General features: G+C 43.7%; 2 protein-coding genes across 2 annotated transcripts; one reads left to right on the forward strand and one right to left on the reverse strand.

The window, feature by feature from the left end:
- Window positions 1-4,380: 4,380 nt before the first annotated feature.
- On the forward strand, window positions 4,381-9,572 carry CUNH5orf58 (chromosome unknown C5orf58 homolog). The gene is made up of 2 exons (XM_064376549.1): window positions 4,381-4,474; window positions 9,308-9,572. The coding sequence occupies exons 1-2, from the start codon at window positions 4,381-4,383 to the stop codon at window positions 9,457-9,459; spliced, it is 246 nt and encodes an 81-aa protein (XP_064232619.1). The 3' UTR covers window positions 9,460-9,572.
- A 1,806-nt stretch (window positions 9,573-11,378) lies between these two features.
- LCP2 (lymphocyte cytosolic protein 2) lies at window positions 11,379-60,729 on the reverse strand. Its single transcript, XM_012461120.3, has 21 exons — window positions 60,424-60,729; window positions 56,209-56,271; window positions 50,840-50,886; window positions 39,386-39,451; window positions 38,923-38,954; window positions 38,186-38,223; window positions 34,460-34,658; window positions 32,145-32,242; window positions 30,751-30,814; window positions 30,510-30,593; window positions 27,028-27,053; window positions 26,903-26,922; window positions 26,696-26,803; window positions 25,245-25,275; window positions 23,066-23,078; window positions 22,228-22,357; window positions 20,714-20,763; window positions 16,401-16,495; window positions 15,701-15,778; window positions 13,986-14,141; window positions 11,379-12,123 (listed from the first exon to the last, which is right to left on the reverse strand). Exons 1-21 carry the CDS (start codon window positions 60,499-60,501, stop codon window positions 12,001-12,003), a joined length of 1,599 nt encoding a protein of 532 aa, XP_012316543.1. The 5' UTR covers window positions 60,502-60,729; the 3' UTR covers window positions 11,379-12,000.
- Between the last annotated feature and the right edge of the window lie 219 nt (window positions 60,730-60,948).

The following is a 60,948-nucleotide window of genomic DNA, read 5'->3' on the forward strand; positions in this document are numbered from 1 at the left end:
TCCAGGGATGCTGACAGAAGAGGAGAGCCAGATTCCAGCACAGTAAGTTTATCTGTTTTATTATTTTGGACATCATGGTGGAAAACTCCAGCATTCTCTCGGCTTTCACATCTACTGAATCTACAAGGTTTCACACTGTTTGCTTTTCTTTTTTCAGGGTTGAAGTGTTTTGGGTAGAGAGTTGCCAGATTTAGCAAATAAAAATACAGGCTTTCCCATTAAATTTAAATCTCAGATCAACAACAAATATACTTTGAGCATCAGTGGGGGGCATACAACATTCAGGACATACTTATATTAAAGTATCTGTTGTTTCTCTGGAACTCAAATTTAACTGGGTATCCTATGTTACGTCTCACTACCCTATTCAGAGGGAAATATTGATACAGAACTGGAATTTCTTAATTAGAAGTGAAAACCCTTCAGTTAACCTGGGAGCAATGTGGATGTTCATTAACAACATCCTTCTGTGTTTCAGAAGTGTTGCTCCTAAAGAAAAAACGAAAATGACTCTGGACAATGTAACATCAGCTACCTGAAGAAGACAGTGGGCAGGACCCAGCTTTTTGCTTGCACCAGAGTAGCAGAAGTCAGCTTGCTTCTTGCTTCCTTTAAGTGACTGGCTGTGGGGAAAGCAATCGTTGTTCAGATATACAGGAATCTATTTAATCTTTCAAATGCTGGTCATGCTCCCCAGATAATGATCCAACACGTGCTTATGTTGCTGCTGCTCAAATTAGTGCACGCAGGGGTTGTACAAAGTCAGGTTCAGAAGGGAGTTGATGCTCCAGCAGGGAGCCGGTCCCTAGACACAGAGGCCAGCACTTTTAATTGATAATGAGCAGACAGAAGAGGAAAATGGGAACCCTGAGATCTAGTGGAAGAAGTGAGGTAATTTACTTAATTTGTTTTCCTGGAAAGGAAGACTTTATGTCAAGAATCTGTAATAAAATTAGCCAAGGTGCACACACTCGACTCCATAAAATGCCTAATCACCTTGCTGGTCTGCAGCACCTTTTTCTCTTTATGGGAGCATTTATCAGTTTTTAAATCTCCTTTGTTTGATTAATATTAGAATCAACAACTGCAACCTGTGTTAGGTTCCAGTAAAGTGTTGTATTTGCAAACTTATTAAGGAAGATAGATTTTTTTTTTTAGGGCCTTTAGGGCCTTAGCTATGACAGTCTCAAGCCCTAAGTAGCAAACAATGCTTTTAAACTTTTATTTTATTAGGAAAAAAAAAAAACACACACAAAGAGACAAAATCTGTAGTTATTTAAGGAGAGAAGACACTGCAATAAGTAGTCATCACTGCTCTAACACAGTTTTATAGAGGGAAATACATTATTAAATCTATATTTTTCTGAGTTTCTAATCTTTTTTCCTCTTAGAACATTTATTTAAAAGGAACACAAAGTTGATTCTTCTTTGTGAATAACTAATGGCTTAATGATGATCTATTCCAAACAGCAATTGTTTGAATCTATTCATAAGAAGTAGTCAGACTTTTGGATGGATCCAAGGCCTTTAGATTCTGCCAAAAATCCTGTGGATTCTAATTCCCAGGTAATAGAGCCGTGGCAGCTCCTGCAAACACTTGATACACCCCCAAAAGAATTCGGTGTGATTGGGACGATAGGACACTCCATCCCACCCAACCCTAGTCCCCATCATCACTTGATTTTCAGGATTCTCAGTCTCAATGTTATCTCCACCCACCTACTTTAAAAATCTACTTCTCCTAAACACCTTTGTTTCTCCTGCAGTTATCTACAGGGAGTTTCTAAAGGTGAAGCAGTTTTTACTTCTTCATCATCAAAATAAGTGAGCAGGAGAAAGGATACATTCTGTAAGCTTTATCATCATTCCTATAAAATGTATACATTTTTAGGAATGACAATAGCTGACAGTTATGGGGCACTTGTCATCTGCCAAGCACCTCTGATGCATTATCTCACTTAACCCTCGGAGTAACTCGGGAAGGCAGTTATTATTGTTCCGTAGGATAGGTGAGGACATCTGCACTCTGAATGGTTAATCGCTTATCTGCATCAACACAACTAAGCAGGTGACAGAATAGGATTCAAACCCAAGCTGCTTTAGTCCAACGTCTACCCTTAACGTTACCTCTATCCTGTGCAACTTAAATGCAGATAAGGGTTGCAAAGGCCTGGTACGCAGGGGTACAGAAAACGTCAGCGCTTTCTCTCGCCACGTGGCAGCGCAAGTCAGTTATAACCCGCATCCAGAACCTTCTCCGTATGGGGCCTTGCCTGGGACTACAACTCCCAGGATGCTGCAGGTGGAGAAGCTGGCCAATCAGGGGGCATGGCTTTGCCTTCCCGTGGGCACCCTGCGCCTAACTATCAGAACGTCGGTGACGGTTGGCAGGGTGGGTAGTGATGGCTGCTAGGTCTTGAAGGAGCCTAATCTGGTTTGGGAAGGTGACGACCGCTGAAATTTCCAGGCTGCCCGAGGCTCCATCTCCACCACCCAGCGGTGGGCAGTGGGCTGGGCTGGCCTCCGGGCCTCACACCCCGCGGGGCCAGGGCCTGTCCCCGGAGTCGGTTGGGCTGAGAAGGGGGCGATTGGCTGGGTGGGTGGACGTCTGGTGGCTGTCCGCAGGCTGGGTCACTCTGAGGGCATTTTACATTGCCCTAACCCTGTCCACTTGGCAAGAAACCAGCAAGAAACTTACTAAGCCCCTAAGGTTCATTCCAAATCCTGTCTGGGAGGGCGAGGACTGTGGAAACTTCCAGCTCTCTCGGACTCCATCTTTAGCCGTCGATTAGGTGGTTCAGCCGCTCACGGCCCCATAGATCTGGGGTTTTTCATGGGCCGCTGGGTCGCTGAGGGCCCCAAAGATTTGGGACGTTAGGACACCTCCCAGGTGTCGGTTGGGCCGAGTAGGAGGCTGGGCTTTCAGAATAGAACCTGCGGTGCTAACGATGGCTCCGTGGGGCTGAGGGCCTGGGCGGCGTCCTGTGGCCCGGAGATGGCGCTTTAGTAATATCAGGCCTTGAGTCTGCGACATCCTGGCCTCTGGGCCCCCATTCACTCGTCACCTACAGTCTGATCTCTGTTTCCCCACTCCTAGTGAATTGCAGTTGGAGCAACCTCTCCTTTCTGGATAGTGGCCCTACCGAGCTCCCTGGGGAGGGCTTGACCCAGCCCTGTCCTGCCTCCAGTCCAGTGCCAGCCACACGCCGCTGTGCCCTCGCCCCACCCACCCACTGGGCACTCGAGGGCCCTGGAGAACCGGACCCCAGAGCGGGGAGAGGCCACTGTCTTGGACTCTAAAACCATTCAGTTTCTGCTTTACGGTTTTTTTTTTTTTTTTAATATTTTTTTCCCTCACTGTTGAAGTTCTTTAATTCCACCACTCTACCCCATGTTTAAAATACCATCTTTCTTTTTCCCTCTAACTTTTTTATTTGGCATGCTTAAGGAAAATAGTTGACTTTCCAGAGTATAGGGGATGGGGGGCAGTTGCAAAGCACATTTTATTCATTAATATCTGGGAAACAAAATGAGTTCTTTTACAGTGGCTCTGAAGTAAGAGAAATTGGAGAAATTCTCCCTGCTCAGGAAAAGGAGAGGCAAAGATTGACTTAAAGGTTGGTTTCTTTTCATTATTTTGCACAAGCACCTTGACCCATAACTGCCCACCTCTCACACTGCTGGAGCTGTATATGCCAAATGAGGTTGAGTTTTTTCAAGTCATTTTGAGAGACTGAACCTTGAGACTAGTTTCTAGTGAACCACCTCTCTGTATATTTGTATGTGAAACAATTGGTTAAATACAGGTACTGTATAACATAGTAATGTATTAATGTATACATTTCAGTTAACCAAAATTAAAATGTCTGTTACCCACTCCCAAAACTAAACTAGCCATTTGCTGTCCTCTTAGTGAATTATGATTGAATTATCCTCTTAATGAATTATAATCAAATTCTTTTTTGAGTTTCACTGTGTACTTAAATCATATGTGGGCCCTGTTATTAAGTTAGAAAAAGACATGGACTTACAGAAAATTAGAGAGGATCTTAACACAAATGCTAAATTGTAAGGTAGTTTATAAGTGCTGAGGCTTTCTGAAAAGGGGCGTCTTCATTTCCATTATAAGCCTTATCTTGTGGATATGGTTTGATTAAGGAAAGAACCTCATCCTATGAGTTCCAGTTGAAGTTTTCAGTTGGAAAAATATTACATAACACACTGATGCCTTTTGATGTTAGAATTCTAACCATTTAAAAAGATTTGTTTCATAGTTATTTCTGAAATAACAGATTTCTAGAAATACTGAAAATGTAAGTATTTTAAAAAAACACATAAATACTGATTTATACATTGTTTCTGTTTTTCTTTTAAAATCAGATGGATAAGAAGAGTGTTACTGATCATAAGCTACATGTGGACAAAACAATTAAAAATATTAATACAATTTCTTTGGAGTTGAAGAAGATGAAAGGTAAGTATTGAATCACTAAAATGTTTGCATATCAATGTTATGAAATAAATAGTACAGCCAATTTGTGTTTCTGCTGGGGTATAAATGAATTTTACCCACTCATTAGGATTTCTCGATTTCTTAAGAAATGTTTGCAATGTAAGTGAACTAGATCTCTAAAGACAGATTACGTTTGACTTTGGAGTTAGCAGACCTGAATTCCCATCCCTGACACTAACAAGCTTATCACGTTGTCTAAGCTCTGTAAATTTTACTTCCCTTCTTTCCTTCATCACACTATTACAACGCTATGTCACATTCTGCAACATTCATTGTCTTTATGAACTCTTACTAAGCCCCATAAGGTTCATTCCAAATTAAAAAGTATAAATTAGATTCTGTGACTTAAAGCTTCTTCATTTTCAACAGATTCATATGGTAGGATTAGACCTTATAGGTCATGATGTTTAGTCACTCACCTCACAGACATATTCTTTTATTCCAAGCACATAAAATCACAATTCTGTGATTGAATATTTCTAGGGATAATCTATTCCTGACCAAACATTTCTTACGTTGGGAAACTTCCTGTCTCACTAGTCAGTCCATTCCATTTTAAACAATTCCTCCTTATGGGCTAGCTGAAATCTTCCCCTATTGCTTTCACCTAAGAGTCCTATTTCTAACCATGAAAACTACACTGAATATGTAGTTTAAGGCCTACAACTATAAGTAACAAAAAGACCAACTTAACTTTTACAATAAGGAAAAACAAGAAGATCCAAGGTAGCTCAGCCCTAAAGTTAATTCAGAGGTTTAAAGATTTTGTCGAGGACAAGGTTCTTTCCATCTTTCTGCTCTGTTATGTTCACTCTCTTTATCACTTCTTATGGTCATTACTCTCAGAGGTGGGCATGTATAGACAGTCTCTTTTTATGAGTCTTTTCCCAGATCCCTCCAGCACATTTCCCTTTAATTCGCCAGATGTGCATCACATGCTGATGCTTATAGCAGCCACAGCCAAGGGGACTGGGACTGCCAAGACTGGTTTGGACCAGTCAGAACTTACTACTGGAGCTGGGAAAAGGAGCACCTCAAATGAAATCAAGCTGTGACACCAAGAAGAAGAGGGCATGGCCGTTAGTTTGGCACCAAATAGTGAGTGCCTATTACACTTTTTCCATGTGTTCTCCCTAGGACAGCATTTCCTAGACTTTGATCTGTGAACCCTGCTGTTTCAAAAGATGTTAGTAGATGGTGTACAGTAAAACAGAGTCCATGCTTTTATGGTCAAATAAGTTTGGGAAGTGCTTTGCGCTATGTATTTCACAAATTTACAGTGCATATTAACAAAGGCTCTGAAGAGCATGATGTTAAAGAAATCTGACTACCATTACTTCATCATTTCTCAAAACCAGTCTCAACACCACAGTGAAGATTCTCTTTCTAAAATGCAAATCTGCAGAAAACCCTCATTGGCTCACCATTGTCCTCAGAATGGACTATATGACCTGTTGAGATCAGGCCACTCCTTTCCACTTGGTCTCTTACTCTGTTCTTCCTGCATGTTCTGTGCTCTAACCATACTGAACTATTTGCATATCCACAAGTGCTCTTCTGTATCTGCTTCAACACATACTTGTCCTTCTGAAATCCCACTGTTATACCCTACCTCCACCACACCAGGTTAACTACTAGTAGTCAAGGTCACTTACATTGGAAAACTTTTTTTGAGCTGGCATATTATCCCTTCTGCCCTTTCCTGTCTACCTGTTATGCTGTTTTATAATTGCATATTTCCTTATGTTTCTTATCCCTGCTCAACTGTAAGCTCCTTAGGGGTATTTCTAGCACTTAACACTGTGCCTTGATTGCTTCAATTCTTGAAAAATGTTTATTAAATGAATAAATGGTTTTGGATGCTTGAACTTGTTTAAAACAATTAAGAAGCTTTAGATTCCCCCCACCCTTGATTTATAATTTTTCTAGTTTGGAGATTATTATTTCCTGAAATAAAATGTAATAACTCTGATAGATGTTTTCTTGAAGCATCGTATAGGTAGGTTAGGCAGTTAGGCTCTGAGGGACCTGTAGCGCTACACTCGGAAGGTGGACTTCTGGTAAATATAGAGGATTAAATGAACACTCTGTGCACCGTCACTTCCTTCTCTAAATAATAATGTCATCAGCTAACCCTTACAGCATTTACCATAATCCAGGGACTCGTCTAAAAGCTCTACATAAATGAACTCTCTTTATAATAATCCTACGAGGTAGGAACTATTGCCATTGGCATTTACAGATGTGTAAATAGACAAAGAGATTTAACTTTCTCAAGGTTAAGCAACTAGTCAGTGGTAGACCTGAGATTTAAATTTAAGTGATTTTTAAAGAGACAGAAATCCACAAGAGATTCCATGAAGAGATAACAAAACAAAAAACAAATGGAGAAGCAAATAGACAAATCTGAACCCCAAAGTCCAAAAATCTGAACCCCAAGCTGGCTGAGTAAAGCCAAAAATAGCCCCTATGACCCAATTCATGGTGGCACCAGAAACTTCTGGAAGTAGGGGTGAAACCTGGATAACAACAGGAGGACTAGTTAAATATTGAAGAATTGTAGATCCGTAAGGTTTCTTCTGTGCCCTCTGCATAGCTGGGCAGCTGTCCCTTCACTGTGACAAAAGACTTGAGGTTAAAACAAGTCTTAGGATTTCTGCCCTGGAGCCACTAGTCATAAGTTGAGGGAGAGTACTATACTGTAAAGAAGAATGTTGAAACAAAGTTTACATATCAAATTACAAGACCTCCAGTTTTTTGTTTTTTTTGTTTTCCTTCATGGGCTACCAAAATACTGGCAACCAGACTTATACCCTCCAAGTAGATTTTCCTTTCAGGAATCTGACCAGCCTAAGCTAAAAGATCTAAAGATACTAATAGCAGAAATTATCATAAAATAACCCAGCCAGATCATCCCACATTATTGACTACCACAGGTGCAGAACTTCCAATTGTCTTTTTGGCAACACAGTCTTAAATATGAGCAAACAGCTAAGGCACAACAGATATTTGAGGAATGCATCTGATATAAAAAGCAGAGAAAAAACGGATTCAATGAGGAAGAAACAAATAATGAGGGGAGATGAAAACTTCAAGAAATTATCATTAATGTCTGTATCCATGAAAGATACTGTATCCATGAAAAAGGAATTAGATACTATAAAAATATTCAGAGAACAAAAAGTAGTTCTTGGAAATGAAAAGTGTGACAGTAGAAATGAAAAGCTCAATAGAAGGGTTGAAAGGTAAAATGAAGAAATTCCCGTAGAGTGTAAACAAAATAACAGAAATGGAAAGTGTTGGTGATGGATAGGAGAAGCATGTATTAGATAAGTGAAAGAAGTCCAACAGCCAACAAATGCGCGTGTTAGAGAGAACATAGACAATGATGAAGGGCAATTCATTAAAGAAATAAAGAAAATTTTCCAGAGCCGAAGGGTATGAGTTTCTACAATGAAAGAGTCCACCACAGTGGATGAAAATCGACCCATACCAAGGCAGAGATTGTGAAATTTCGGTCTGCTGAGAGGACCTAAAGATCTGTAAAGCTTCTGAAAAGAAAACATGAAAATTCTCATATGACTCCAGCTTCCCTGGAGCCTAGAAGACAATGCAGCAGTGCCTTTGGAAATCTGAAGAAATATGATTTCCAACTTAGATTTCTATAGCCAGTTAACCTTCTAATTAAGCATTAGTGTAGAGAAAGAAATTTTCAGACATATGATTTTATTCCCTCTGGAAGTTACTGAACCTATATGCCACCAAACAAGGGAGAAGAACAAAAGAAAAACACAGGAATTTGGGGAAAAGAGCACTCCACAGAAGGGTGGGATAAAAGGAGTCTCTAGGATAATGGTAAAGGGAGTTCCCAAGATACTAGCTGTACAGTAGTGCTAATAAGCAATTAGTTCATATTGGAGCAAATCAGAAGGCTCCAGGAGAGGAGAGACGTTTAACAATAGAATAGCTAAAGCGTTGAATAAACCAAGAGGACATTTACTCAACTGGAGGACATTTGGGATACATTTCTGATAATGAAGCAATGAATATGCCCAATTGTTAACTCTGGTGGGTTGTGTGCAGGAAGGAAAATGTCATACAACAAGAGTTGGCTGTGAAGAATATTTGTATAATTAATATTTAAACATTAAATAATTGAGCTAAGCAAAAAATTTTCCCTAAGTATATTGTGAGAGAAGAGGGTGAGTGAAAGAGCTGTATCTTAATCTTCTGTGTCAGAGGCAGATAACACTGAAAATTGAAAAAAAAAATCAAATAAGCATGTCATTTAGAGATATGGAGGTAAACACCACTGCACCCCTTACACCAATAAAAATTCTCAAAACAGACACACTGAAACTACCAAAGCAACAAAAACAAAGTGAGCTAAAAAAAATAAAATAAATTAAAAGTGGTTGCCTCTGGGAGATTGGAACTGTAATTTTTTGTAACATGCCTTAAACTTATCTGATTCTTTGAAATATATGCATGTATAACTTAGATAAAAATAAGTTAAAACCATGTAAGTCAGATTTGTATAAATCAAGTTACAGTTTAGTAATATTGCTGAGAAGTTGAGCTAAAGAGCCCCCTTTTAGTAAATTTTTATGCCATGCTTATTTTGTAATACATAAATCTTATTTTAAATTAGAATGGGGTACACTTAATCTGTGGTTTAATCACTAATCACTTGAAAAACTAAATTAGGAATTAGGAAGAAATAGCTACTTTAAGCAATAATAGTTTTTTTATGACATATGTGCTACAATATAACTTCTGTTTTGTTTTATACAGAGCTCTCCCAGTTATTGCTTTGTGACCTTACCCTACATTTTAATCATCCCATGAAGACTGAGAACTTAACAGAAGCAGAAAGAAACAACCCCCTCTTTGAAGAGGCCAAAATATCAGATGTATCCCTTGTTTCTAATAGTTTTTCTATCTGATTTCTTATGTTTGTTGTGAGTTTATTTTTGAATTAACAAATATGTGGGAGAATTGAGTTTACTAATTTGTATATATATAATTTAAAACAAAATAAAAATGTTGTAAACAAGCAGTTCATTTCCTTGAAGGCTGTTGTTTAATGTTTCTAAGAATGGCTTAACCTCACTGATTGCAAGCATATGACATAGGAAATTGGTCATGGGTCACTGCTTATCCTTTCACTTATGCTTGAATTTGGCTCAGGTTGAAAGAGAGCTGCTAAATTATTAACCGATGGTATGAGTTTATATTAATCAGAACTCTCCTGTTAGTGAATGCCAAGCACAACTCAACCAGATGAAGCATATATTGAGTCATGTGACTTAGAAGTCCATGGTTGGTAGATTTCAGGGACCCCAATAATTCGTCTATCTTTTTACTGTGTTTTTGTGTTTTGGCCTCATTTTCTTCTACAGCAGACTGGTTCTTACAGATAATTGGTAAATGGGAGTAGTTGCAGGGCAGCAGACAGCTCCAGGTATATAGCATTGCCTTTTGGGGACCCCAGATAAAAGATCTTGTCTCAGGCTTCATGTGTAACATTCCAGAGAGTGACCCTGACTGACCCAGCTTTAGTAAGATATTTATCACTGAGCAGGGTTCTGAGCAACTCCCACTGATGCATCTGGGGTCACATACAAGAGGCAAGGCCCAGCCAAAAGGAGTTGCCGGTGCTTGAGAGAGAACGCGAGTCAGGAAAACATCAGCGTCCCAACATTGACTTCAGTCATAGCCGTGGAATAGAACATCTTAATCCTAATGGCCCTTTCCACCAGGAGACTTAAAATGAGTGTTTGTTTTATAAACATGATTCACTACCAAATAGTTGCTTTGAAATCTATCAGGTCCTTCATTTTACGTATTTTTGAACCCTAAGAATAGAATACGGTGAAGCGAGACCAGTGAGCTTACTCCATGCTAGAACCTATGGTGTACGCTATCCTGACGACCTTGCACCTAGCTCACTTGTTTAACACAGAAGAGCCACTAAGTAAATACTTGCTGAATAGCCTGTTGTATAGACATGTAAATGAATGCAGGGCTTTCAGCCTTAGAACTCCCAAGTTTTGGACCTAAACTGAGAACTTCTGGTTAAGGATGAGATTTTGGGAAACACAATTTTTATCATTAGTTAAAAGTCTCTACATTCCATATACTCCTTATCTTAGCCTATCATCAGTTTTAAACTGGTGACTTCTTAGATTCCTTCTAATATTCTTTTTATTGGTTCATGAAAATGAAGATGCAAGATATTCTTTTCCATTCCGAAAACTTGTAGATTAAGCAGAAATGCCAAAAATGGTTGCTAGTAAAAGTCGTTCAATAATAACCAAGGTCCCAAAGGGAAAAATTGAAAAACAACTGATTGTCACTGTTTGGCTAAATATTAGTTGTTTAATCTGGCTGAATGCCTGTACTTTTTATTAAGCGAGATTTGTGAACTAAAGGAAAGAGCCGAATTACTTCAAAGCACTTATACAGCCTGTTTGGAAAGGATGAGGAGAAGGGGCTTTATGGCAGAGCTGTCAGGGAGATGACGAGATTGAGGAGCCATACTGAATAGCAAAGTCTGAACAAATTTAAAGTGTTGCTCCCTTGTCTTCCCAGGAAGCCTTTGGTAAAATCTATATCCTTGGACAATGTTTTTGGGGTTGGGAGAAGGTGGAGGTGTTTGTGATGTTGGTGTGGGTGTGGGGATGTGAAGAAATGCCAACTTAACCCCAGATGTGTTAATTAAACCTAGATCCACAATCCACCAAAGTCTGATCCCTAAATTGAAAATGTTTTCTTTTGCTATTTGTAGTTTAAATTTTTTTTAAGACAAAAATATAACAGTATGGACTAAAAGTCAATAAAGTTGTTTTAGGAAACCAAAAAATTAAAGCAAAAGACTATTTTAATCCCAGAAGTTATCTCAACATGCATTTATCTTTTCATAAAAAATTACATAAAAATTCCCCCAGGAAAAAGTACCAAATAAGTAAGAATAAAATCGTATTTTTGAAGGCTCTTAAATTATTGCTGCTGAGAAAATGAGGTTTAGTCATTTTCAAATTACATGTATAAAACTAATGAATGCCTCTGACTGACAGAGGTTTGGCTGTAAAAACAAATCAGTTTTATGTGATGCCAATAACTATTACTGTTTCAGTGTTTTAAAACTTGCCCCAAATTGTTTCTGTAGCTGTGTAAACTACTGTATTTTGAAATGTATATTTAAAAAATACACAACTTTTAAAAAGTGAATTATTACAGTGCACTACTAGACTTCAAGTGTGAACATGACTCATGCACTTTATAAACATTGAAGAAGAATAAATAAATTATGGGAATTTGACAGTCTTCATTTCAAACACTGTTTTTAAAGGAAAGGATAATACCCTTATGTTCATGGGGAAGGGTTAAACTCAGTCCTAAGTGTTTATCCGTTGACCAAAGCTGATTGATCTCGTGTTGGCAACAGAGGCAGGAGGACGGTTCATTTGCTCAGCTATAACTTGCTATGGGTATCCTGCAGCATGCGTTAATGTGCACTGGTATCTGGAACCTCGGTTTTTCCCATCAATGAGCAGAAGTGGCATTTTCCTGAAGTAGTCAATAATATCTGACACAGACAGAAAGTCCTGAAAGAGTCAAGATAGGGAGATGAGTCAGCATTGGAATGAAAAGCATGAACTTCACCCTCAGTTTTTTTATCTGCATCATATATCCTGCCTCTTCAAGTTATGAGGATTGTGGGAAAATGTGTATGTAAAATGTGGCAAGTAGTTTAATGATTTCTGCTGTAGAACTTTGAAAAAAATTCCTCACAAACATCCAACAAACCATGATAAAAGATAAAATAAGGGCTGAGCATGGTGACTCATGCCTGTAATCCCAGCACTTTGGGAGACCGAGGCGGGCAGATCACTGAGGTCAGGAGTTCGAGACCAGCCTGACCAACATGGTGAAACCCTGTCTCTACTAAAAAATCTAAAAAAAAAAAAAAATTAACTGGGTGTGGTGTCATGCACCTGTAATCCCAGCTGCTTGGGAGGCTGAGGCAGGAGAATTGCTTGAATCCAGGAGGTGGAGGTTGCAGTAAGCCAAGATGGCACCATTGTACTCCAGTCTGGGCGAGAAGAGGGAAACTCCATCTTGAAAAAGATAAAGTGTGTGTGTGTGTGTGTGATGTAATTTGAAATGCATATATTTTTAACTTCATATGGAGGGTCATTTAAATAGTCATGATTACAGTATCCTTGCCGTGGGGTTGCTCTGCTTTTTGGTTTTGGTTTTGGTTTCTGTATCTCTATTTCACCCTCAGTCATTAATATTGTTAGGAGGTATAAGGACTCAGGAGGTCAGACACAGTTCACGGTGTACAGAGGTAGGATCTGCAGCATAGCACAGGAGTTCCTTCGTGAACTCTCTGCTGTGTCCTCACTGCCACCTCCACACTCATAAGGGCTCAGCAGTCAAGTCTTTGCATCCATAGTCTGGATCACCCCAGCCTTGATTGCTAGAGAGGGAAAAGCTTAATTCAACTTTCTGGACATGGGTCACAACTCACATAGGAACCCTAATGGGATAAAGCACTTCTTTTAAGACTAATCTGCTAGGTGCCTCCCTCCATGGCAGCTGCAATGAGTCCTCTGCGCTTGTGAGTTTCCACACTGGACCAAGATAAAGCTTGAAGGGCAAATACCTCTGCTTCTACAGGGTCTGTGCAGCTCTATCCACTGCCAACCAGTGATTCAAACATTTGACCATAAGCATGCATTATTTTCTACTCATTAACATTATCATAACAAAAGTATGTGAATCGGAAGTTATGGGTAAGCTGTTTCTTATTCTGGACATGTTTCATTCAGCCGGTCCTCCTCTTGGAACTTTGAACTTAGAGTATATTTGGGGCATTACCTTCAGTTGTTAGATTCCTTTGCAAAAAACTAGCCCTGAGGGTTTCTTTCTATCAGTTCTGATTACCACTCAAAAAGTGACTAGCATGAGAATCTAAACCTCAGCCTGAGAAGAATTTCTTTGGCAACCTGGTCATCTTCATGAGGCTAACCCTCCATTTTGTTAAGAAATGAGCCAAGTTATTTGAATAATCACCACAGCAAGTATTGATTTTTCCCCTTTTCCAGTGGTGTCAACTTAAAATGCAGCCTACATTAAAATTATGTCACAGAGGTGAATAATAGCAGGAAATTGCCTTTGACACCTCTAAATAGATTTTTTAAAGTTAATATACATTTTCCTCATTTTAAAAGTTATACATGCGATTATTTGGAATAAAAGACATACAGGAAAGAATCCTATGGCAGAAGTAACTATTGTAAACATTTTGCTTTATTTCTCTTCCAATAAATGAAGGACTTCACTAATGTGATTTAACTCTAAATTCGCCATACAGCCTGGAATCCCAAAGATTGCTCCATGAAAAGATGCAGAGGGGCATAAATGAAGATTTTGGAGAAATGTTGAAATTTGAAATCCTTACCTCTTTCCCTCGGAGTCCAGTTCCCAACAAGTAAACTTGACTTTCCTGCTGATAACGGATCTGGATGTTGTAAACTTTATCTTTGTACAACACCATGAGGACATACGGATTGGTTATTGTTTTTTTAGAGCTGTCTCTAACCAGAAAAGTGCCATCCTGAAAGGATAAATTCCTGTTATTATGGGAGCAGTGAAAGTCAGTATTTTTGTTGCTTGTAAGAGTAGTAGGCAAGCCTCTAGGGATCTGACAAACCTGTCAGTTGCAGTTTGCAGCTTCTTGACTGCAAAACCTGTCATTCAACGAACATTCGGTTCTCCAAACAGCTACAGATTCCATGTGTCACGAGTTTTTTTGTTATCAAGAAAGGCAACAGAGATTGTATCAGAGAAATTTCCAAGTCAATCTCGTTAAAGTCTCTTGATAAAAAAGGAATCTTCTGTTCAATAATAAATAATGGGTGCTTGAGTGAATAAAAGGCCAGGAGAAATAACAAACTTTATTGGTTAACTCAAGATATATCTTCCTATTATTCCTGTGAGTTAATTCCCTAACCTTTCTTTTCCACATCCAAAGTCAGAAAACACCCAAATGCCATGAAATTCATTTGCCGTGTTTACAATCTTGTGGTCTCTAGGTACTCTTTCCTTCATCAGACACTTGACCAAAATTGAATGCAAATGTTTCTCTTTTCTTATCTTTTTTTTGATATTTGCTAAACTACTGTTTTGACTGTTCTGTACTTTAAATTTCCATTCAATAAATTATTGCTACATAATACTAATACTATAAAAATCTAATATTAAAATAAAATTAATCAGTAAGGACTCCTTTAAACTACTCCCTTCTCCTCATACCAAATCAGAATAGCTTTAAATAGCCATGAGTTGGCAGTAACGGCTTTCCTCTGTTCCTTTTATTCCAAGTTAATTGAGCCTGTCAGAACATTTCTGCTAAACAAACACACTTCTGGACCAGTGATTCACAGTCTTGGCTTCAAATCAGAATTACCTGGGAAGTTTTGAAGACTCCCAGAGCTGACACAGAACTCCAGAATAATTAGAATCTCCAGGTGAGACCCAGGAATCAGGATTTTTCAAGAGCTCTCCAGGTGATTTAAATGTGCAACTACTACTGAGAACTGCTGTAGAGTTTAAATGTGAAAGATGAAGGATCTTTGCTTTCCCATTTCTGATCAATAAATTTAAGGTAAAGTTTCGGGACTGGCTACGAGAAATATGTTTGACACCTTATGCTATTAAAAGACTAGCTAGAAATGTCTAGGACAAAAAGCAAAAAGTTGCTCCTGTCTCTTTAATATCAGTCCTGTCACATCAATGTGGATGGCACGTCTGTGTTAAGAGGAAGCTAGAGCTGGTATGATGTTGAAGCTTTGGGGGAAAGAGAGTTTCCTTCTCACACCATATGATTCCCATGACAAGGCAGACTCTTTTGTTAATAAAATCTCCTAAGATTCCACCAACCAAATGACTGCCTTAACTTAGATTCTTCTGCCAGCTGAATGATTCCTGAGCCTAGGAATCCCTGCTATGGTTGCGGGTAGTTGTGAAGCTGGCACTAATGGGTCTCCTAGGTATTACAGTTAGCAACAGCACCTAGAAGAATTCCTAGCCTGTAACTGGTACTCAGGACAAGTCAGTTCCCTTCTTCTGCCATGAATATTTATAACTATGTTAAAATAAACTATAGCACAATACCTGGTTTATCTTTCTAAGAGCAGCTTCTGCCTCTGGTCGGGTAATATAAGACAGGTACCACTCTTCATTTAATGAATTCTGAAAATGTAAATTTTTAGAAACTGAATAAATTTTACAGTTACATATGTAAGTGAAAAGACAAGCCTCTGGGTAATCATTTCCATAAATCACCACCTCAATTCCAGGAGGTTTGAAACATTTGTTTTCTTAATTTGCATAGAGAGTCATTTAGTTGGGGCTAAATAGAAGATATTTTGTGTGAACTGCTTTTCATCATGACACTGGTTACAAAAGTGCCTGTGAATAAGTGTCCCTTACAGTATGGAACCTCTAATCAGAAAAGATACAGATACAGTAATTTCTTCAGTTTAGCATAATAACCTGCTTGATTAAAAAAAAAACTAGGTTAATGAGCAGTTAAGTGACTTAATCAAGGTCATAAACTAGGAGACGTAAAAAACAGGATTGTTTTTCTCTCTGTTTATGCAAAACACACGTTTGTCTTTGAAAGAGTCTGAACAAACACCAAGGAAAAAGAACATATTGTTCATCTGGATCTTCTCTAACTTTTTTTTCGAATAAATAAAATAAAAGTAAAGAAGAAGATAAAAGCACAGAAGAACATTCAATGGGAGTTTCTGGTGATTCTTTTACCAGGGAAAAAGCAAACAAACAAAAGTAAAAATGTGTGCTCTCTTACCTCTTCTTCCGCAGGGGATGGAGGCCGAGGTTTATTTGGAAGCGGCAGGGGCAAGTTTCTGCCTTCGGCTCTGAGAGGTGGTCTGTTGCTAGGGCCTTGAAAAGTATAGAATTCTGAAAGTTAGTTTACTGTAACCTAACTTCAGTTTTACTGCTATCAAAACACATTTTCCCTCAAAAAATACCCTTGCGATTGTTCCAATAGTTAGCATTTTAAGAAACCAGTGCTTCAAAAATAATTTTCATCTGTTTGAAACCATGAAGGCTGCTCAGGCATTATTCTGTAATCATGCCAGTAAAACTTTGAGAAGAGAACCTCAATTTTGAGTGATTTTCCAAATGTGCATGTTACATAATATAAAGTGACTAGATCCCTTTATAAAAAATTCACAATTGTTTTAATGAATGTGAACATCAAAACGAATCTTCGAGAGACAAATCCTTCATAGATTCCTATAATATCAGCATAGGCAGAATGGATTCCCAACAGCCGATGTAGAGACAAGGCAGTAATGAAGATAATTATGTTCTTAATGTTTTCTCAGAAAGAAATGTAAAGGACCCAAGAGAAGATGAAATTACCTTGAGAATATCGTTAGCTTTTAGGATCAAAGTTTGCTCCCTGCTGTTCTAACTCAATAGGTAGAACTGTTCAACTCACATAGAAGGCACTGGGCAGGTGGGGTGACTCACGCCTGTAATCTCAGCCCTTTGGGAGGCCAAGGCGGGGAGATCAGCTGAGGTTGGGAATTGGAATCACCTGACCAACATGGTGAAATCCTGTCTCTATCAAAAATTCAAAATTAACTGGGCATGGTGGCAAATGCCTGTAATCCCAGCTACTCGGGAGGCTGAGGCAGGAGAATCGCTTGTACCCGAAAGGCAGAGGTTGCAGTGAGCTGAGATCGTGCCACTGCACTCCAGCCTGGGCAACAGAGTGAGACTCTGTCTCAAAAAAAAAAAATAATAATAATAATGATAAAAAAAATCGCTACAGATCAGGACGTTTTTGTTGGGCACCTATAAACTACCCAGCGCTTGTGCCTCGTCTTCTCCAAAACCCTTTTTTCTAATTTATAATTCCTTGAAACTTTAGGAGAATGTTTCTTAATCTCAGGAAAGGTTTCGTTGTGTTTATTGCAGTTGCCCAGGCTGTTTTCTATGTACCAGGCTGTAGTTAAAAACAGAAAAATTCTGTGAGTTGAATGTTCTCTTAATGATTCATCCATCATTCATTCATACCTTCAACAAATATTTATTCAGCACAACGCTGTCCAGATCTTGAGTAAGGTACTGTGTGTACAATTTTTTTAAAAATCCTCACAGCAACACTACAAGGTAGGTATTGTCTTCATTTTGCATATGGGGAAATACAGGCTCAGAGGCTAAGCAAATCATATGCTATCAGTGGCAAACCCAAGACTTAAACCTGTGGTTACCAAATGTTACTGTGCATGACTCAGAATCGCTGGGGGGCTTTTGAGCACCTAGGGCCCAGAAATCTGCAGGTTAGCAAGTACCTCCAGTGGTTCTACACCAGGGATTGTCACTATGTCTACCTAGTTTTCCACTGAGGAGAGGAGAGTCACCTGGAAGGGCTAGAGTCTCCTGAGCCACATCACCAGGATTATTTAAGACGGTCCTTCCCTGTTTCTAAGTAAGTCCCCTGAGCCACATACCAGGATTATTTAAGACGGTCCTTCCTTGTTTCTAAACAAGCTGGCCCTGAGCTGCCAGTGCCTTCCTTACTCAAATTCCCAATGCCTAGGCGGACCTTCCCCACCCCCATTTTTTTGCAGTCCAACACTTGCGCTTTTACAATGCTTGTTGAATGAATGAAACCTAAAAATACAGGAGAGTAACAGAACCAAGGCCCATATTGCCTGGCTGTTCTACAGTTGAGGAACGAATCTCTTTCTGCCTCTGCACCTGCAGGCCAGCATCATAGAGTCATAATTCACAACAGAGCAGCACATACCCTTTTTAATTGTAGTCACCTACCATCCTTAGTATCTAGACTCTCAGGGAAGTCATGATAGAGTTTTGGACAATGCTCAACACAACCTTTACCCTTCTGATGTTGAAGCAAACAACCAGTGGAGAAGACTGAGGACCAGGTGTCCTGGCAGCCTTAGGGGAAAAGAGGTCAATTTGGATTAAGCTAGTGTTCCAAAAATCATGAACTATTTGCATTAATAAGCCCCATCATGGACTCATAAAGCAGGAGATCTGTGGAACTTGCTTTGAAAATCTTGCTGTGATGTGTCTGCAACTCAGATGGCTACAGAGGCAAGGAGGTAACACAAATGTGTGTTTGCAAAACATAGTGAATTTTGGGGATTGTGAAAAATTAGGAGTTGGGTGGGAAACTGAAAACCATGTGGTGAATGTGGACACCATAACCTCAAATGCTTAGAAGACATTGAAAACTTAGTGGGTGCCCCTGGTGTCAGCAGTTGGATCTCACCCGTCTACGGAATGATGCATTCAACGGAACACCCTAGATGTGCTATTTGAAAAAACGTTTATTCTCAGACTACAATTCAAATGTATTAATATAGTTTTCTACTTAACACACTGGCATTTCTGCACACGGAACATGACTGCAAAAAAAGCGGCTTTTTTGTTGTTCTTCACAGCATTTTTAAACAATTTAAGTCAACATTTAAAAATGGAATAATTTCACTTTTTTTGAGAAAAAAATTGGAAAATCTGGCAATGCTAAGCCAGTTTCCTGGAATGGTAAAGATCTATTTACCAGAGTTGGGTAACTTTCCACAGTCATTTGATGCTCAGTCACTCAATAAGCTTTTTATTTATTTATTTATTTTGAGATGGAATCTCGCTCTGTCACCCAGGCTAGAGTGCAGTGACGCAATCTTGGCTCACTGCAACCTCCACCTCCCAGGTTCAAGCAATTCTCCTGCCTCAGCCTGCTGAGTAGCTGGGATTAAAGGTGTGCGCCACCACGCTCAGCTAAATTTTTTTGTATTTTTAGTAGAGTCGGGGTTTCACGATGTTGGTCAGGCTGATCTTGAACTCCTGACCTCCTGATTTGACTGTCTCAGCCTCCTAAAGAGCTGGGATTACAGGCGTGAGCCACCGTGTCCAGCCTCAACGGCATTTTAAAGTGCCTACCAAATGCCTGTCACTTGTGAGTCTTTAAGGGTAAAAAACACAAATCAGTCCTGCCCTGAGGCCTTTCAAAGTGGTCCATGAACCAGGATTAACAGCACCACATGGAACGTGTTAGAAATTCAGGAACTAGGGTCTCACCCCAGACCTCCTGAATTAGAATCTGCATGTTAACACATTTTCCGGGTGATTTGTACTCTCGTTCAAGTTGCAGAACACTCTAAGCACACACTTATCATGGACACGGTATTATTAAAAATATGGCCAGCACTTTGGGAGGCTGAGGCTGGTGGATCACGAGGTCAAGAGATTGAGACCATCCTGGTCAGCATGGTGAAACTCCGTCTCTACTAAAAATACAAAAAAATAGCTGGGCACTATGGCACGTGCTTGTAATCCCAGCTACTCAGGAGGCTGAGGCAGGAGAATTGCCTGAACCCAGGAGGCAGAGGTTGCGGTGAGCCGAGATCATGCCATTGCACTCCAGCCTGGGTAACAAGAGCAAAACTCCGTCTCAAAAAAAAAAAAAAAAAAATATATATATATATATATATATATATATATATATATATATAGGCCCTTGACTTCACTCCAGACTTACTAAATCAAAATCTTTGATTCTGTAAGAGATTCGGTTCTTAGTCTGTATTTTACACATGCTTCCCAACTCACAACAATGGACAGACTGATTATGGAAATATACAACTGCAGAGAAAGCCAAGCGCGATTCTGAGGCCTGTAAGGAAACAGCAGCAGGAGGAATAGTTCTGCCTGGGAAGATTGGGGATGAGGGCTGGCTTCCTGGTGAAGTGTGTGTAGGGGTGTGTGTGTGTGTGTGTGTGTGTATGCATATGCATGTGTGCATGTACTGTGATGTGTGTGCATGTGTATATGTGTGTACGTGTATATATGTGTATGTGTGTATGCATGTGTGTGCAAGTATATGTGCATGCGTGTTTGGGCATGTGTGTGTGTGTGTGTGTGTGTTGTGTTTTAGGTACTATCCTATCATTCCGACAGCCCTTGACACACTGCAGACACTGAATTAATTGTTGAATGAGGAAATCAGATGCTTTTAGGAAACAATAAAACCCTTGTCAAAATCTTTTGGGACAGGTTAGGGATCCAGCCATAACGGCCTGATGGCTGAAGCGGGTCACAAAAGCCCAGAGTACAAACCTTGAGAGAAGTACGGCGGCAGGGACGCACTCTGTGGAAAACTGCTGTTACTGAGGAGACAGAAAAAGATCGAGATTTTAGTTGCATTGGGGTGATGGGGCCAGAGAGGGGAGCTGGGTTAGGGAAGCCAGACTGCAAATGCTTCTTGATTTGGTATCACTTCCCCTGCTGCCCCCTAAACCTGGGGGGCTGGTCACAGGGAGGGAACTTCCCTACATCCCGCTGTGGACCTTGCCAAAGTCTAACAAGCTTTATAAAGCAGAACGACAGCAGCATTCAACTGTGTAGAGGGCATTTAAAAGTTACCTTAAAAATTGGCTGCTTGAGCTTTTTAAAATTTAAAAATTTAAAACTTGAGCTCTTTGAGTTTGGAGAATGCAGAAGTCCTCTGAGAAGAGGAAAGTATATTAATGGGCGTGTCTTTTCGTGAGCAGTGAATCACCAGGGCTTAGGGTCCCCAAGGAGACAGCAGGCCAGGTGAGAAGGGAGGAAGCGCTAGGTGGGCTCTGCAGCCGAAGGTAATAGCATTTGCAGGGCTGGGGTGGGGAGGAGGGCCCAGGCGGCGGGTGGGGGGCCCTGAAATGCTTTCTGTTCCTTCCACACTAAGCAGCAATTCCCACACCCATCAGTCCAAACCTTCGGGGAAAGTCTGCTCTGCACAGCAACTTTATGCTAGTGGGATTGTGTGAGAATGAAGGATGGGGTCGGGGCTTAGTGTGGTGGAAAGCAGCAGGAGAGTCAGCAGACAGGGCAGCAGAAGCCAGCAGGAAGAGTGAAAAGAGCAGCAGAAACTCAGGGCCAGAGGGTGCCAGGGCAGAAGAAACATTGTGAGCATCCTGCTGCGAGTTGGTGGGGGTGGATGAGTCTTGTGGGTGGTTGAGTTTTCTACAATATTATGGGAGCATCTTGGGCTTCTCTGATTGAATATTACGGGAGAAGGTGAGCCTACACGGCTGGAGGACTTGGGGGACTCCACAGGCTGCCCGTGGACTTGCTTGGGGACAATGACTGGCCTTTCTTCTGTTCATGCCTCTGCCCCTGGACAGCTTCATACCAGCCCTGAGAAACACAGCTGCTACTGAGAAAACAGACATGCTAGGACAGAGACTGCAATGAATTCTCAGCATCTGCCAAGCACAAGGCGCATTTTCTCAGTCTTCCCAACCAAGATGCAGATGGACTTCAAGTATTTAAACTAACCCGGGTTTCTTAAATATGGTTGCTTGTTTGATAAAGTGAAAATATTCTTTATTTTCTACCAAAAGGCCCATTCCACCTGGAGGGATCAAGGAGGAAGTCAATTCCCCACCCCTCTCACCTCAAGCAGAGACTCAGTGGACACACTGAGTGGATTAACACACTGTTCTATATAGAACAGCTTGGTTTTATGTCTTAAGACCCAAAATGTTCAGACCCTACTCATTTCCTTCTTCCTCAATCCACCTGGTATTACCTCAGTACTGGACAGACCTAGACATTATATTAAGCTAGAATTTCATGACAGAGCCACAAACCTTTCTGAGAATGCTCCAGACATGTGAGAGGATGGGAGAGAGTGCTTGGGGCTTGGCTTAGTAGATCTCGAAGGGAAAGTGTTGGAGCTCATGGGAAGTAGTGCTGGCTGGGGCAAAGGCCTCTGATGCACTGTGCAGAAGTAGAAAACAATGAATGAAATTGTCAGGCCCCGTTGTCACCAAGGAACATTCAATAACTGCCCCCTTCCCCGCCCAGTTGGAAACAGCTGTCATAAAGAAGACACAAAAATCCAACACATCAGATGGAATTACGAAGTGGTAAAGTGGAATCTTGTTCCCACGGTGTTTCTACATGACTTAACCACCATACAATCCACTTACAAAATGGTGCAGATCTAGATAATACCCTAAAATACATATTTATTTTGTTTTTCATTTTTTGAAATGTTAACTTGGCAGAAAATTGTCAGCTGGAAACCTTATAAATTTCAGAAATTATTTACAAGTCTCATTTTATGAAAGTCAAAATTTTATGCTATCTCATTCATTGGCAGTTACTGATTCTTTACTCACGTGTGTTGGAAGACATAAATGTGGGAAATTTTTCTATCAAACCATGCACGCAATTTTACCATTTGTGATCTGATTAAGTAATCTGCATTGTTACACATGAATTTAGTATTCTTTGGTAATCCAACCAAGTAATTCCATTTTATTATAGTTATGCAGTATGCAATTGATATAAGTCTACTTAATACTAATTTAAGAGTTATAATTGATTCTATGGGGTTCCTGTACTAAACAATTCCATTTGAATCCCTGAGCAGGAAAACGAAAGAATGAGTTATAAGCTGTAAAAATGTGTTTCTGAACATACCATCATCTTCGTCCTGGAAAGGGGAAGAAAAAAGAAGTTATTAAGCTCTCATCAAATACAATTCTTAAAAGAAAAACTGCATTTCCCAGTCAAATAAGGGTCTGTTTCTTTCTTTGGCAGTTATGCATCCTCATAATCAATATACTGTGGAGAATAATAGAACTCCCTAGTAGTATATGATTTCATCTAAGGGCATTCCAGTCTGAGACTTTCCTCATATCTTAGCATGAAATAGATTCTGAGGTGTCTAAAAGGGCTCAAAGATATAATAATATTGACAATATCTACAATGCATCCAAAAGATTCATACGCAAGATTTTATTCAGTTCCCTTAGTGACCCTTCAAGAATGTAACATCCTCATTTTACAAAAGCATGATGCTGAGGAAAGATTCTTAGCTCGCCAGGAGTTGCAGAGATGGATTCAATCCCAGATACATATGACCAAAGCTCAGCCTTCTTTTTGGCTCTCTTTTGCAATGGCCACTCTTCTTAAGAGCAATAAGACCTTATTTATATGGTGGCTTACAAGGTTCATCTACAACCCTCACCATTTTTATCTTCAAAGCAACCTTGTTAGACAAGGGAAGGGCTATTTTCTCTTCTACTCAGATAAGAAATGAGCTTCAAAGAGACAAAATGATTTTGCCACCAACTGGTAAGGGCCAACTTGAACTTGTTTAGTTGGGCCAGATCTGTAGTGATGAAATAGCATCTTTTTCAGAGTGTTCTTATAAAGATTAAATTAGATACTACTTGTGCCTGGCTTATGTTAGGTGCTCTTTAATAAAAGTTTGCCATCATTAATCCTAGCACACACTGAGATAAGGCAAAAAAGACCACAGTCAAAATCATTCATCCCATTGGCCAACTGGGAGTCCCAGCAAAGAGCTGCATAAATAAACACACATGGGCTTACAAACCCCCAGTGACAAAATCATTCTTCAACACTATTGCAACCATGTAACCTCTGGTTCCAGAAAATACAACTCCCAGATTCTCATGAGCACAAGTCAATCCTTCCAGAGACCAAGAACCTGGAATGTGACATTATTCTGACTGTCCAGCCTTACCTCCACCTTGTCCCTATCTCTGTAGCCAAGTTGCTCATCTCACTGTCCCAGTAGCCTCCATGGGCACTGGCATCCCCGTGCTCAGAATACTCCTGAGGGGAATGCCCCTGGGCTTTCCTTAAGAATGACTCTATCCTGTGTCTTCCCTATCATTCAATGACCAGCATAAATCTCACCTCCTCTAGGAAGTCACCACTGGTCCTTGGCCCACATGGGGCCCTTGCTTCCCTCAGCCCCACAGAGCATCCCATGATTGCATGCTGTCTGGCACGTGGGGTTGTGGGTGCATCTGCCTCCATAAGATCTCAGTACTTTATTGGAACAAACACAGCATCTAGCACAGAGTTCAGAAATAGCAGGGGCTTGTTGGTTGAGATCTTGAATGAAAGCAGGGGTCTGATGGCCGTCAGAGGGCTTCTGATATAGAGAAGCTCAACAGATCTGGGTTCAGATCTTGGCTATTTATAAGCATGCAATTTGCAAAGAGTATCTTATTCTTTCTAAGCCTCAATTTCCTCTTCATAAAAGAGAAAAGATGATTCCTTATAGGCTCATTATATTCATATTAAAGCGAGTAATATCCAGGTTTTCCTGGGATGGAGAGAGTTCTTGGGACATGAGACTTTCCATTGCTAAAACTGGGAGCATCCCACACAAACAGGAACAGTTGGTCGTATCTAAGTGCAACGTGCACGTGGTAAGCATTCAAGAAATGCTCTTTCTCCTTCTTTTCAGGTTGTGGGAGTATTGAAAAGGAAAACAGTAGCCTAGGAAATGTAGGCATGGCCCAAACTTCTGGGCATCCCTTACTTTATCCTCTTCCTCTCCCTGCACCCTCTGCTAATTACCAGCCCCTGGTAATGGGGCTGCAATTAACCCAGCCACCCTGGGAGCTCTTAGAGGGACACAAGCCAAACAACACAGCATGATGGGCTCCAGGCAGTGACCGAGGCCCAAAGACAGAGGCACCAGCCCTCCAGAGTCCCTGGGTGCAGGCCCCGCCCCAGGTGCTGGACCAAGGCCAAGGTGGGTGGAGTCCCAACCTCCTCAGAGTCTATGCTGCTTTTCCCTGTATCAGGCACTTACAAAATGACATTTTATACTTACATTCTCCCTTCTGTCTGGTCCCCATCCATGCCTGAAATGAATTAGGGCAAAGAAAAAGAACTGAGCATAACGAGTTTCAAAGAGCCAGCCTCAGATACAGTTTGCTTCATTGAGTAATGAGAAATCGAACCCACTGAGCCCGGGGAAGATGGGAAGCAACAAACCCCCGCACAGCAGGGAGAAGGGGTGGAAGGGAGATTCAGTTACTCAATGTTCTGTCATCATTGCACGCTGAGCTAGGCAAACCTTTATTCTGTGTAGCTAATGCAGCAAATAATTATAAATATATATACATGGTTTAGTCAGCAAACTAACTCTTCAGTAGTTATTACATTTTACTGAGCTGTTGTTTCTCCCAAGAAACGAAAACATTTTAGGTAATATTCTCCCTTGCTGTTGTTTTAAAACAGCCCTCTCAGAGCCTACCTTGGTGTAAAGAGAAGACAATTAGAAAACATTGCTGCTTTGGGACTGTTCCAAAGGGGGCTTGGTACGCTTTGACCAGATGAATGAGCTTGTCAAACAGATCTGGGGACAGCTGCCTTAGGGCTGCGTCAGGCATCTGCACTGCCTGGGCCGGATCATTTTCTCTTTGGGGAGGGGGGACGAGCAGGACAATTTGTTGAGCACCTCGTCTGTGTCTGATGCTTCACACATCATCATCTCACCCTGTGTTCATTTAAAATTTTGGAATTTTGTTCCTTATGAGTTTGTTGCACTAATTGTGACTTTTTAAAATATTTTACTAAAATGTTATCAAACTCCATTACTGAGGTTTTCTGGCACACTTTAGTTCTGGCCCTAATTTAATCCTCAAAACAGCCAAGCAAGGGTGATAGTTATGACCCCTGATTCACAAATGAGATGGAAGGCTTGGTTATATCCTTTGTAAGTTGCAGGGTTGGCCTTGACCCCAGGTACATGTGCGCCATTTGGTAAATAGGCTGAAAACTACTTTATAGCAAAGTTAAAAATACCAAGGCAGAGCTCGTTATTCTGCAATTATAAAATGTGGTTAAGCAGTAAGAAAGACACTTGCTGTGACCTAAAAATCTTCCCCAATCATTTCCCCGATCATTTCCCCCAATCAGGTCTCTGCTACCTGCATTCAAAAATAAAATGGTAAGTACAGTTCCTATGAACTGTGAAGGCTTTGCTATAATGAGGTAGGAAAACTCAATAAAATATTTGACTGGCATCTCTACAAACAGCAGTCATCCCCTACCCTTGATTAGATGTCGCCCTACTCATTTCTCAGTAGAGTCAATTTCCTTCAAAGAGACCCGGATCCTTGACAGCCAACCTTGAAGCCTGAACATCCCTCAAGCCACAGCAAGAAAAGGCCCGCCCAGGAGCTCCGAGGAGCCTCGGTTCCCACTGCAGAGTCCGCACTGGACAGGCTGTCTGTTGGCCACTCTGAATGACAAGTTCAAGCAATAGCAGACAGTTACTTTGGCACAGGTGGCTTCTTCCCTGGCAAGGGGCTGCTTCTTTCATGTCTTTCCGTGGTTGGTGGTAAAGGAGGCTTTTGTATCTTGGGTAAATGCTCCCCTAGAGGCCTGTGGAGTTCAGGAAAAGGATGTGTGAGAAACCACCTTTGCGGAGGCAGAGTTCTACAGAGTGTCCCAGGTACCCTCATGTGGATGCAACAGTCTTACCTTCCCGCCGGAATCGAGGGCTGCAAGACAGGAGGGAAGATAGATGAGTGTCCAAGCACTTTTCAAAGAATGAGGACAAGATGCGAAATAAACGAACAAAACCAAAAAACAAGGGAACAGCTTACCTTGTCAGAAAATGGTGGTTTCTTTCCTGTAAATGACAGACAGCAGACGGACCATGAATTCAGAACTTCATAGCATGACTTTTAAAAACACAGTTCGATGAAACCATGAGTCTGAACCCTTTTGGCGGTTGATGGAGTTTAAGCATTAAAGCATTAAAAACTTCAGAAGAGGAAGGGTCCCTTACAGAGAACCAAATTTTATAAGCTCAGAGAAATTAAATAGCTTGCCCATTAATTTTAAGGCCACACAGCTTTGCGTACATACAGGTAGTATTGTGGATTCTGTGCTATTTTTTTTAATTAGAAAAAGACCTAAAAAGAAAAATCAACATTTTCTTTTATATAACTGATGATCAAAAGGATTAATATTTTCTTGGGATTTTATACCTCTTTAATTGGCCAAAATATTTCTTCTGCAGCCTAAGTTTTATTTTCATATCTGAAAAAAGCCCACTTGCCACAGAGAGGTTAATTTTTCTCCAATTCTGTGAAACACTTGATATTAAATGAAGCAATCCACTTAGTTTCTGAAAAAAACTTTTAACTTGGGGAGAGCATTTCAGGAGATTCTCCTGGCTCCTAAAGAAATGCCAGGTGTACTTGATAATTCTGCATCACGAAGCTATTCAAAGCAATTTAATTTGTATTCTATCTAAAGCCCCCTAGAATAAACACGCCCTTTGTTTTCAATGTGATAAAAGTATTAATAACAGAATTCAACCAGGTCTAGAAGCAAATCCTATATGACCATGAACAAGTTATTTAAGGTTTTTGAGTCCCAATGTTATCATCTTTCTAAAATGAAGATTATAGATGAAAACCCTATAGGTGTGCCTCAAAAATCAGGCAACAATTTGTATGCAGGATCAGGCACGTGATTGTGAAAGCTGATCATACAAATTGGGATTTTTATCACATCCAAGGAAAACAGAATTGAGAAGCCAGAGGGAAGAGCACTCAGAACACATAACATTGCTCCAGAAAAGTGATTCTACGTGAGTTTGGCTGCTGAAACTGCCTGCTGTAACCTAAAACCAGTTTTATCTTATAGTTGCTATAATAATCTGCTGCAACTCGAAGATTAAGTTTGCCCTCTGCCACCACTCACCAATCGAAACTTGCCAGCCTCCCAGAACCAATGAACTTTCTCAAAGAGTGATATGTAACATTTCTCTTTTTTATAAAACCTCCAACCTCCTTTTTGTTCTTCAGACATACTGAGGACCCTGAAGACCAATTGCCCCGAATTGCAATTCTTTCTTCCTAAATAAAAGAAACTTAGAGATATGCCTCTCCGTTTTTATTTTGACATTGATATGGTCCATGCGGGTTGACAATTGATAGTTAACTCGCCCTTCTTTCCCTTTCTTCCACACCTAGGCACAGTTAACGCCCTATGGTGAATAGTGATATTATCTGCCTGGAGTTGTATTTTCACAACATGATTTATTCTTTAAGGACCAAGTACATCAGGCCCATGAGAATAATATTGTTTCACTGTGAAGAGCTTACTGGCACTGAGTGCAGTGACTCGTGCTTGTAGGGAGGCCAAGCCAGGAGAATCACTTGAGGCCAGGAGTTCAAGATCAGCCTGGTGAACACAGGGTAATCCCTGTCTCTACAGAATATTTAAAAATTAGCCAGGCATGGTGGCATGCACCTGTAATCCCAGCCACTCGGGAGGCTGGAGAAGGAGGATGGCCTGACCCCAGGAGTTTGAGGCTATAATGAGCTATGATGGTGCCATTGCACTCCAGCCTGGGTCACAGAGTAAGACCCTGACTCAAAAAGAAAAAAGAAAAAAAAAAGGAGCTTGCTGGTAGTGGGGAGAGTTGTGATGGTATAAAAGATGTTTGTAGAGCTTTGGTTTGGGGTAGAACCTCTACTTTAGATGGGCACCCAGGAAACTCAGATTTATATTCTTTGACCTGAATAAGTATTTTAAAGTTTGCCAATATTTGCATATTCTCTGAGCATGTTAAAAGTCTCATGTGGAGTGTAAACATTTTAAGAAGACATTAATCCTTCCAAAACATCGCAGAAAAGGGAGTAATTCAAGGGTAAAACAGAATTTTTCGTAAAACTGTGTCTTTCAAAAATGTTTTTAAATATAGAAAAAAGAATCTTTTAAAAGAATAATTTTTGTGTCAGGAGGTGATTGTGAAGGATTTGATGTCAGTGTTCCACTTTTCTAATGTCTTGGCTCACGGGAGTGAGGAGGGTTGGAATCGGAAGTCAAATCTGTCTTCATTTCCACGTAATTATACAGCTCTCTATTGCAGACAATTCCAAACCAAAACAGCCAGCACAGTTTCACATGACTCAGCAGAGCTGTGATGCAGTTCGGGGAAAGAGCAGCAAGCAGCAGCCTCAAATCCAAGAACTGAAAGTCATTTTGCTGACAGACAAAAAGGGATCGAGGCCACAGAAGGCTAAATGCCTTGCTCGGAGCATAGCCAAGAAAGGGATGGGGTGCAGCTGGGATGGGCTCCTTATCCATTCAGTTGCTGAGTTCCTTCCTCAGACTCATCTAATTCACAGCAAGGTAAAACCCAGGGTCCTTAGCTGCAGCATGATATGGTGGAAAAGAGCACCCACTCAGAAGTCAGAAAGACGAGGATTCAAAGTCCGCACCTACTTACTCAAATTTAGGCAAACTATTCAACTTCTCTGAGCCTTAATTTTATTATCTGAGAAGTGAGGATAAAAATGCCCCTCCTTTGTTTAGTTGGTGTGAGAATTAGAGATACTGTAGTTATATTTGTGGTAGGTAGAGCACTTGCCCAGTAGTAGTGGCTCAAAAAATGGTAGAAAGTTTTAGAATTGAATTGAAAATAGCTCCATGTGAAGTGAAGATAACTGCAATCCAAGAATATTCTGTGTAAACTGTGGAGGAAAAGGACTGTGGTATACCTAATGTTTGGTCAATTGCATACCCAAAACAAAACAACCCCGACATTTGATTAGCACCTTAGGGATTTATAAAGTATTTTCTATGTACAGAACACCCACCTTACAAATTAGGAGATTGAGCCCTGAAAAAGTAACATCGCTGTGGTCTATGAGCTACTAAGTAGCAGGCGAGGCAGCAGACACCAGCTCCCCTAGCCCCTTGTCATAATTCAGGTCCTCTCTCTGTACCCCAAAGCTTCTTGGCTGAAGGACAATGGGATTTGTGTACACAGATCACACACATCACATAGAGAAGCAGCACAGCCCCCAGGAGCTGCAAGCAGGAGCTTTCTAATGAGGTTGATCTGGTTTTAGGTCTCTACTCCCATCACTTGGTAGGTGTATGATCTTGGGAAGTTACCACTTTGTGTCTCAGTTTCCTCATCTGTAAAGTGAAGATGATTCTAATAGTCTCCACTTCCTAGTATTGTGGCCATAGTTAAATGAGATTGTGCATGTGACATGCATGCAGAAAGCACTTTATAAAAGCTTATCCTTATTACTATGCATTAAATGTGAATCATACCCACCTAGTGTGAAGGGTTCTCTGTCAAGTGGAGCTAAAGAACGATCTAGGGGAGGTTTCGTGCTTCTGTCTATTGAAGGAGCAGGGACTGGAAGGGGAAAAAGGCTGATATCAATGAAAAGGAAAAAGCAAAGTACAATTAAAAAAAAAAAAGAAAAGAAGAAAGCAATTGGCTGGGGTTGGGGGGTGGGGCTAGGGGAGTGCCTGGTGGGAACAGGGCAAGAGAGAGCAGCCCTCGTACTTACGCTTGGCTGTTTTGTGGTTTCTGCTTCTGGGCTCTTCATGGTTGGTCTGGGATGGGGGCAGTGGCTGCATAAAGATCCAAACGTTAAGAAGCATTGCCAATACATCAGCAAGACCCGGCACTCTCAAAACAGATCTGGATCTGGTCACTTTTCCTCATCTTCCTGTTCTGCCTACAGACATCCATGTCCATTTCTTACCTGAACTACTGCAGTAGCCTCCTATCTGAGCCCCCTGTTCTATACTCTGCCATGGAGGCTCTTTTCTGCATGGCAGTGGAGTGAGCATTTCACTTTACTGCTAAGACTTCCAGTGGCTCCTATAACATTAGGAAAATTAAAGCTCACTAATGTCCTGCATGGTCCTGCCTGAGCTGGCCCATGTCTCCCCTCTCAACTCTTTCCTATCATCCCCTCTCAGTATTCATGGGGTCCCCACCATAGCGTCATCCTGCAGTTCTTGGAAAATCTTAAGGTCATGCCCTCTTTGACGTCTCTATATTTGTTTACCTCTGGCTAGAATGTTTTTCTCCCAGCTTTTGCCACAACCTGCACATTCTGTCCCAGCTCCTTGTCACCTCTCCACCCACCGTCATGTTACCTGGTCTTCTGTCTCCCCAACCACATGTAACTACTCAAATGATCTCTTTCAGACATCTGCCTACCATCTGATGACCTGTCTCCCCCTAACCCTAGCTGAGCTTTAGAAAAGCAGGGACCTTATTTATCTTGTTCACACTTTATTCTTAGTGTCTAGAACTCTGCTTGGCACACAGTAGCTGCTCAGTCAATATCTGCTGATTGAATGAGTGAATTCTGCATCTCAATAGTGGAGATGAAGGTCTTCAAATTTCAAAAGCGATATGCACTTGTAGATAGACTTGTAAAGAGAACACTTCATAGCTATCAATTCCTTAGTCTGAGCGTCTCAGGGTCACTCTGGGAACTGATCAGATTCACAAGAGCTGGGCTATATGCTTGAAGAAAGAGAAAACGGGGTTTGCCACCTCTCTCCCCTCGGGTCCGAAGGCACCTGTCCCTGGAATTGCAGGTGTCGGCCAGAAGGTGGCGCAAGTCTTTTTGCAGGAGAGAGGAAGTCGCGGTACCCACGCAACACCAGCAGGTGCCATGGACTTTATTCGGTTCTCTTAGGGTTTATTTTAGTTTTCACTTCTCTCAAATAGTGGGAAGTAAATAAAAACCACCACTATTTTACCCCAAAAAAGAAACACTTGTGAGTGCCTGGGTATGCATTTTCCCAGCTGAGGGAAAAGATTATAATCTTTTCTTACAAGATTAGAATGAGGTGAAGACGTTTATAGTTCCATTTTTCTCTCTGGTGGAGGAAAGAACTGCAGTGGACACCAAATACTATAAAAGAACGGGAGGAGGCCTACCGAGTGGTTCCGGCCTGCTGGCGGGGGCGGGAGGGCGGCCATCGGTCTCTGAGGGGGCACAGGAGGCTGCTGGGGGGCTTTCCCAGAGAGGGGCCGGTCTGTGGAAACACAAGGTTGTTAAAGTGAAAGGCGAGTGTTGGTCAAGCTCAGGGGTCTGCAGGAACAGATGCAGCTCACGGCACCGGGGTGTGTATGATCCTCAAACTCCAGGACCATTAGTGCCAGCAGGAACCCCAGCCACGGCAAGATCCAGCCTGGATCTCACCTACCCCTCCCGGGCCGTTTTTCTGTCCCAGTTCGTGTTACTTTTCTTCTACACAGGCCCAGCTTCCTTTGCACTTCACAGGAACAGGTAGTAATCAGAGATTTTACCAATCAAGAAAGGCCTCTTTGTAAGTAGCTCAGCCAGAACTGGAAGGGAGCATTTTCAGACAGTTTTGTAAAGGAGTAAACATACACATATACCTCTGTATGCAGACACACAAATATACACATGTGCACACATGCACGCACACACACACATGCATATGTATGCACACAACTGCACACACAGAGACACGTGTGCACACAGACACACACACATGCAAAAAATCTCACAGGCACACCCAGCTCCCTATGTAGGGTGAAGTCAGCTCTCACTGCCCATACGGATCCTATTCTGGCGGCCCTTCCTTGCCCTCTCCAGTGCCCTGGGCTGTCTCCTCCCTGACATTTCCTCCAACTTCTGTTACCAGACCACAGACTCTTAAGTGGTAGCTAGATTTGCCTTGAACAGAAACACACATTATCCGAACAGAAACTCATATTATCCAGATCACCAAGGAAGTGTCCCTAGGCCAGATTGATAGGCTGGCAATTTCCTACCCCTTTGACAGGGAAAGGCCAGGACAAGACCATCAGGCAAGAGGGGTGAGTGGGTAGGACCTCCTTACGCTTTGCGTCCCGGGTGCCTCTCTTGCCTCACGCTAGTCCCAGGCTTGGAGAGGCGTGGCTCTTCCACAGGGAAGAGGGTAGGACAAGGCCCAGCCTGACCTAATCTTACCCCACTCCACCCGCAATGACTACCTCTCAGCTTCTCTAATAGGCCATGCTCCTTTGAGCCTCAGGCCTTTTGCACGGCCATTTCTACTGCTTCAAATTTCTTCCCTTACCACATCCATTTCCACTTGGCCAACTTGCATTCATCCTTTAATCTCAGTTTAATATCACAAGTTAAAGATCACACCCTCAGGCAAACGCCCCAGCCTCATCTCCTGCACTTGTCTTCCCGCCTCTGTGTCACGGTTTCACTAAGTAATCTCGAGGCTCATTTCTTAGAGGCTGCCTCACCTACTGGACTGTCAGGCCCTTGGTGAAGACTGTCTTGCTCACTCTGTATCTTAATGACTGGCACACACAAGGCGCTCAACAACTAGCTTATTCATTGCTTCTCCGGACCTCCACTTCTCTATATACGAAACAGACTTGATCACGGTTGTCCTTATTACACAGGTGTTTAAAAACCACCATGACACATTGAGACAGCGTTTTGTGAAAGGGCTTTAAAATGGAAATGGGTTATACTGCACAAAAGATTAAATGGTATTCATTTTCTGTGGTACTGATCTTCAATTTTCAGCTTACTCCCTGAGAGTATATGATACAAGTATATATTTGTTTCTTTTCTGTCAAGGTCATTATTAGAATGTAAACCCCAGGAGGCAGGGGCTGTGTCGTCTTTCCTGATCATTTCTCAGCACTTAGAATGGGGCCTGGGCTTCCAGCAGATCAACAGTGTTTGTTGAATGAGTGAATGGAGAGGTAAGTGGGCTAAAAGGACAGATAGACAATAAAAATCATAAACATTGTCTCATTTTTTTAAAGTTAGAGTCAAACCCTACTCAATATCTTCACGTTTATTCTAACATATTAATACCATGTAACTATGATTTGATCAAAAGATGGGGAAGAGCAGGAAAGTACTCTTGGGGTACCTGAGTAAACCACAGAATGAACTGAAACTGCCAAATAGCCTTAGGTGGGGTAGTTCAGTGCTGATACCAGCCACCACAGGCAGGAGTTGGTTGCAGTATTAGTAGTCCTCACAGCAAGCTTATGTGATCTGGATGTTATTTTCCTATTTCACAGATGAGAAAATTGAGGCCCAGAGGGTAGAGTTACTTGTACAGAGCCACATAGCTGTTAAGAAGCCGAGCAGGTATCGGCACCAAGAGCTTTCTGCTACATGGGCAAGCTGGGCCATCGGCCTTCTGTGCAGCAGTGGGGAGCTTGGCTTTGGGCTGCTGGGGCCAGAGAATCCGGAAGCAGGTCCTTACCGATGTACATGGAGTTGGAGTTGGGGAAGGGCTTGGCAGGCAGGATGGAGCTCTGCAGAGCTTCCTCATCGTTGGAGGGTGGCGGCTCATAATCGGCATCATCTTCCACCGGTGCCTCTTCCTCCTCATTGGGGGACTCGTAGTCACCGTCATCCTCTCCATCCTCGTCATCATTGGGACTTTCATAGTCATCTTCTTCCTGCCAACACAGTGACAGAGACCGTGCAGTTCATAGAGGCTCTGTGGCCTGCGATGTGCCTGTGCCCGCTCTCTCCCTGCCAAGCCTCACAACAGCATAACCCGGGGCCAGGCAGCCTGAAGATGGCTACTCCCATCTTACAGATGAGGAAACTGAGGTCAGGGAGCACCGTATCACAGGGGCAGCAAGTCATGGACTTGAGACCTTGTTGAAGGTCTTCGGACCACCTTTTCACACAACATCTTTTTGCACAACGGAAAAAGAGAAGAAATGAGGAGGATGTTGGAACAGAGGGTACAGGAATAGGCTCTGTCTTGAGTAAACACTTTTTTTACTCCCAGCATCACCAAGAGAAAGACTAAGGGCCTGGAGCATTTGTGATGATACTAATTAATTACCACTTCTTAGTGTGCCTGTGCTCAAAAAATTTCCTCTCATTAAAACCTAGTGCAGTGTTGAAGGCCTAGCTAATGGGGAAAACAGATCAGCAAAGCCTGTTAAGTGGAAGGCAGATTAGGTTGAGTCTAGGAGGGGACGGTCAGAGGCTGTGCTATTCTTTTTGCTGAGAGTTGAGTGTATCAACACATCCATTATTCACGAAATCTGACACTGAGTTTGAAGCTGTTCTCTTGGAAAAGACTCTCTAAATTTTAAATTTTTAACTGCATTTTATTTTTGCTTCTTCCTGAATTTCAGGGAAAGTAAGCTCTAAGTGCTGGGTGCTTGCCTTTGAGGCAGTCCGTGAAAGGGCAGGAGCATCGGAATGACTTCCCAGCAGAGGCGGCATCAGCAGCAGCAATGATGAGCGCTCACCGTGGTCATGCCAAAGTCCAGGCGTGAGTCAGTGAGCCCAGAGCTCAACGCTCAAGGGCAGTGTGGGAAAAAGCAACGGAAAGTGGCTGCTTTTTTGAGGAAAGGGATGTTCCAATGTCCCAGAAATCCTGACTGCTTTGGGTGGCCTCAGACAGACTGCCTTTAAGCTGCTCAGTTTAAAGATTCCTGTGTTTGTTTTTGACTTGAATATTAAAAACATCAACAATAGAGGAGCATAGCGAGCACTGGGTGCCTTCCCAACTGCAACAAAGACTTTGTCCTGCCCTGTCAGTGTTGTTTTCTTTTTTTGAGACAGAGTCTCGCACTGTTGCCCAGTCTGTAGTGCAGTGGCGTGATCTCGGCTCACTGCAATCTCCACCTCCTGGGTTCGAGCAACTCTCCTGCCTTAGCCTCCCGAGTAGTTGAGACTAGAGGTGTGCACCACCACGCCCAGCTAATTTTTTTTTTGTATTTTTAATAGAGACGGGGTTTCACCATGTTGGCCAGGATGGTCTCCATCTCCTGACCTTGTGATCTACTTGCCTTGGCCTCCCAAAATGCTAGGATTACAGGCATGAGCCACAGTGCCCGGCCCCAGTCAGTGTTCTTATAACTTAGGAGCCGGTGGGCAGAGCCCTAGAGAAATGCCGCTTCAGATCAAGAGCCTCAGCATGGAGGTCCGTAGGCACGTGGCCTCCCTCCAGCCCCTGCTGACCCTTCCCTCGCCCTGTCCTCCCCAGGCCAGTCATTCCCAACTTTACACTAGCCCTTTACCCCATCAACCTTTCTCAAATGACAGACTTTTCCTCTCTGCTTCTAGAACAATTATTTTCTTCCAATCATTTGGCTCCTAAATTTGCAGGCATGGTGTTTGTTGCTAATTATACTCTGCCATATGTGTGTTAAAGTAAATTAAAATGGACCAGGCCTGAAGAATCCCTGAGCAGGCAAAACCAGTTGGGTCTCCTCAGTGACCTAAACCTTACTTGATTTGCAAGCATAAGCAAAAGTTAACTTGGGCTATTTCTCGTAAATGGCTATATTAAAGAAAAACAGAACTTAAGCTCAACCAATCAGAAGTAGCCAACAAACTTATAATTGTATAACTAGGAGCTTTCCAGCGAGATAGACTAAATGAGATTGGTTATAACTGTAACCCATCGAATGTTTTTTGGAATGTGGATTAAGTATTACATCCACATTCACCTTATAAACGCTTAGCCCTCATGCTTCTTCAGCGAAGCCTCCTTCTGGTTCGGTGCTGCCTCATTCATGAATGTTTGTTTGCTCAAATAAATGCCTTAAAAAAAAATTGCATTGTGCCTCGGTTTACCTTTTAAAAATGGGGTATCCATACTGTAAAATGCTCAGATTGGGTTCTTTATCTCCACCCATTTCCCTGTTTGCCCTTGCAAAGAGCTGGGCACATAACGTAGCTGCCAAGTTCTATAACCACTAGTGAATAGAAGCCCTCAGTTCACAGAGAGGCTGGAAGACTAGCCTCAGGCACAGCACAAGAGGCTGCATGGCAAGGATTTGGCCTCTGTGAGTAAGCAGAAACATCTCAGTGGAAACTGGGCTATTTTCCTTTTGTACCAGAAATTTGTCAAATTTCTTCATTTTCAGGTAGAAAGAATAAACTTAGCTAAAACTTTTTTTTTTTTTTCAAATTAAATGCTTTCTTTTACCAGAATCCCAATAGGACAAGGGGCATTTTGGTTTTTATTTTTTGTTTTGTTTTTTTTTGTTTTTTTGTTTTTTAGAGACGGGATTTCACTATGTTGGCCAGTACGATCTTCTTGATCTCCTGACCTCATGATCCGCCCGCCTCGGCCTTCCAAAGTGCTGGGATTACAGGCATGAGCCACCTAGTCTGGCCTTTTATTTTTGCTTTCTAAAGGCACTAGAGGCAGCCTTTTGCCAGAAGTACCACGTGACTGAGGGTCTGGTTACCTGGGTCCTAGGTCTGCCTCTAACTAGCTTTGTGGTCTACACAAGTCATATTCTCTCTCCTGTGAGCTCAGTGGCCTCATCTGTAAAATGAATAGATTGGGCTAAAGTTCATAGTAGCGTGCTCTGCCTGAGACTGCTTCGTTGCGGGGGATGTGGTGCTGTGTATATAGATTTCTGGGAAGGGATTGTACAATCCACCGGACTCTCAGAAGGGGCACTGTGACCTTTCAATGTAAAATCCAACTGGATCGCACCCTCCTTGAGGTCTTTTCAGGGCTAATAGTCGGTTTTGAAGTTATTTTCCCTCCATGCCACCAATGGGGATTTAAGTCCATGAGAAAAGCTGCTTGAGAATAGATTTCCAGGAGTGGCCATTTTTGGCGATGGGGGTTGTGGGTGGGGAGTGGTAACGGTGGGTAAAGTGCAGGAAGCAAAGTACAGCCCAGGGCCACATACGCCCACGCTCCGTGTTTGTAAATGAAGGTTTATGGGCACAAAGCCAAGCCCATTTGTCTGCTCATTGTCTGTGGCTGCTTTTGTGCTCCAGTGGCAGAGCTGAGCAGCGGAGACAGAGGCTGCATGGCTCCCAAAATCGAAGCCATTTCCTGTCTGGCCCTATGCAGAACACCTTTTCTGAGCCCCAGGTGGGTGTGCTGGCATCATGTTAGAGCCCGCACCACTTGGCTCCACGCTGGGTCCTTATCACAAAGCCACCCTGGACACTGCTGTAAAGGTGCGAGAACAGCCCGCACCATACTCACAAAGGACGACCAGCCCCCATTGTCTTCTTCGTGGCTTTCTGTGGAGGGAAATGACATCACCATCAGCACTTGAAGGAAAGTCAAAGCCGCTTCCCCATCTGATGCCTTTCCCCATCTGATGCCTTTCCCCATCCCAGGCCTCCACCTGCCTTCCACACCCCTGGGGGTTTAGCCACTTACTGTCAGCTCCAGAGACCCTGCCCAAGGAGTTCATTCTACCGAAGAACGGGGTGGGGGGGCAGGGGGCAATGGTTCTCCACCTTTCACATGTGTAATAGTGACTTAGGAGTGCTTTAAGATGTGTAGATACCTGGGGGTCTATCCCTACAGCTTCAGATTCAGCAGGAAGGGCCAGGGCCCAGGAATCTGCATTGCAAACACTATGTGCAATTGAACAGTTGAAAAGCTGCTTTAAAGACTCAGATGCAGGGGCACTAGCTCGGCTCAGGTGCTCAGTCAGAGGTGGGGTCCCTCTGTTTTCCTCTACAGAGCTCAGAGCTCTTCAATATGTCCCTGAAGATGGTCCCAGCAGAACAGGGGCCATAAGCCAGGTACCCGGCAGAGCGACATCTTCTCCCCTCCATCTAGACCCAAACCCTTTTCTGGGTAAGAACTGGCTGACAGACAAGTCAGTAAGGTCACCTGAATGAACCCAAAGAGCCCCCAAAACCAGAAAGACAAGAGAACTGAGATACCTATCACCGAAAGCAATCACTTCTCAGCCCTGACAGCTTTACCTGTCTCTTCAGGAAAGCGCTGGACTTGGGGTCTGCAAAGGCAAATAGCATTGCATTAATGGTCCTATTGATTTAAGGGGATCTCCCTCTTTCCTCAACCCGGTCCAGGGAGAGTGAGCCCCAGTGGAGGCCACGCCTCACTGCCCAAGAGGGGCTGGTGTCCTTGCTGCTTGGCAGCTGGGGCTAGGACACCCTGAAAATTCTGGAAATCACCAAGCCACATCAGTGGCGTGACTGGAAGCTCATGTCTGCCTGATGCTCCAGAGGAAATTCCCCTGATGTCCCAGACCCAGGGACAGGATGCAGGGCAGGGGAGGAAACCCCTTCCCCTCCTTGGACACCATCTTTGAGAACCCTGGGACTCAGGGGACGGATACAGGTCAAAAAGTAGGGCAAAAACAGTTCTGTGCCTCCCTTTTAAGGTTCAACCTGGGATTGAAAAATCTTGCGTTTCCCCACTCACTTGCGTGTGAAGATGCTCCTTCTCTCTTCATTCTTGTTGATTTCTTGACTTAACTTACTGAGAATCCTGCAAGATAAAGAGAAAGATGAAGAGACAAAACCATCTTCTCTCAGCCTCAACCTTCCCCCTGGCCCTTGACGCCCTGTGGTCTGTAGAACTCTGGGGCACCAGGGCCAACTCTGGCCAGCCTCCTCTTTGTCACCTCTGCAGGGACCCTCCGCTCCTCACTTCCTCCCAGAATTTGCCACCTTATTCCACAGGCCAGACGTTCCTCCTGCCCAGGAAGCCCACTCTCCTTCTTGCTGATCTGTGTCTGGCTGAGCCTTCCAAGTCCAGCTCAGAGCTTCTCGGTAAAGACTTGTCACTTCACACCTGGCTTCCCCTCCAAACATCGGGAGCCTTAGGATCTGGACACAATAGCTGTGTATTTTCTTGTCTTACTCTTCCTGGGGCTGAGGTCCCCTGGCTCTTGCATGACTTGGCAGTGCTGTCTTGTTCCCAAGAATCTTCAGACCATCTTCTAGACCCAGAGGAATCAGCTGCTCCTTGGAGATTTCTTAGCATGACCTCTAGTGGGCTGTTCTTTGGCCTGTCATCTCCCTCCATCTTCCCCTCCCGGACTGCCACTCCGAGTGGATGTGTAAGATGTGGATTCTTACAAAAGCTTGGGGAGGTATTCTCTATAAAGGCAGGGCCTGCAGAATGAGAGACCCTTGAATCACTCATGCCCCTGAGACCAGCTTTCTCAAAGACACTTGAAGATACTCTTAGTCCCCAGGTACTTTTATGTCAGAACCAGCAAATCTCCAAACCTCAGGATGGAGCTGGGGGAGCTGGGGCAGGAGGGCTTTGCCATCAGAACTGCATCTCCAACATGCCAGAGCAACAAGCATCCATTCTAGTCTCTCAAACATCCAGAACTTAAGACTCCAGCCCCAATTAGTACCCACTGATGAGACCAAGGAGACCCTCAGTAGTCGACAGGTTTATTGTTTCCTAGAGATTGGGGACAACTGGAAGGGACTTCAGATTATCTAGTCTAATTTCATTTTACAGAGGAGGTAGCAGAGGCCCGGACAAAGAAGGGACTAGCTTGAAACCATGTAGTAGTTAGTAGTAAAGGCCACCTCTCTTCCCACAACTCACGCCAGCACCACAAGCCAGTCTTCCTAATCTCCAAGCCAGTACCCTTGCAATGCACACGCCCCTGTGTCAGTTCCTTTCTGCTGCAAGCTCTCTGGAGGCAGACACTGTTGAGTCCCTGGGCTGCCTATGAGAATGACACATGATCTCTATTCCTTCTGCTTAATGACCATCCTACCGTAACAAGTTTAGCCTAAAGTAAACTTGCTAAGTTAGCAAAGGCAGTCCTTAGCAGCCACCAGGTCTCGATTCCTCTGTCACCTCCCCTGCCCCTCGACTCCCTGATTTCTCCCAAGAAATGGGCTCCAGGCAGAGCACCGCAACTCATGCCTGTAATCCCAGCACTTTGGGAGGCCGAGGCGGGCAGATCACTGAGGTCAGGAGTTTGAGACCAGCCTGGCCAACATGGTGAAACCCTGTCTCTATTAAAAATACAAAAATTAGCCGGGCATGGTGCTTGCCTGTAATCCCAGTTACTCAGGAGGCTAAGGCAGGAGAATGGATTGAACCCGGGAGTCAAGGTTGTAGTGAGCCAAGATCACTCCACTGCACTTCAGCCTGGGCAATAAGAGTGAAACTCTGTCTCAAAAAGAAAAAAAAAAAAGAAAGAAAGAAAAGAAAAAGAAAAGAAATGGGATCAAAACCCTCCTACCTCATTAGAACAATAGGATAGACAAATTTTAATAAACAGGCTTGGTGCTGAAGAGGAAAGAGGAGAAAGGGAAAGGTTTTCTCTCTGTAATTGTGTTGCTGGTGACCCCAGGCTTCTGTGACTGCACAGAGGAAGAGAGCCTTTAGGAGCAGCAGGAGGGTTTCCTAGTTGCCTCCTGACCATGCTGTCAGAATGCTCGTGACATGGTTCTTTTTGGTTCCTTTAAGGGGTTGTTTCCAGAAGGTGATGGACATGTGGGATGAAAGGACTCCTACAGAGCGGGCAGGGGAGCCCTGTTAGTGTCCTGTGTCCTGGCCATGTCAGGCGGTGCTGGCTGCAGTAGCCACTCCCATTCTGTCACCTGTTTATTCAACAATGTACATCAAGGGCCTTCTACGTGCCAGGAACTTAGAAGTGCTCAAGGTGCATCAATGAACAAAACAGACAAAGATGCTTACTAGGGAGAGAGAGCTTTAAGGAGGTGAAATGTGATGCCTATGCACCATGGACATGCAGGGTGGGGGGCTGGGGAGGGGGATGGGAGTGCAGGGGTGGGGTGTGGTTGCCATTTAAAACGAACTGGCCTCACTGAAGAGGTGACATTTCAGTAATGACTGGAGCGAGGTGGGACTGAGGCTCACCTCAGCGCCCTCCTCCTACAGACCTTGATGGGGCTCTGACCAGCTCACAAGGCTGCTTTGGATCTTGAAAGGACCTCCTGCTCTCTGCGGTGCTGCCTCTCACAGTATCTCTAACAGCCAGGTTGGAGGCTGCTGGGGCTCGATCTGGGTGAGGAAGGAAATGCCAAACCGCAGGCCCTAGCAGAGGAGCAACAAAGAGCTGAAGGAGGGCAGAATAGGGCCTGGCAGTTTGCGTGCTGCAAAGTGTGGGCTCCCAGAGCCCTTCTGCTTTGATGGGCTACAGAGAGCCCCTCCCAAGCCTGTGGGAGCCCTGCCAGGGGCCGGTGGGCGGGGCGACGGTGATGGTGTGCGGGCAGGGAAGTGGTTGCTATGGCTATTGCTATGTGCAAACCTTCAAATGACACCCCACCCCAGAGGACCAAGTGACAGTGAGTGGAGGGAGGTGGTGACTCATTCTCCCTTCACCCCATAAACCCCAGGCCTCGCTCAGAACCAGAGCAAGAAGTGATGGGGGCTGGGCAGCCATAGTTAAAAAGCAGTCCTCTCCGCTTGCCTTTGTTTGAGGAACTAGCTGGCCCTGGAAATGGACTGAACCTCCCCTCAGGAAGCCAGCCCGTTGTAGGAAGGCGGCATTCTACAATGACCTGGGTTCCAGTCCAGCTGCATCCCTAACTTGCAGCATGGTGGGGGCCAGTCTTCATTTTGTCAGTCTAAGGTCTCTCCCGGTGAAGTACAAGGTACAAGGCCTGCAGGCACAGGCAAGCTGGCTACAATGTCCGGCCTCAAAGGCAGCGCCCACTGTGTGAGCTCAGACAAGGGAGCCGCTCTGCCTGGCCCCAGATTCCTTATCAGCACAGTACAGGGGTTGAATCTGATTAGGGAATCCCTGATGGGCCTGATCATCATGATTACCTAGCTGTACCTGTTACAAACACCGATCACCAGGCCCAGCCTAGACCTACCTGAACAGACTCTCCAAGGAGAAACCTGAGGCTCAGTGACATCAACCAGCCCCAGGTGGTTTTTATTATGACTGAAAAAGCTTGTGAAATAAATCCTGTTATTCTTAACACTGAAGAAATTGTTTGTTTGTTTGTTTGCTTGCTTGTTTTGAAGAGGAGGAGAAGGAAAGGCAGGAGAAGGAACTTTGTGATTATGAAGGGCGTGAAGTAGGAGAGTTGATGTAGCCCATCAATTCTCCCCTGTGCTTGAACAACTGTGAAGGAAGCCCCACTAGTGGGTCTAGAAATCAACCTTGCTATTGACATAAGAAGAAAGAAACTATACAAGAAATGCAGGCTGGCAGGCAGGCAGAAAAGAAGGGAGAGAGGGAAGGTGGAAGAGAAGGGAAGGGGAGGGAAGAGGAGGGGAGGGGAGGGCAGGGGAGGGGAGGGGAGGGGAGGGGAGGGAAGCAGAATAGACAGTATCAGTGCACAAAGCATGAGTAAGAATAGGCATTGTCCCATGAAAGTTCCATCTTCCTCTGCTCTACTGTGGCACATGTAGCTGTGTACTGGCTTATGATGTAGAGCACATTCTTTCCACAGCTCACATAGTAAGAGCTTTGGCCAACTTCCCACTTACTCCCCTTATGGGACCCCCCACGGTGGGAGTCTGGTTTCCTGGGCTCAGATTTCAGACTGTTTGCTGGTCCCTCCCAGGACAAGGCTCCCAGGCCCTGGGCAGGGCAGAGGTTTGCCTCTCCCCCAGAGCTGTTCTCTCAGTGGGATACTGGAACTCACCTTCTCCTCCTCACCCCTCCTCCCTGCACACATTCCCACTCTTAACCCTGCTCTCTCTCTGCATTCTAATATTTCTTCCAAAGAACAAAGTGTTCTTTCCACCTTTAAAGATCAGCCTCCTTGAACCAAGAGCCAAATCTTCTAAATTCTATCCTTGTCACCTGAGAGGGGTGACAGCCCCTAAAACGCTGGGGGCAGCTAGATGTTTTATGACTCAGGAAGGAGGCTTTCACCATCACCTGAGGCCTGGGTTGAGAGTGTATGAGCAGGACATAATAATTTGAGGAGACGGTGGTCTCTCTACTTCTCACGCATGTCTCCCACCCCTGTAGTTCTACATGTAGTGTCTTCCTGGTGCCTCACAATCATTTTCCTGGTAGACAATTATAATTATTCTCATTTTTACAAATAAAAAAAGTAGGTCTGGCTGGGCATAGTGGCTCATGCCTGTAATCCCAGCACTTTGGGAGCTGAGATGGCTGGATCACCTGAGGTCACGAGTTTGAGACCAGCTTGGCCAACATGGCAAAACCCTATCTCTACTAAAAATACAAAAATTAGCTGGATGTGGTGGCAGGCACCTGTAATCCCAGCTACTCGGGAGGCTGAGGCAGGAGAATCGCTTGAACCCAGGAGGTGCAGGTCGCAGTGAGCTGAGATCGCAGCACTGCACTCTAGCCTGGGTGACAAGAATGAAACTCTGTCTCAAAAAAAAAAAACAAAAAAACGCAGGTCTCTGAGGGAGGCATCTGTCAAAAGCCAAGAGAAGGAGCAACAGGAGGGAAGCAGCTTTCCTGTGGGAGGATCCTTGAGGACTGATGAGGATTGGGTCCCTGGACAGGGATTAGCCACTGAATGGTACAGGGGAGAACCATGTTGGAGATAGGCCTTGTTGTTCTGGTTTTGCTGAGGGCTGGCCACATTCTTTAACAGGCACGAGAATGTTCATTTGGCCTCTGCGTCCCTTCCTCCATACCTTTCCTGTCTTCTCTGTCTCAGGTGGAGAAATAGGTACAAAGGAGATGCCTCAGGAGGTCGTTTCTGCCATTAGGAGACTCCCAGCCTTACAGGAAGACATTTTTCTGCAATACTTCTCAGCTTGAATCTTATGTTTTCCAGCCTAATTGCACCATTGGTAATGGCTACAGGGAGAATCCACAGAAAGAGCATCATCTAATACCTATCTGCTGCCTGCACCGCCCACCCTGCCACTCTCCTCTCCTTATTTTTAAAGTTACACTGTGGATTTAAATATAAAACTTATAACATCCCCTCCTTTAGTGAACTCCAAATGGGCACCAGAAGATTTGAATGTGTATTCATGTATCGATTGATTTAACCAGACCGTTGTCATCTCTACCATGAGGGTGAACCAGGCCCTATATAAAGGGAGCTTTCATATTTTTCTTTAAACATCCTGCACCTTTACAATGTTGGAGGTGTCTTGGGATCAACCATGTCTTGAGAGAGTGACTGTATTTGCAGGCTGAGAGAGCCTTCCTCACCACAACTTGCCTTCTTAAAAAATCTATTTAATACTCACATTTTAAGCATCAGGGAAGGAAATGGAGACATTCAGGGGAGTGTAACATTGTTTTGGTTTTCTGTACATGAACACAATTTCTTTTTCAAAGGCCTTTGGGGTAATGATCAAGACAAATAAACCTATGTATAAGGGATGGAATGAATAAAGTACTGAATACCTGTGAGTATCAAGGGCAGCACCAGGCAATTTATGAATGCTGCCTCCTTTAATGTCCCCCACTCTCTGAAAGTTAGCTCTTTTCCCTTCTACAGACAAGGAAACTGAGGCTCCAATTGCTGAAATAATTTCTCCAAGGTCCCATAGCTGGTGGGAGGCAACGTCAGCTTGGATCTCCCGCACTCCAAAACCCTACTCTCTGTTCTTTAATCCTTCCTCTCCAGCAAAATAGAATAGTTAAAAAGTTAAAATTATTCTAATTGAGATTTTACCTAAAGCAAAATAGCCAACACTTATTCAGTGCATGTTGTTATTTCCCCTAACTTTCCCATTGACCATCATTATCCCCATTTTATAGATGAGGAAGCTGAGGTTCGGAGAGCTGAGCTAATTTGCCCCCAAGTCACACGGCTTGTAAATGGAAGGATTGGATTTCAAGCATCTGACCTCAGAGCCTGTGCTTTTTCTCACTGAGTGCTCCTGTCTGCCTTTTTATACCCAAAATAATAGCATTTTAAACAAGTGAGCTTGTATAGTCTCGGTAACCCATTCCTTCCTTTTATAGTTTAGGAAGCTGAGGGTGGTCTAGGGATGTGTCCCAGGTCACATAACTCATTGGAAGTAGAGCTGGAATTGGTCCTTGTTACACATTTCTGCCAAGAGGGACGGTGATTCTCTGTCATCTCATCGGGTCAGCCTGGACCTTCCCTTGATATCTTCTCTGTCATTCTCCATCCTAACCCTTCACGTTCTATGGGCAGGCCTCATAGTTATTCTAGGGTGCACATTCAAACACATTGGAGGAGGGGATTACAACACAGGCCAAGTTTTTGTTTCAGTTTTCAGAGAGCTAAAGAAATATCCCACCCCAACCCATTCACAACATGTTTATAATTCTCCCTTTCACGGAGAATCAACCCCTACCACCTTCTTCAGGCTCTCAAAAAAGCCAGAAGACAGCAGTTGAACTTAGCCTTAAGACGAAAAAGAGTCTTGCAAGCTGGAAGTGCCTTCTTTATCTCTGTCCTTCCACTGTTCTGATTAAATATCCTCCATCCCCCATCTTCATAGATACAGCCCTAGGAAAAGCTCCTAGCTTATTATTAGTGGGATCTTGGTCATCACCAACTAACTTGGTCCCATGTCCCCAGCTGGGCTCTCCTTCAAATTATCACTTACATGCCCTGGACAGAGATAAGACACAAATTTACCCTGACGCCCACTACACTAACACTCTCTGGCTCCTGAGAATGGCTCACGGGACCTTTGTAAGTTGTGGCACACACCTCCTAACCAGTCACTTCGGCCTCTTTGCTTTCCACTCCCCCAGGTATATGCCCCAGCCGCTCTGCCCCACTGGCCGTTCCACCAGGCACACTGGGTGCTGCCTCTGTAATACCTCCCCATTTCTAGAATGTCCTACAATCCATCCTTCCTATTTCAAGATTTAATTTGGGTCCCTTCCCCTTGTCTGCCCTGAATACTGTGGGAAAATTACTGCTGCCTTCCTATGAACCCTTGAACCTGGGCATGCATGTGCGATTGCACTGCTGTCATTGTAGTATAATTGCTTTGCTTGTCTATCTCTCCTCCCTTTAGACTGAGAGTGTCCTGAGAATGAAGATTCTGTCCCATATCTTTGTAGCCTGAGTGATTTTAACAGAGGCCTGACACATTGTAGTTACTTAGTACCGGTTCACTCAATGAATAAAGTATTATTGAACTATGAATTTTGTATACAGACCATAAGATGCAAACTCAAATGCCCTCAAGGGCCACGTACATACATAGACCTACATAGTTACCATTTCTGGCACTCTTCATTCCTATGCATGCATCCAGGTTAACATCTGGTATCACTTCCTTTCTGCTTGAAGGACTTTTAAAAGGTATCTGTGGTAGTACATTTCAGATTTTGTGTGTCTGAAAAAGTCTTCACTGCATCTTCATTTTTGAAAGATACTTTTGCCTAGTATCGAAGTCTAGATTGACAATATTTTTCTTTTACTATTTTGCTTTCGAGAAACCTGCTGTGACCCATGTATTTTCTTCTCTGTGTGTAATGTGTCCTTTTTTCTGACTGCTTTTAGGATTTTCTTTTTATTGGTGGGTTTGAGCAATTTAGTTATGATGTACCTCAGGGCTAGCTGTCTTCCTGTTTCTTAGATTTGGGGTTTGTTGAGCCTCTTGGATCTGTGGGTTTATAATTTTCAACCAGTTTGAAAAACTTTTTAGCCACCATGTCTTCAAGTGTTTTACTTGTCTCTCCTTCCCCTCTCACATGCACATTCTTTCCTCTCCTTTGGGGACTTTGGACATATATTTGGCTCCTTGAAATTGTCCCAAAGTTCCTTGATGCTCTTTTTTTTTTCTTGAGATGGAGTCTTGCTCTGTCACCCAGGCTGGAGTGCAGTAGTGTGATCTTGGCTCACTGGAACCTCTGCCTCCCAGGTTCAAGTGATTCTCCTGCCTTAGCCTTTTGAGTAGCTGGGACCACAGGTGCCCGCCACCACGCCAGGCTAATTTTTGTACTTTTAGTAGAGATGGGGTTTTGCCATGTTGGCCAGCTGGTCTCAAACTCCTGACCTCAGGTGATAAGCCCACCTCAGCCTCCCAAAGTGCTGAGATTTTAAGCGTGAGCCACCGTGCCTGGCCCCTCGATGCTCTGTTCAGTGTTTTGTTTTATTCATTTTTTTTTCTTGGTGTGTTTCAATTTGGACAGTTTCTATTACTGCATCTTCATGTTTACTACTATTTTCTTCTGCTGTTAATCCCAAGCAGTGTATTTCTAGTCTCAGATTTTATAGTATTGATTTCTAGAAGTTCTGTTTGGGTCTCTTTTTTGAATTTTCTATGTCCAAATTTAACTTTTAAAACACATGAAATACACTCAACATTATCCTTGCCTGCTAATTCTAATCTCTGTGTCAGTTATAGGTCAGTTTTGATGTTTTACTTTTTCTCCTTGTTGTGGGTTGCATTTTCCTGCTTCTTTGCATGCCTGTTAGTCTCTGATTAGATGTCTAATGTAAATTTTATTTGATTGGGTAGTGAACATTTTTGCATTTCTATAAATAGTTTCAAATTTTGTTCTGAGATGCAGTTAAGCTACTCAGAAGCAGTTTCTTTCTGCTGAGTCTTGCTTTTAAGGTTTTCTAGGCAGGACCAGAAGAATTTTTAGATTCGGGTTAATTATTCCCCACTACTAAGGCATGATCCTTCTAGGCACTCCACCCAAAGACTGTGAATCTCCAGGTTTTCCAGCCAGGCTGGTAGAGACAGTCACCATCTCCAGCCCTGTGAGTGGCTACTGTTTCCTCCAATACTGTTGGGTAGTTCTTTTGCCAGCTACAGGTGATCTCTCCTTTCATGCATGAACTGTCCTGTGCCTGCTCTGCTGAAGAGGGGCCCCTCTGAAGCTCTCCAGAATGCTGTCTCTATGCAGCTCTCTTCTCTCTGACACCTGTTGAATGAACTCTAGGCTCCTGGACTCTCCGCTGCCTCCTCAACTGAAGTCGTCCACCAGACCCAGCACGGTGTTTCCTGTTCCCTGTGCCACGGCCTGGAGATTCTCAAAGCAGCAAGCAACCACAGGCTTCACTGCCCTTGTTTCCCATCCCTCGTTGTCTGATGCCCAATGCCTTGAAAATTTTTACTTCATATATTTTGCTGGGTTATTTGGTTATTTCAGGTGGGAAAGTAAGTCTAATCCCTCTGACTTCATCGTGTTCAGAAAGACAAAATTCCCATAATATGATATAAATGATTGACCTACCTTAGGCTGATCCCTCAGGGAATGGTGGGGCCATGGTAAACTGAGGAGCACAAATCTCAACTAAATAGGGCAGCAGACATCAGATCCAGCTGACTATTGCTACAGCAGAATATAAGCCCTCAGTTGCCACATCTTTCACTTGTTTCTAAAGAGGCTGGATTTTGTGAAAGTTTTCCTGATTTCAAAGCACAGTGGGTACCAAACTTAACACATCTGCAGCCTGGGACTGGCCCACCAGCCACCAATTCTGACCCCTGTATGTAAAGGTCCCTCTTTTGCAAAGAACTACGGTTTATCTCTACAGCATTACATTTCTGCAATCATGGAAATGTTCTGTACCTGCACTCTCCAGCATAGTAGTCACCAGCTACATGTAGCTATTAAAATGTGGCCAGTGCCTCATGAGAATGAATTTTAAATTTAATTTAAATTGAAGTAGCCACATGTGGTTAGAGGATATCCTTAGAAAGATCAAGCCATCTTCAACGACATGTGTCCCTGGAGATAGACAGCACCAAAAGCAAATCCTTATTCCTCTCTTTTCCTTCCCCCTTCCACACAAGGGAAACCTGATAGTCATGCTAAAAATATTCTCCTTAATTGAGCTGCCAGCATTCCTACCTATTCATGAGACTGTCCCACCTTCTACTACTTTAATCTACTTCCCTTTTATTATGATGAGCTCTGAGACCCTTAAAGTAAGAGAAGGGTCCTCATAGAATGTCCAGAATAGAGAACTAAAACTGGCAACAAACAGGCTATATGTAGCCCTTAGGTGTGTTTACTGTGGCATGCACAATATTTGAAACATTTGAGCCAATGTTTAAAAATTGAGATATATTATATGAAACCCATATTTCTAGTTACTCTTGATAAGTTTGAAGACTGGACATTGTTGGATCCACATTGGCTGGAGCCGAGAGCTGCTGCACTCTTTGAATGGAGCATATGATATCTGATTTGCCATAATCCCCACCATTCCCAATTGTTTCACCAACAATGAGGCTTTGTGGTGGTTACTTTTTTCATCATATAATAACTGTGGTATTATATTTCTTATAATGGAGAACTATTGCTTTATACAGAATATTTACCACTATTTTTTCCAATATGATAAAACAAAACATAAAACAACAGAGCTTTGTGTTTTCAATCTGGCCAATTTTACACATTTATAGCACCTGCCTGGCTCCTGTAGGTATTTGAGTACGTGAGACCTTTACTAGAGGGATGGAAAATACATGGCATGACATGTATACTGCAACTTCCCATTTCAGCACCCATGGCAGACATGAATAATCAATCACAGCTCCCTTTCCTCAGGATTCTTCTCAACATTACAGCCCTGGAAGCCATTCCCAAGCACTCAGTATCAACACATAATCATGTCCATTGCCGTCATCTGGTTCAACTCTCATTTTACTGTGTGAGAAATGGAGGTCAAGCAAACTCAAGCCATCACGGAGTCAATGATGATGCCATGATGAAACCTTGACTCTGGTGCAATTTTCACAGGCCCAAGCACCCCATGAGAAGAGAGGAAATGAAAACACGGACCAGAGTTGGGTTTGTCTTTGGCAAGAGCATCCAGGTCATCAGCTGGGCTGGATCTGTGACTTCTGTTTTCCAGCTCTTCATGTAACTTCTGTTCCCCACATCCTGCCCTTGCCCTTGTCCTTTCTACTTGGTTTCTTATTTCAAGTCAACAGTGATATAGAACTGACCCAGCCCCCACTCACACTACTCCCCATTCCCACCTTTGTTCCCCAAATCACCCATAGAGTTGGAGGAGTACTTACGGCACCCGGAGCTTGGGGAACTTCTGGATGTCATTTTCTGTCAGGTTCTGAAATGAAGACACACAGGGCAGGCAGGTTAAAACCCACAGAAAGGGCTGTGAGTGGGAGAGGAAGAATGATATGTGAAATAATATAGGGAGTGGTGGGGACTGTGGCAAATGGAGGAGAAACACCCTGCCCACCCACCCTCCCTAAGTGGACAGCCTCTAGGGGTTTTGCCTGAAAGCCTGTGGGCCTGGTGTTGCTGGATCTGCTTTTTCAAAGGGAATCCTTAAATCTGGATTTTATATGAAATGCTCTGCATTCCAAATGTTGGCAAATAATTTTGACTTAAACACTGTGAGAGCTCGATCTGTGAAACCAAACGACTCGTTTTGTGAGCTGCATTTGGCCATGTTGTAGCTTCTTCCCTACACCCCAGACCTCAGGTCCCCCTCAGTCTCCACAATGTCAGCTGCCAAGAAGCCAGCCTGGAAGAGTCTGTGGCTCTTTTACCAACATCACACCCTGGAGAACTTCTTTCACCAGGGTTATTGGTAGAATTCTCAAGATATTGGGGATAACATAAAAGGCTTTCCTGAGGGAATTGGAAAGGAGAGGAGAAAGAAATTCATATTTGCCAAGAACTAACTCTGGGCCTCCACCTCTTAACACCTTAGTGAAACCTCACATCAACTCTGTGATGCAAGAGTTACCAGCATTCTCATTTTGCAGGTAAGAAAGCCGAGGCTTGGGATGTCAAGGGGATTTCTGCTTGTGGGGGATGAGCTGGGGCTGGAACTCCACTCCATGGCATCCACAGTCTATTTTCTTCCTGCAAACCTCCATCCTGCCATGTCTGATCCTTTTGAGGGCCCCCGTGGTCTATGTTAGAGGGGAGGATGGAGGGAAGGGTGAAAGGAGGCATCTGGAAGGGAGGAGGAGAGGCGCACATGTCAGAATTGGGAATAGAAAAGAGACTGGGCATGCTTTCCATAGAACCAGTGATGAGCCAACAAAGGGTTCCACCACCATTCTAATTAAGGCCAAGGGGCTGGGTGGTTAGGGCGGGAGCTCTGGAATCAGATGGGCTGGGTTTGAATCTTGGTTCATCCACTTAGCAGCTGTCTCATTTAGGACACACACTTTGCCTCTCTGAACCTCAATTTCCTTATCTGCAAAATGAGGACCATAATAATGATAATGACACCTACCTATCAGGGTTGTGAGGACTGAGTAGGATGATGTATGTGATGTGCTTTGGCACAGTGTGTGACTGAGAAATGAAGGAGTAAGATGAAGAATTACTACTCCTGGGGGGGAAGCAGCAGGGGTCTGGGTGAGTCTTGGAGTTTAGTGTTTTTGCTTCTTTTCCTTGTCTGTACTGGGAGCTGCTTGTCAGGTTCTCTGACCATTGGAAAGATCTGGGCACTGAGCTGGCACAGAGGTTGGGGCCAGGCATCTTTGCAACGTGTTCGCTGGATCCCTCTGATTCAGCTCATAGGCACGGTTTCTGATCCAGACACTGATCAGACCACGCGAGGCAGGGCTGGTGAAGGGGGTCAGCCAGAAGTCCTGAGGGCAACAGGCTTCTGGTCAAGCTTCTTAACTTCTCCCTTCTCTCTCTCTCTCTTTCTTCTTTCTTTTATCTTTCTTTCTCTTTCTTTCTTTTCTTATCTTTCTTTCTCTTTCTTTCTTTCCTCTTTCTTTCTCTTTCTTTCTTTCCTCTTTCTTTCTCTTTCTTTCTCTTTCTTTCTTTCTTTCTTTCTTTCTTTCTCTTTCTTTCTTTCTTTCCTTCTTTCTTCTTTCTTTTTTTCATCACTGAGCAGCAGCATCTCCCTGCTCCTCAACTACCTCCACTCAGGGAGGTACCAAGACTCATGTTTTGATTGTGGCACAAGGAGTTGAAGGCTTCCTAAGGGGTGCCAGAGGGGCGACAGCTGAGCACCGAGCAGCTGGCCACCGCCACCAGCTTCTGCTCTGCTGAGAGGAGGGCGTAAGCTGAGGGAATTTCAGGAAGGCTGTGGAGGAGGAGGTGGACATGAGCATGGCTGGAGACACAGAGGAGCAGGGTGTTAGGAAAGAGGAAGACATTCAAAACAGGGACAAAACAGGGATAAGAGATGTTGAAACAGAATTTCTGGAGAGTTTTGCTACATGATGTAACCCTATGTAATCCTAGCCTCCACCTCTTCCAAAAGCCTTCAGCAAACTCTGGGTTACTTGGATGATAATTTTGGAGTTTCGATTTGTGGCTTTGTGGGAATATGATTATATGCTGTGCCTGTTGAGAAGAGGGGTACAGAAAGAGGAAAGCCACAGACTGGGCCCTGGTGGGAAAGGCAATATGCCAGACACAGCTGCTTGCCTATCCAATACCCACTCTCCCTTTTTTCCCCACTGACAGGTCCTGGATTTCATTCAGGGCAGTAAATGTGCTTGTTCAAAATATTTAACTCCCCAGACTCCCTTGCAGATGGTGGAGGTCACATGACTCTGCTGTGGTCAGTAAGATATAACTGAAGTCTGCTGGATGGAGCTTCCAGAAAAGTTACTACTTTTCTGGAAAAAAAAGGAGCATGCATTTACCATTCACCATACACCTTCTCCTCTTTGTCTTTCTCCCCTTCTCCCTGCGTACCATGGAGATAATGATGCCTAGAGGTGAAGTGGCCGACTCACAACCATTAGGACAGAAGCCACAGGCTTTTTTCCATAGGTTAAATGAAGCCTGGGTTCTTGATAACTTCCTTCACCATCCCCAAGCACTCACCTATACATTTCCTATTACTCGAAACAGACCGACTCTTATTTGGGTAAGCCACTGTGGTCAGGTTTCTGTGACATGGGCTAGCATGCCTTCCCCACTGACACAGGTCTCCAACTTCTTTTCTCTTCTTTTTATACCTTCTAGAAGCATAGCACTCCCATTTTCCACCAGATAAGGTTCTATCCTTTTCAGTGGCCGCCAAAGCAAGCAAGCAAGAAACAAAGAAAGAAAGAGAAAGAAAGAAAGAGAGAGGGAGAGAAGGAAGGAAATTAGAGAAGGAAAGAAAGAGAAGGAAAGAAAGAAGGAGAGAGAGAAGGAAGAGGAAGAAGGAAAGAGAGAAAAAGAAAGAGAGAGAGGAGGGAGGGAGAGAAGAAAGGAGGAAAAGAAGGGGGGAGGGAGAAGAAAGGGAAGGGAAGGAAGGGAAAGGAGGTAAGGGAAGAGGGGAGGGCAAGGGAGGGGGGAAGGAAGGAAGGAAGGAGGGAAGGAAGGAAGGAGGGAAGGAAGGAAGGAAGGAAGGAAGGAAGGAAGGAAGGAAAACTAGAGCCTTTCACTTTTGCCTTCAATAGCAGAATGGCCCTGGATATTACAGAGCTGGAAGGAATGATAGATGAGAAATTAGAGCTTAGCTAAAGAATCCCAAACTGTACCCAGAGCACCTGGGGTTTCAGCAGAAGCTGCCTTTACATCCTCCAGATGCTGGGGCAGGCACTGCATTCTGCTTCCTTTCTTCTGGTGCCTATCACCCTACTTTCCACTTTCTCCTCTTCACATGATGAACAGAATGTGTCACATTTTCTGAAGAACTGATAGAGGACTGATTGGAGCAGAGGAAACATAGCTGCCCAGATACTATCTCTCAGACAACCCTGTGCTACCAGACCTGACACTCACACCTGGAGTGTTGTGGGGAATCACAGAGCCGGGAGGAGACGTCATCCACCATGACTCAGTCCAACGAGCTCCGTCAACAGGGTAGGGAGGAAGGCAGGCTCAGAGAGGAAAAGTGGTTGCTCAAGGTGACCCAGGCAATGGGACCTCGCAGGCACCATCCTCAAAGATGTCTTCCTCTCTTTCCATTCAACTTAAGTCTCTGTTCTCACTGCTAATAGCACCAGAGTGAACTATTTGGGTTTAGCAGTAATTTGCAAGAATGGCACTAAGACTTCAGGAATTCTACTGACTCAGATCTCAACATGAATCAATAATATTGTTAAAACCTCAAATGATATTAGACTAAATTAAGTGTATGTTTTAGTTCAATTACTAGGTCTGTGACATAGAACAAATCACATCACAGCTCTGCATGCGTTTCCTCATCTGCAAATGAGGCAGTTGGAACCGTTTCTGAACATATCTTTCTGCTATAACACAAGCTTCTAGAAGGCAAAAATCATATCTTAACCATTTCTCTATCCCCACCACCTATAATGCTCTCCATATGTAAAGGTAGCTTGGGAAACTGCTTGTCAAGTGAATGAATGGCAAATGAATGAATGATTTAGGTGGACAGTGAATGAACATGTCTTATACCACACCTGGAACCAAAATTTGAACCAACAGGAGCACAGGTTAGTTTCAGCATAAGACTTGAGAGCTGCCTAGAAAGGGGCAGATGACTGTGGGTGGTGGTGAGTGCACCGTCACTGCAGGAATTCAAGACAAGGTTGGTAGCAGAGATGTAATGTAAGAAATGGATTGGTGTTCCCTGTGGGCAAGTTGGAGCCTCTGATCTCTCTGGTTTCATCCAACTGGCCTGAAGTCTCATGGTCAAGTTCCCTTACTGACGTCTTATAGGAAGACACGACTTAGCTTACTCTCCTCACTCTGAATTTAAATTAGGAGCACCTACCCCCATGAGACCCTGGAAGTCTTGTTTCCATGTCATTTTCAAAGAATAAAGCAAAGTTCCCAGAAAGGATGGATTGGTGCAGTCAGGGTCTCTCTTAACCCATGGGCAAAGGTGTCATTTCAAGGAAAATGCTCAAACCACCTCCCTGACCACAACCTAGCACCTCTGTCTCCACCATTAGAGCTGCATCCTTTTCTCTTTAAAGGCTTGGTCTTTAATACACACCTGCACCTTGGTCTCAGACTTCAAGCTTTTTGAAGTCTAATATGGTGAAGACAGCCATATCACACGTGTGTTCGATACAGAATCAGCTTTATGAATTTATGAATGTGATAGTGAGAAAGAAGGAAGGGACTGAAACAATGAGGGTGATGCCACCCTTTATTCCACTCATGAGTATGTGCTCCAGAGTGAGAAATGGGAAGCGAGAAGCTTCTGTTCTCTCATGTGGTCCTTCTCCCCCTCGGGCTTCTCAAAGGATGGAATGGCATTTAAATAGATTTTCCAGATTATTGTTTTACTGTACTTGGATTCCTCCTTAAAGTGTATGTGAAAGATCAGAGAGGGGTTCTGGATGGTAGGATCCTGAGGGGTGAGGAGAGAGGGGGCCCTACCAAATTTCTGGAGAAGGCAAAGGGCTATGTGGCGATCCTAAAGACAGGCATTGACCAGGGGTGTCCCCAGGGACAGGGTAGAGCAGCTGGCCCTGCAGCCGTGGGGGAAAGTGCGGAACAGCCTTGGTTTCAGTGTGTTGGACTAGCCAGAGCTTACCAAGAAGCGAGCCCCATCGATGTGGTACTTCTTCACTGCCTTCTCACAGTCCTTGTAGTTCAGCTGCAGAGAGAAGGGGAAGGCGTTGTTAGTGACAGGCAGGCTCACACCATTGGTTCCTCTCCCTCCCTTGTCTGCCCCAGAAACTTAGCACTTTGCGGTAGTTGTGGCTAGCCAGGCTCCCCGCTGCACTGCCTTGGCTAACAGAGGGCCCAGTCTCCACCTCAGCCTTGCTTTCACTACCCCCTTGGGACTGCCTGAAATGGAGAAATTGCCTTGCCCTAAGGCTTCGGGGCCAACCCTTCCAGAAAAACTGCCTTCAAGGCATGCGGAGCTCTGCCCCTATGCTCCTCAGGAAGGTAGAGCGGAGCTGAAAGAAGAAAAGAAAGACCATCCATCGTCTCCACGCCCAGAGACAACCTAGGTGTTTCTTTCGATGCTTTCTCCCTAGCAGGTTTCTAAAAGTAATTGAGTTTATAATTTATATTCAATCTCATTATCCTGACTCTTTTCTCTTAAGTTACCTAAAAGGATAATATAAACACTGCCTAGTGCTATGCAAACTCAATTTAAACATTATTTTAATGACCACGACATTATTTAATCATTCGTTATTGCTGAACATTTAGATTGTTTACCAAACGGCCGTTTCAATAATGATGATTAAAACGGCTAACAATTACTGAAAGCTTTCTGTATGGCAGGCACTGTCCCGAGTAGTCAAACCAGTCTCCAGTCATTTAACCCTCACGTTTTGCAGATGGGAATGAGAGGCACAGAGAGTCAAGTAACTTGCATGAGGTTCCATGGATTTTAGGTGACAGTCAGGTTTCAGAACAGGCTTTAATGTCTCCGTCAGAAACGTTCCCCTTTTAATAATGGTATAACTTATATACAGTGAGTAAAGTGAGCAAAAGAAAATGCAGCTTCATTTGTTTTCAGCACATTATCCTGATCAAAATAAAGACCATTATGGATACTATTTTGCAAAACTTTTTTCTCCCTCTTTGAGACAAATTGTTTAAGTCAGAGTCTCAGAAGTTAAGTTATATAGAATCCATAGGAACGAGCATTTTTAAGATCTTGGTTATTTTCCTAAACCAATCAGCAATCATATGAAGTGCTGGTTTCAGCTTGTCCTCAGCTGCATGAATGTTCACATTTGAAATATCTCTCAGCTTGCTGCTTCGGGCTGGAGCATTTAAGGTTAAATGTTTCTCTTTAGGGATCCTAGGTTCTGCTCACAAGGGTGGGCCTCATGGTTTGTAGCAGCCTTCTTTTGGAGCAAATTTTAAACCATATTTTTATCTTACAGCTGACAAATCCAAAGAATAAATACAATTGTTGTGAAGTCTTGGCTTGGAGGAGTGGAATTGATATCACACTCAGAAAGCTGACTAAGAAGCTGATATTGAAAGCACGCCCCATCTATGGAGCCCTGGTACCCCCTTTATCTACAGGCAGCGGGGGGTAAATGATTCTGGGAAGAGTCAACTGCCTTTAATGCATCATTCTCACTGTCATCATTATCAGATAAATCAGATGATTTTGCAGAGTGCTAACTTTGTGTCTAGATCAGCAGAGAGCCCTGCAGACTGGGACCTAGGCATCTGATTCTGCTCCAGCAAGACCTGGCCTTGTGGACCTCAAATCTGTATTTTTAAGAAGCACCCTAGATGATTAGCCTGTGGTGTCAAGCTTTGGCAGACACTGGTCCAGAAAAGTTACCTGGATTTGTAGTTAGGAAGGCTGAGGCCTCTAGAGGGGAAGGGACTGGTCTAAGTTCACACAGAGAGCTAGGTATCAGCTGGGATCCCATTTGGGATTAGGACACACAGCTCTGAGTCAATGCCTCTCCACTGCATGACTCAAGAATGCTCTCCTACAAGTCAAAAGGAATTGGAGAGATTGAACAAATATACAACATGGTCTCAGTCCTCAGGAGCTTATATTCCAGACACAGGACCAATTACACATGTCAGAGACAAGAAGACACAAAGTCCCACCAGTTTGCATGGGTGTCCCCAGCTAGGAGCCAGAATAGAGAAGGAAAAAGGGCAGATGGAACATGCATTAGTACCCATCTGTCTGCTGAGTGCCTTGCACACATCATTTCCTTCAATCCTGACAACCATCCCATTGTGTTGTTACTGTCCATGTCTCTATTTCACTGATGAGGAAGTTGAGGCACAGAGAGGCAAAGAACTACAGAAAACTCACCAAGCTAGGAGGTGGTAGAGCCAGGCCAAGGTGTGTCCGACTCCAGAGCTGAGTCGGGAGGTGTCTCTAAGGGAGGCCTGACCCCACTACTTGGGTAGAATTTGCACCTGCAGATCATTCCTTTACATGTCATGTTTGATGGCTAAGATCCATTCCCGAATGACTCTGTGGTTCATTAATTTGGCATTTTCTTTCAGGGGGTTGAGGTTCTCAGAAACTGAAGGGGTTCTATCTCAGTCTGTGGAGGGACTAGGCCTCCCAGGATCACAGATTCGCCTCAGTCTCCTAGTTTCTGCCCTCAGTTCATTTATGCCAGGAGAAGGAACCTGCCTGGGTGTTGTAGATTTGTCCTGGGGTCTGAGATCTCCAGGAAGAAAACTCTCGCTTCCCTGAGCTCAGGCAGAGAGATCTTCCTGTACCATTCCTGACCAATGGTCCATCTCCGGGTACTGACAGGAAGTTTAGGCATAGATTCTCTGTTGTTCAGCTGGATTGTATAATTCTCCTGGTCACACTTGAAAGTTTGGCCTCTCTGTGCCTATCAACCTGTCCCAAGTCTTTCTCTTCATAATTCTCAATTCCTTTCTTTTTCCTTTACTGAGGCAGCATGCCACTTGTTTCCCTCTTAACAAATTATACCTTGTTGCCTTATCTTATTTGGTCTATGTTTGAGAAAGGTATTTAGAAACATCCTTCAAAAACCAGTTGTGCAACAATGTTTGCTGAAACCTAAGTTTATTATGACCTTGCAGAAGGAAAATAGCAGAAATAAAAAGCACAAAATACGGCAAAAAACAGGATTTGTGAGCTGTGCCCCTACCACACTGCACCTAGTTCAACATGTTTGCATTTTCTTCTTTAGGTTGGAGGACAGCTGTGACTGTAAATACCATGGAACTGTGCAGACCCCAGGTTTGGCTATATGTCCCCTTGAATCTCAGTTTCCCCAGGAAAAACAGGAAGTTGAATTAGATGACTTCTACACCCTTAGTTTTATAATCTCATCTTTGTGACAGTCTGGAATATCAACAGAATCTGATGCCAGCCTGTAGGGATGGGGGTGTTAGAAGCTCAAATGTCTCTCACAAGGCATCTTGCCCCATGGTCAGGGTAGACAGACCCTAAGTAAGTCATGTGGCCTCAGATCTGCCTAAGCAGATGTGTGGTCCCCTCCTGCCAATGACCAAGCACAGGGATCCTTCAACCTTTCCTCCAAGTCCAGAAGATAAGACAGCAACACTCTGCTCCCAGCACTGCCACAAGCCTCTTCCCCTCTAGGGGCCTCAGTTTTCATAACTATAAATTGGGGCTCATATCAGTTATCTGGCCTGCTTTATAAGACTCTCAAAAAGCTCCAAGGAGACTCTGCCCCAGGCGAGAGCTTGAGGACCCCCGCAGGGTCGTGAGTAGTGAAAGCCCAAATGCCATTCTGGTACTGCTCATCATAGTCCTCTATCCAGCCCTCGCACCCTGCTTGTTCTTTCTCCTGCCTCCAGGACACCACGTCTGTTCTTTCTAATAAGTAGCCTGGATCTCATTAGCAGTTACAACAGTCCTCTGTGTCTCAGAGCATGGACTTTAAAACCAGATAGGTGTGACTTGAATCTTGCCTCTATAACCTGTAGTCCCTAGGGCTTTGGACCATTTCGCTTCCCTGAGCTGATTTTGCAGCTGAGCCGAGAGGATAACAACACTGACCTCACAAGATAGTAAGGAGTGTTAAATGGGACAGTGCCTGTGAAGCACCGAATTCAAACCCTAGCACGTAATAGGCACATACTCATTTGAGGGCTCCTGCTCCCACCCTTCTCTCCAGAATGCATTGCCAGAAAAACTCAGCGGTCTATATGGCACTCACCCAGTAAGGTTGCCATAGGGTTAGTTTCATTGCTATCTTATACACCTCCCACATTCTGCCCCAAATCCATCTTCAAGCCTCAGTTCAGCCCACCAACGGACTACCAGCATGACCACTCACACAAGAGCAAGGCTCACCTTCTTGAAATAGTCAGCAAGGCTGTTGGGGTCCCAGCTTAGGACCTCTGAGCGAAAGGGCACATTCCTCAGTGCCATGGCTGCTCTCCCGGGAGGAAGCTCACAAGCTAAGCATGGGCGCTGCACCCATGCGCAGAGAAGCTCAAATCCAGCGCTCGGAGGTGTTCTTGGCTCTTCCAACTCTCAGCTACCCTGCGGAACACCCTTGTTGGAGCTAATGTCTTTTCTGCTGTAGCCAGATCCCAGAAAGCAACGGCTTCCTCTGCGAACAAATATGGTCTCTTCTCAGAAAACGACTCAGCTAGTTTCCTTTACCACTTCCTCTGCTGGGCTCTAAATAAGTAAACAAGGAAGCTCAGCTCTGGGGCTTGAGATGCAGAGAGAGCCACAGGGTTGGTAATTCCTCACTGGCTCCAGTCACCCCAACCGAGTTAGAGAGGCAGTGAAGGGGGTCTTAAACTCCACTGTGAGTCTGAGTATTTTTCCTTTAAAACTCCAGGCACCCATATGTCTACACTGCATTCT

The sequence above is a fragment of the Aotus nancymaae genome, unplaced genomic scaffold, assembly GCF_030222135.1.
Source record: "Aotus nancymaae isolate 86718 unplaced genomic scaffold, 86718_ANA_hifiasm-v0.15.2.pri h1tg000015l_1, whole genome shotgun sequence".
Lineage (NCBI taxonomy): Eukaryota > Metazoa > Chordata > Mammalia > Primates > Aotidae > Aotus > Aotus nancymaae.

What these genes read in the sequence shown, in the direction of transcription:
- CUNH5orf58 (XM_064376549.1), top strand. Translation starts at nt 4,381, where the DNA reads ATGGATAAGAAGAGTGTTACTGATCATAAGCTACATGTGGACAAAACA. An exon ending in GGAGTTGAAGAAGATGAAAG is followed by an intron (nt 4,475 to 9,307) that starts GTAAGTATTGAA and finishes TGTTTTATACAG; the next exon opens with AGCTCTCCCAGTTATTGCTT.
- LCP2 (XM_012461120.3), bottom strand. Translation starts at nt 60,501, where the DNA reads ATGGCACTGAGGAATGTGCCCTTTCGCTCAGAGGTCCTAAGCTGGGAC. An exon ending in TTGCTGACTATTTCAAGAAG is followed by an intron (nt 56,272 to 60,423) that starts GTGAGCCTTGCT and finishes TTCTCTCTGCAG; the next exon opens with CTGAACTACAAGGACTGTGA. An exon ending in GCGCTTTCCTGAAGAGACAG is followed by an intron (nt 38,224 to 38,922) that starts GTAAAGCTGTCA and finishes TTCCCTCCACAG; the next exon opens with AAAGCCACGAAGAAGACAAT.